General features: G+C 42.8%; 1 long non-coding RNA gene across 1 annotated transcript; it reads right to left on the bottom strand.

Moving 5' to 3' along the window:
* Positions 1–46,194: 46,194 nt before the first annotated feature.
* On the bottom strand, positions 46,195–52,375 carry LOC148141092 (uncharacterized). The gene is made up of 2 exons (XR_015753146.1): positions 50,856–52,375; positions 46,195–50,714 (listed from the first exon to the last, which is right to left on the bottom strand). It is a non-coding gene; the product is annotated as an uncharacterized LOC148141092 (long non-coding RNA).
* Positions 52,376–72,089: the final 19,714 nt, after the last annotated feature.

Below are 72,089 nucleotides of genomic sequence, written 5' to 3'. Positions count from 1 at the left end.
TTTGGAGGTGAGTTCCAGAAGTTTTCGACAGGGCTGCCATTGGTGGAACAACGATGTGTTTCCAAGTCAGAATGAAAGCTGGCTTAAAAGGGAACTAGTATGTGATGGCATTTCTATGCAGCTTCTACCCTTTTTTTAGGTTTTAGAGGTTATGGTTTTGTTAGGTGTTGCCAAAAGAGACTTGTAGTGTTATTGTCGCTCACAAGACAAAGCTTTTCACCGTGCCTCGGTACACGTGACAATAAAGTCAATTCAATTTAATTCAATTAAATCTTGTCGATGTATTCATTGTGGTCATGCATGTTGTTGGTGAACAGAATGATTACTGAATGTGGTGACTGATATGCCAATCAATCAACTGTTTGTCCTGCACAGTGTGAAGCTTTGTGAATATTGCAGGAGCTGCAGTCAGTCATATACGTGGGGGGCATTCCATCCCACACTGTGGTAGCTTTCTGAATGGTGGAGAAATATTCGGGAGGCCGAGAGCTTCTTGCTACAGTAATCAGACTGTCTGATATATTCCTGTGGCCACAGCACTCATGTGGCTGGACAAGTTCATTTTCTGTCAGTGGTTGGTGCAGGTTGCTGATAGCTATGCATTCAGTGATAGTACTGTCATAGGAAGCCAGTTGGGGGAATGGTGGATTCTCACTTTTGGAGATGGTCATTGTCTGGTGCTTGTGGATTGTGAAAGTTACTTGTCAATTATCAGGCCAAGCTTGATCTTGTTGTGTATGGATACAACCTGTTTATGATCTGAGGAATCGGAAATGATGTTGAACATCGTGCAATTACGAGCAATTCTCTTCACTTCGGAAATGACAATGGAGGCATTCATGATGCAGCTGCCGATTTTGGGGCGGAGGACATGACCATGAAGAATTCCTGCCAAGATATACAATGGCTGAAATGACTGACCACCAACAGCCAGAGCCATCTTCACTGTAGCCAGTATGATACCAAACAGAGCTGTAGTCTCATTGATTCCAGATTGGGTCCTTATTATGAATATAGTTCACAATGTATATGATTAAAAACTGAGCGTTTCTTTTTAGTAATTAAAGTGTAACTGTAAAATGAGGACCATCTCATTGAAATAAATGTAATCAATGCTTCTGCAAATTCAAGTCAAACAAAACTGAACATGATTGTGGTGGATACCCTTATCAAGGCAACTTAAGCTGACATTCTATCACGCTCCTGATTTGTACCTTGTAGATGGCAGACAGGGTTTTGAGAGTCAGGAAGTGAGTTACTCTCCATAGTTTTCCTAGCTAACTACTTTCTGATTAAGTCACTGTGTCTATGGGGTGAGTCCAGTGGTCAATGGTAACCCTGAAGATGTTGGTAATGAGGGATTCAGTATCTGTAACACTAAATATCGAAGGAGTGGAGGTTAGATTTTCTCTTCTTGTCGATGGTAATTGCCTGCAATTTGTGTGACATGAACATAACTTTCTATATCCAGCACCTCTGATGGCACAGTGTTTCGCATTCATGCAGGGACCCAGATCTGATTCTGGCCTTAGGGAATTGCAGTTTGCACGTTCTCCCCATGTCTGCATTGGCACCGAACGGATGCTCCGACTTCTTCTCACGGTCCAAATTTGTACAGGCTATGTGGAGTAGCCATGGTATCTGCAGGGTAATGGCAATAGGGTGGGGTGCATGGGTGGGATGTTCTTCTCAGGATGAACGCAGTCACAATCGGGTGAATGGCTTCTCTCTGTTCTGCAGAGATTCTAGGATCTTATGATATTGTCCAGATCTTGTTGCATGATCTTTAAGTCTTACAATGTCCTATCGGCAACGAAATGAAATTCATTAGATACCTTGCCTCCGAACTCTCTAACAACAGCTTTTTCTCTCAAGGGAACCATTTTGGCATTGAAGAAACAGATTGTCATTGCATCAAAGCATTTGACCCATTGTGTTACTCCCTTGATGTCAAACAAATTGGGCCAGCTATGTACTAGCCAGCAATGCCATCTCACTCCCACTTCCAACATAGATTACAGCCTTCAAATCGCCACAAAACAGTCTGGGGTTACTCAGTGTTTAAATGTGATATTCATTAAACCACCTCACCTTGCTACAGCAATTTGAACTACATGAAAAAAAATCATCCAAGCAGAAGAAGGTTAACGTACTGAGCTGCCCTCTGTGGGGTCTGGTCCCTAAATGGCCATCCTCAATCAGCACAGGGTCTAGTCAGGACCAACTTCCCACAAAGTGACGACAGGTGAGCAGACATTCCCAGTCACCCTCGCTTTCCAATCATCCAGAGTGCAAGGAATACGTGACAACTTTTCTTGAGGCAGATTGGTTCAAATTGACCAGTGAGATTTTGAACTGCATCGATGTAACTATAACAAATAACATTATAACTGTAGAAATTTATTTGTTTCATATAACTGTCTCTGTAGTGTAAATCCCAATTACTATTTGGTCAGAAATCCCATGTGACAATCCGTGCAATGAAGTCTCACCATCTGGGTTAATAGATCCATATTCTTTTAGCAGTGTGCTGCTGATGGACAATGAATCAGCTGGCGCCCCTGATATAGTATCCAACTCACTGAGCCCCTCAATGCTAAACATCAGGTCACCTAGAGGTCACAGCAGCATTACTGACTATCACCCCATATGGCCAGAAGTTGTTGATTCTGATTGGAATCTCAGAGCATCAGAACAATACCAAATATCCTGAAATCATACATCAGTCACCGCAAACCAACGTTCTTCCATTTGCCCAAAATCCTGTTGTATACCCAATCTCCACCATTCTGAGTCCTGTGGACCTGGGACAATAACAGATTTTGTAAAGTTTACAGAGTACTGAAGTCCATGGTTATCACTATGGCCTCACAATGAATTAGTCTGAAAACATATTAGGTAGACCCATCTCCAAAATGTCAATACCACTAAATAAAAATAGCATTTTATTATTATTATTATTATTAATAATAAAAAGTTTAATTTGACAGTCAACAATTAAATGACATTCCCAATGAACACCAGTGTGAGGACCTTCACATAAACTGAGTTTTCAGGGAACATCAAAGGATAACAGCAACAAAGGACTCGGTGGGAAACATCCGGTTTGACAAAGCTGTTTGATCCTCTGTGGGAGAGCTGCTACCACAACACTCCTGATCTCAGCGTTTGTCTTATTAGACTCTGCACCAAAGCAGTTTCTTTTTACCAATGACACAACTCACTTATCTTGTTGAAAATCAAATAATTCAACAATACACATCATAATTGGAATCCTGTGCTCAGCATCCGTCCCAAGGATCTGTCCTCACAAATACCATATCTCTACACATCTGACAGGCAAAAATACACAGGATAGTCGAAGCACTCTGTGCTGACCCTCACTTACCACTCCATAATGACCTGCTCAACACTGTGTCTGTACCACATTGTACCATTTAGAGCAAGCTGCCTGAAGAATATCTGTCAACAAATTTCCTTTAGATCAGGGAATGGGGACCATCAGGTGTCACTAAGAAGAAGGTTGTTGCAGAACTCATCTGACCAGTAGCAGGTTTTGAATTACCACGGAGAGAGAGAGAGTGGTCATGCTAAACACATTACAGACAAGGCGAAAGTGAGCACGACAGATGCTGGAGGTCAGAGGAGAATGTGGTGCTGGAAAAGCGCAGCAGATCAGGCAGCATCCAAGAAGCAGGACAGTTGATGTTTCGGGCAAAAGCCCTTCATCAGGAATGAGTCCTCATTCCTAATGATGGACTTATGCCCAAAACGTCAATCCGATTATGTCTCAAATGTTAATTCCAATTTATCTCCAAACAACAAGACTTGCACTATTTCACTCACTCTCAGTCCCAGCAATACATAAATATATTTTCATATTCTTTTCAGTGATGATCTTCATTCTACCAAGGTTATTTATAAAAACAGATGAACATAAGAACTAGGAGCAGGAGGAGGCAATCTACGCTGCTTTGCCATTCAATAAAATCATGGCTGATCTTTTCATAGGAGAAAGTGAGGACTGCAGATGCTGGAGATCAGAGCTGAAAAATGTTTTACTGGAAAAGTGCTTTTCATAGCCTCAGCTCCACTAGTCCACCTTTACTGTTCAAAACATTATCTATCTGAACTTAAAAAAACATTCATTGAGGAAGCCTCAATTACTTCACTGGGTAAGAAATTCCACAGATTCACAACCTTCTGGGTGAAGAAGTTCCTTCTCAATTCAGTCTGAAATCTGCTCCCCTAAATTTGAGGCTGTGCCCTCTTGTCCTAGTTTCACACCCCAGTGAAAACAATCTCTCTATTTCTATCACATCTTAATGTTATCCACGAACTTTGATCTACAGCATGTATTCCTCAACTCCAAATCATCTATGTAAATTGTCAACAGTTATGGTCCCAACACTGATCCCTGAGGCACACCACGAGTCACTAATTACAAAGCAGAAAAGCACACGTTTACCCCACTCTTTTCTGCCTGTCAGTTAACCAAATCTGTACTCATGCTAGTACATTACCCATGCAGCTTAACCTTACGCAGCAACCTTGCCTTTTGGAAATCTAGATACACCAACCTCGTTCAATACCGCATGTTGCAGAGCTCCTTAAAAGCTGTTCTACTGCTCACTGTTATCCCACTGCGGTTCTTGTTCACTCAGCTTTACAATACATTTGGGAAATTCAGTCTGTGAATGAGCACTATAATACAGAATTTGAAGCTGATACTGACTACAACAAGAGCTGAAACATACACTTGGGAGCATTTTCTCAAAACAAATACAGAACAAAACAGAAACTAATTCAGAATCTAGCATTCAGAATTCCAGAATGATGGAATCACATCGAACAGAAGAGGCTTTTTTGGCCGATCATATTTGTCTGGCAAAATTACAACAATCCCACTTTCCAGCACTTGATCTACAATGTTGAATATTTCAACATTTCAAATATTCATCTAAGTACTTTTTTTTAGGTTTCCCCTTTCAATTACAGGCTCCTACCATTCTTGAGGTGAGAATGTTTTTCCACATATCCCCTCTAAATCTCCTGCCTTTTGGCTTAAAATTATACCACCTTGTTGGTGGCTCTTCGACTAAGGGGAGCAATTGGTTTCTATTCACTCTGACCATGTCCCTCATAGTCTCACACATCCCAATCTCTGTTTTAAAGAAAGCAGCCCAGCCTATCCAGCCTCCCTCTTCACAACTAAATTGCTATAGCCCAAGCAACATTCTGTGTGACTCAACGCAGTGACATCCTCCTTCTGATGAAGTGACCAGAGATACACACAATACTTCATCTGTGGCCAAATAAAACAGCTCCAATAGGATCTCCCTGCTCTCATAATCTCTGCCTTGACTGGTAACCTCGACTGGTTCTGTATGCCTTCTTAACTACCTTATTAAACTGTCCTGCTGCCTTCAGGTATCTGTTAATAAGCTCCTCAAGATCTTTCAGTTCTTTTGAGCATCCTCGTGTCCAACCATTCATTGAGTATTTGCTTGTCTTGTGACTTCTGTCAAAGTGCATCACCTCATATTTATTTGGGTCAAATTTCATCCACCACTGATCTGCCCACCTGAACAATCTGTCTATTTCTATCGGTCACTGAAGACATTATACATCCCTTCCAACAACCCGGTCAATACTTGTGCCATCTGCAAACGTGCTGCCTGTCCCCAAAATCACCCCCTGCACCTCCGTACCACAAACAAACCCACTCTCCCATCAATATTATTTATAGATATTATAAACAATAAGGGAGTCAATGCTGATTCCTGTGGATACCAGCTTCCAATTACACAAGCAGCCATCAATCAACACCTTCTGCCTCCTTGAACTGAGCAAATTTGGAGCCATTTTACAAAGTTATTACAGATGCCATGTGCTTTTACCTTCGTTTTCAACCTCCACGTTGGACTTTGCCAAAGTCTTTTTAAAATATATATAAACTATATCAATTGCCACAGACCTGGTCACCTCGTTGAAAAGCTCCACTAGATTTGTGAGGCATGACGCTATCTCTGACAAATCCACGTTTACTATCTCTAATCAAACTTCACTTCTCCAAATGGAGATTAATTCCCTCCTTTGCAATTTTCTCCAATCGTTTCCCTAACAGTGATGTGAAACTCAATGGCCTGTGATTCCTGAGTTATCTCCACAACCCTTCTTGACAAATGGAAACACATCGGCTCTCTTCCAGTCATCTGGCACGTCCTTCACGGAATTAACTGTTTGGCTCAGAGTCCCATCTGTCTCATCAAGTCCACATCAACTCTCCAGAGAGCAACTCAACTTGTCCCATCCCCTACCCAATCTCTGTTAGCCTGCATTTCCCATGGCTAATGCACCTATCCCGTATATCCCTGAACACTATGTGCAAATATCCTAACCTGCACATCTTTGGATTATGGGAGGAAACCGGAGCCACCACAGGAAACCCACACAGACGGGGGAGAATATGCAAATTCCACACAGACAGTTGCTGAGAATGGAAATGAATCTGTGTCCCTGGCACTGTGGGGTAGCAATGCTAACCACTGATCCACTGAATAAAACACACATAACTCAAAAGAATGTCTTAGGCATTTTACTTACACACACACGCACACACACGCACACACACAAAAATGATGCTTCCTCCTTTCTACTCAATACTTTCCTTCGCATGTAAAATCAATTCCCGTAGCTCATACATAGTTCATTCAAACCTTCTTCTAAGCAAGTACATTAACCCATCTCAAACAGATACTAACGGGATTGTCTCTCAATTGTTCACAATCAATTCATCGTGATGTCGTTGACAGTGCTCACTTTGTCTGCATTCTCATTTTCTTGGAATCAAGTAGAAACAAGTTAATACATCACAAAACAATAATAATATGACTTAAATCTTTGATGATTTGGAGATGCCGGTGTTGGACTGAGGTGCATAAAGTTAAAAATCACACAACACCAGGTTATAGTCCAACAGGTTTAATTGGAAACACACTAGATTTCGGAGCGACGCTCCTTCATCTGGTGACAGTGGAGGGCTCGATCGTAACGCAGAATTTATAGCAAAAATTTACAGTGTGATGTAACTGAAATTATACATTGAAAAATTGATTGTCTGTTAAGCCTTTCATCTATTAGAATACAGTGATAGTTTCACTTCTTTCATGTGTAAAGCACAAAACCGTTTTTTAAAGTTGCATTCTCGTGTTAGTTGTTAACAATGGTGATAGCTCGACAATATGTTGAAGGCGTTGGCCCCCTGTGTTCTCTGTCCAAGCCCATGATGTTTAGATTGATTCTAATCTAAAAAGTGCGATAACGGAGTTTTACATCAATTCATGCAGTTTTTGACCTCAGAGTTCTACATGAATGCATGCAGTTTTTGAGCAAAGTACAATGTAACTCTGCAAGTACAAATTCACCCCACAAAATATATGCGTGCATGTGGGTCTTTGTCTGTCTGTCTGTGTGTTTCTGTCTGGGTTGTGGGTTGTGAATGTGAGAAAGTGTGTGTATGTGTGTAGTGAGTGCAGAGTGTCTTAAGTCTGTGATGGGGTGCATGTGTGAGTGTGGGAGTGTGTGTGTCTATAAGGGTGTGTGTGGGTGTCCGTGTGCGCGTCTGTGTGTACCTGTGTCCGTGTGCATGTGAGAATGTGTGTGTGTAGGATTATCTGCGTGTGTGTTTACAATCATTATAATTACAATTATTACAATGATTATCGTCTCTTTGAATAAGTTGCATATATGCTGCAGAACTTAAATCACTGCACAAATGCACATATTTATGTGGTGACACAGAAAAAAATCAGAGACCAGTTAAAGTATGCAGTGAAATATTCAGTTATAAAAATAATTCAGTTGATGAACAAATCCAAGTAACTGAGAGCCAACATTAGCTGCATTAGATAATGGACCAAGGAATCCATATGAGGCATGGTCGGAAGGAGAAGGAGGAATACCAACATGACAACACCCATTTTCAAATGGGCAAGGAATGACTGAATCTGCGGAACAAAATGAAAGAGACTGGAGCAGCAAAGCCAATGTAAATGTAAGGAGCAACAATTAGTAGAAAGTTGAACAACAAAAGCGTAAGTGAAAGAGGAGTTAGACATGCACGAAAGATACATTCATCCCAAGCAATCATTTCTCAGTGGGTGACCCGGATACATGAATAAATGAGCTGGAGGAAAGGATCATTGTTCACTACAAGCCCAGAGTGGGAAACGCAGCGACTGAGTCCTCTCCACTCCTCCTCACTGAATTCACTTATCCGCACATTTCAACAAAAGGGGGAAAGTGTTATCAAGGGTAAATCATGTCCTGTAAAAAAATCCTTTGTCTTCTGATTGCAAATTTATTTTCAACACTAATTGACTTCATTTCCATTCAATCTCTGGTATCATTCCGTTTCTTTATTCTTTCCTTTCCATGAGCCAGCTGATATGTTGGCGGGGAAATCAAGCCCAACCAGTGGGACTCCTGGACTCTCTCTCTCTGCACCTTCCAATGACACAGCACACCTCCGATTTAATATGCTCCTTCAAATCTGCCCCTTTATATTAGTTACTGTCACCTGACCTAATATCAACTTCGGTGGGTCAACATCAACTCTGTTTAATTTGTCATGATAAAGGTCTTTTAAAAATGTGTTTGGGGATTATGTTGAGTTAGAATGGACAGAGATGGTGCTATCATGGTGAGTACAGCTGCCTTCCAAACAGGTGACCTGGGTTTGATTCCCGGCAATCGCAAGTTATGATTTTGCCATTGATCAGTTGCAAAACCCAAAGACAAATGAAATTTGATCAGAATGAGAATATATACAGCTTTCATTCCAAGACTGTAAAATGCTAAGCAGGAACAGAAAGTGGACAGTCTAGACTAAAGTTTTTACCTGCTGCTTTCTCTCACTCCTTTCTCACTTCCTCCCTCTATTCACACCAAAATGACTCAGGCTGTGCTGCCTCTCTGGGAGAGGTTTGCCACAGGGAGAGGGAGCTGGGAGCTGACTGGACGAGCGGAGACTTGGGTGTAGAGGGTGTCTTTGAGTGACAGACCTGGGGTCATTTCGAACAGGTTCTCGCAGCCACTGTCCCTTTCACCACTGAGCAGGGAGTAAGTATCTGATTGGTTATGTCTGCCTTTGTGAGTGAGAGTGTGAGGAGTGTTTGAGTCTCAATCCCAGTTTGATCCATTAATACCCACATTCTCTCCCTGAACCAGCCCTCCTAAAGCAAGCCCCTGGAGCAGGATCTGTCCCCAATGGAAAAGAGGGAGTGTGAGAGAGCATCGAGAGAGCTGGGACCAACCTGAATGAAGAGTATCACCATTTTAATCATGTCATGTCTTTCCTTAACTCCTGTTTATCTCTCTCGGAGCTTTCCTCTTTTCTCTCTCTATCTCTGTTACATTCCATACCTTTCTAGCAATCTTTTTCCCTCTCACACTATCTCTCTCCCTTTCTTACTGACAGCCTTTCTTTTTTTCCCTCCTACTTCTTTCAGCGTTGTGGATATTTGTTCCCAATCTGTTGCTTTCTTTCTTCTTGGTTCACCTTTTCTCTCTCTTTCCTTCCTTCCCTATTTCCGTCTTTCTATCCTGAACCTGCAGCCCTCCCACCCCAATTTTAAACAACCCACCCTGCCAAATTTTGCAGTCTCACAAACTTAGCACTTCCCCCTTCCATGGTCCCTGTCTAATTGCCCTCCCCTGTGTGTCTTCATCTCCCCTGAACCACCCAATCTCTAGTTCCTCCATTACACACTCACTGTATGTCGGAGACCCCCTTTGTCTCCATCCATCCACAATGCTCCCCATGCCGTGTCCAAGCCCCTGGGGTGGATGACAAAGCTAGCATGTGCAGAGACTAACCTGTCTTTTGACTGCCTGCTGTAATGCCATAGAGTCATAGAGCACAGAAACAGAACCTTGGGGCCAACCTGTCCACACTAACCATATTCCAAAACCAGAAAGTCACAAGTGCCTCTGCTTGATCCAGATCCCACCAAATCTTTTCGATTCATGAACTTATCCAAATGTGTATCTTGGAAAGGCAAATCCTGGCGGGAACTATACACTTGATGGTAAGGTCCTAGGAGTGTTGCTGAACAAAGAAACCTTGAATTTCAGGTTCACAGTTCCTTGAAAGTGGAGTTGCAGGTAGATAGGATAGTGAAGAAAGCATTTGGAATGCTTTCCTTTATTGGTCTGAACATCGAGTATGGGAGGTGGGAGTTCACGTTGCGGGTGTACAGGACATTGGTTCGGCCAGTTTTGGAATATTGCATTCAGTTCTGGTCTCCCTGCAATAGGAAGGATGTTATGAAACTTGAAAGGGTTCAGAAAAGATTTAAAAAAGGATATTGCCAGGGTTGAAGAATTTTGTCCTATAGGGAGAGGCTGTTTTCCCTGCAGCATTAGATTTTGATGGGAAAGTTTATAGCCTTAAAAATTGTCCTTAAGTATTTAGATTAAAATGTAATTTTCTGAATTATAGAACACATTTACTTCACACGAGAAAATAGGCAAGCAGGGAATTTAAGATAATTAAGAATAATTTGCCTAAATATCAACGAATCTGTACAAAGAAAATACGGAGTGATAATATTCACAGCTGTTCTTTTATGAAATTAATAACGGTGTTTGGTTCTGAACTCGAAACAAACTTTGTATCAATTCACTTATCTCCCTAATTATCGTCCTACGCTGTTATCTTTCTACTTAAGAATATGCAGTGCTTTCATTAACTTTTGTGTTTGTGACAGTAACGCTTGTGTAAACCTTTGTATATAAATAGTCTGTTTTTGATAACCTGCCAAGGCTCTTGAAGAGCTCATGTTCTACTCTCTTGTGTTATTGCAATCCAGTTATCCTGGCTTATCGGTATCAGTGTTATGTTGTAATAGTTGATGCTATTAGTAAATGAAGGGAAAGATTAAAATTAAATTAAACTGTCTCTCAGAGTTTTTTTATTCCAGACCACTAAAGAGTAAGATCTCCAGGACGAAACATGAGAGACACTTACATGTCTGACTCCACAAGCGATTCCCTGATCCGTCTCATATCTGTACCTTAACAAACTTATATAGGTTCATAAAATCATCGGGGGGGAGGGGGAGGGTGGGGGGGGGGGGGGGCATGGATAGGTGAAAGAAATAGTGCATTGGCTTCATTTGAGAAGACAAAGATTCAAAAAGGGACCCAAAGGACAGAGAGGGCGTTTGCAGAGGGGGCGTGGCGTGTTTGGAATGTCCTGCCTGAGGACGTGGTAGAGGCTGGTACAATTACAACATTTAAAAGACGTCTGGACGATGATATGAGTTGGAAGGGTTGAGAGGGATATGGGCCAATTGCTGGCAAATGGGGCAAGATTTATTTAGGTTATCTGGTTGGCATGGAAGAGTTTGACCAAAGTCTCTCTTTTTGTGCTTACCTCTCTATGACTCTCTGCCTTTTCAACGTTGTAACTGTACCTGCATTCATCACTTTCTCTTGCAGTTCATTCCAGCACACAAACCACTGTATGTTTAAGAACGTTGCCTCTCATATCCTTTTTAAATCTTTCTCTTCTCAGTTTTAAATATGAGTCCTTTTTTTGATACTCCCGCACCCGATGGAAAAGACCAAGTCAATTACCTTCTCTATGCACCTCATCGTTATATAACTATCAATAAGGTCACGCCTCCATCCCCAATGCTCCAGTGGGGAAAGGTCCTATCTATTTTATATATCAGAACCTCCATTCCCGGCAACATGTTGGTAAATCTTTACTGAGCCCTCTACAGTTTAATACTTCCTATAACAGGCCAACCAGAATTGCACACATTCATCCAGAAGAGGCTTCTCCAACACTCTGTAAAACCTCAGTCTCATATTCCAACAGCGATATTCAATGGTCTGAGTAATGAAGGCAAGCATGCTAAATACCTTCTTAACCACCCAGTCTGCCTCGAACAAACATTTCAAAGAATGACGTACCTGAATCCCGAGGCCTCTTCTGTTCAGGACACTACTATTAAGTCTTATTCTTGTTTGTTTTACCAAAATGCAACCCCTCACACGTTTCCAAATTAAACTCCATCTACCACTCCTCAGTCCATTGACTCAATTGATCAATATCTCTTTGTAATCTGAGGTAACATTCTTCCATTTTGCTGTCATCCGCAAACTTACTAACCCATCCTTCAATATTTCCATCAAAACCATTTGTTTAAATGAAAGACAAAAGTGGATTTAGTACAGATCCCCGTGGTATACCGCTAGTCACACGCCTCCAGTCCAAAACATATACTTCCACCATCACTGTCTGTTTCCTGCCATGAAGCCAATTTCGTATTCAATTGGCAAGCACTCCCTGAATCCCATGTGACATAATTTCACTAATTTGATTACCATGCAGAGCCTTGTCAATGGCTTTGCTGAAGTTCAAGTAAACAATGTCTACCGCTCTGCCCACATCAATCTTTTCGGTCACTTCTTTTTAAAAAAACTCGATCAAATTTGTGAGGCATGATTCTCCTCACACAAACCCATGCTTACTATCCCCATGCAATCCTTTCCCCTTGAAATACATGTAAATCAACATCTTTCAGAATTACCAACAAACTATCCACTACCGAAGTCAGACTCACAGGTTAATATTTCGCTGACTTCTCCTTCCCTCTCTTCTTAAGAAATGGCACAACATGGCCCACCCTCCAGTCATCTGGGATTTCACCCGTGTTTATAGATGATACAAATATTACTTCTGGGAGCCCCGCAATTTCTTCCCTAATGTCGTCTCATGTCCTGGGATACTCTTGTTCAGGTTCTAGAGATTTAGCCACCTTTATGTTTTCGAAGACCTCCAGCACTTTCTCTTCTGTAATGTCATCCCTGTTATCAAAACATTAGTATTTATTTCCCTGAGTCCTCTCACCTTCAATTCTTTCTCAACAGTAAAAACTGATGCAAAATATTCATCTCTGAGATACAACACAAAGATGACTTTGTGAAACTCTGAGGGGTCTTGGTCTCTCTGGAGTTGCTGTCTGGCTCTTAATGCCTTTGTAGAATCTTTCTGGATAATCCTAGACCTTATCTGCCCGGGCTGTCTCATATCTCTCTTTGTCTTCCTGATTTATTTCATAAGAATACCCTAAAACTCTTTCTCGTCTTCAAGAGATTCAGTTGATCCCAACTGTCTGAATCTAATACATGTTTTTTCATTCTTGACTAGAACTTCAATACCATTATTCATCCATTGTTCCCTAATCTTACCAGCCTTGGCTTTCACTCTAACGGGAGCAACATGCTCTGAACTCTCCTTACGACACGTTTCTAAATGGCACCGGATTGGGAAACTTAAACTCCCCTGCTATTACAAAGTTATTATTCTTCCATACATTTGAGATCTCAACATATTATCTTCTCTATTTCCCTCTGACTATGGGGGGACTCATAGTCCAATCTTATCAAGGTGACTATCCCTTTCTCATTTCTCATTTCAAACCATAGTTTTTCACGAAATGGTCCCTCAGTAATAGCTACACTAAGTAAAGTAGTAACTGAATGTCTGCGATTCCATGTGTAAACACCCTAAACTCCTCCGTTAGATTCCAATCTGTATTTCACTCCCCAGTACTGGTTAATCGTTGTGAACCACACCATACCCCGTCGAATATACTCTAATCTGTAACTCACTCCCTGGTACCTGTTACTCTGTATTTAAGCCCCCTCATCTCTTCCTCAATCAGAAATGCTCCTCCCCCTCCTCTCTTGCCTCTCTTTCTCTCTTTCCTATAACATCTAAAACTCAGAACATTGAGCAGCCTGTCTTGTCCTTACTTCAGCCACGTTTCTGTAATCGCTCTGACAGGCGAGTTCAAAGTTTCCTTGCAGACCCTGAGTTCATCACCCTTATCTGTATAGAAATAAATGCATTTTAATTCTTCAGAGTTCCTTTGGGCTCTGAATTGCTGTTGACTACCTTTTCTAACTAACTTGCTCTTTTCTGATTCAGAACCATCCTCGTCTTTCTGGCTGTGTTCACTGTTACACAGGAAATCCCCACCCTCCTCCCTCCCAAAGAAAATCATTCACAGCCTGTCGACATAGAAACCACTGGGATATAGGTCTCTTCCCATTTCAGGTGAAACTCTCCCTTTTCGAACAGGCCTTTTCTGTCCCAGAAGAGATCCCAATGTTCCGAGAAACGGAATCCCTGTACATTTTCAGCCATTGATTTATCTGCCCTGTTTTTCCCTCATTTGAAATTGGAACCGTTCATAAACCTCCTCTACTTTTTGACATTTACATAAATGATTTGGATGCGAGCATAAGAGGTACAGTTAGTAAATTTGCAGATGACACCAAAATTTGAGGTGCAGTGGACAGCGAAGAGGGTTACCTCAGATTGCAACAGGATTTTGACCAGATGGGCCAATGGGCTGAGAAGTGGCAGATGGAGTTTAATTCAGATAAATGCGAGGTACGGCATTTTGGGAAAGCAAATCTTAGCACTACTTATACATTTAATCATATGTTCCTCGGGGGTGTTGCTGAACAAAACGACATTGGAGTGTAGGTTCACAACTCCTTGAAAATAGAGTCGCAGGTAGGAAAGAAGGCTTTCCTCTATTGGTCAGAGTATTGAGTACAGGAGTCGGGAGGTCATGTTGCGGCTGTACAGGACATTGATTAGTCCACTGTGGAAATATTGTGTGCAATTCTGGTCTCCTTGCTATCAGAAAGATGTTGTGGAATTTGAAAGGGTTCAGAAAACATTTACAAGGATTTTGCCAGAGTTGCAGAATTTGAGTGATAGGAAGAGGCTGAACAGGTTGGGACTGTTTTCCCTGGAACATCGGAGGCTGAGGGGAAACCTTATAGATGTTTACAAAATTATGAGGGGCATGAGGATAAGTAGACAAGGTCTTTTCCCTGGTGTCGAGGAGTCCAGAACTAGAGAACATAGGTTTAGGGTGAGAGGGGAATGATATAAAAAAGACCTAAGGAGCAACATTTTCACACAGAGGGTGATACGTGTATGGAATGAGCTGCCGGAGGAAATGGTGGAGGCCGGTACAATTGTAACATTTAAGAGGCATTTGGATGGGTTTGTGAATAGGAAGGGTTTGGAGGGATATGGGCCGGGTGCTGGCAGGTGGGACTAGATTGGGTTGGGATATCTGATCGGCATGGGCGGGTTGGACCGAAGGACCTGATTCCATGCTGTACATGTCTATGACTCTATGACTGTATGTACTGTTTCTTTTATCTTCGACCGATTCTCTTATACTCACTCCACAAATCCCCAATCCTTGCTCTCATGATGTCATTCCTCCCAATATATACAACAACTTCAATCTTCTCACTCTTCCCTTTGACAATCTGCTTCAAATGTTTTGAGATGTCCTTCACTCTGGCACCAGAAAAGAAACATACAATCCTAGTTTCACGTCTACTGCTGCTAAATCTGTGCCTCTGGCAGGACAGTCTCCTATACACAATTGTTATTTTAAATCTTGACAAACCCATTTAACATGATTCATTCTTGGTGCTCAATGTCTGACTCCTACTTCTGATTTCCTCTGAGAGACTTGAATACCCATGACAACTTTTATAGGTGCGCCATCGAGAGTATTTTGTCTGGATGTATCACTATCTGGTATGGCAACTGTTCTATTCAAGATCGGAGACAGTTGCAAAGATTGGTGAATTCGGCCTGGACAATCTCAGTGGCCAAGCTCACATCTATAGCATCCATCTACCAGGCCCGCTGACAAGGAAAGGCCGCCAGCATTCTCAAAGATCCATCCCACCATGGTAATGTTTTTCTACAACCTCTACCATCAGGAAGAAGGTACATAAGCCTGAACACACGCACCAGTCGGTTTCGAAACAGTTTCTACCCTACTGTTGTTAGAATACTGTATGAACTCACAAACTCTTAACATTTGCCTGTACCTGTGTTTTTGTTTTAATTTGACACTGTTTACCTATTATTTACTCATCTATGCCACGTAACTCTGTGATCTGCCTGTATTGCTCGCAAGATAAAACTTTTCACTGTGCCTCAGGAATTGAATAAATAAATTCAATTCACATTTAATTCAATTCAAAACGGAATATTTGTTTGAGAGTGGAACAACCACACGAGAATTCTGAACTACCCTATTACCTTTCCATAGAGTCATTTATCTAACTGACTGAGCCTGTTGTGTAATCCCTTCTCTAAATCTACTCTGATGTTGGGGAGCCGATGTTGAACTGGGGTGGACAAGGTTAACAATTAAACAACTCCAGGTTATAGTGCAACAGGTTTATTTGGAAGCATTAGCTTTCGGAACACTGCTTCTTCTTCAGGTGGCTGTGGAGCACGATCATAATTTATTGCAAAAGATTACACTATCATACTAAAGAAATGATATATTAAAAAAAACCTATTTGGCTGGTAGGTCTTTCATATTTTAAAGTCATTCCGAGAATATGACGTAAAAGAAGCTCTGGGATTTACATGTTAATAAACCGAAACCTGCAATCCATTCTAAAAGATATTAATTTCAGTCAGTATCTCACTCCTGGGCATCTGTTATTCTATACATAAACTACCCCGAAACCAGATTCCAGCTTAGATCTCTCTCCTGAGTGTCCATAATTCTATAAATAAGTGCTCCATACCCCTTGATAAAATTCCGGTCTCTAACTAATTTTAATTTACCTGTTATTCCATACATAGCACCAGTCTCCAAAACTCTCCATTAGATTCCAGCCCATATCTCACGGGATCAGTGCTGGGACCGCAGGTTTTTACAATGTACACTAATGATATAGATGAAGGTATTAAAAGTAATATTAGCAAATTTGCCGATGACACAAATCTGGGTGGCAGGATGAAATGTGAAGACGTTTTTAGGAGAATACAGGGTGTCCTGGACAGGCTCGGTGAGTGGACAGATGCATGGCAGATGCAGTTTAATGTGGCTAAATGTGTGTTTATCCACTTTGGTGGCACGAACAGGAAGGCAGATTACGAACTAAATGGAGTCATTTTAGATAAAGGGGCTGTACAGCGAGATCTAGGTGTTCTTGTACATCAGTCAATGAAAGCAAGCATGCAGGTACAGCAGGCAGTGAAGAAAGCCAATAGCATGCTGGCCTTCATTACAAGAGGAATTGAGTAAAGAAGCAAAGAGATCCTTCTGCAGCTGTACAGGGTCCTGGTGAGACCGCACGTGGAGTATTGTGCGAAGTTTTAGTCACCAAATTTGATGAAAGACATTCTGGCTATTGAGGGAGTGCAGCGTAGGTTCATGAGGTCAATTTACGGAATGGCAGGACTTTCTTACGCTGGAAGATTGGAGCGACTGGGCTTGAAAACGCTTGAGTTTAGAAGGCTGAGAGGGGATCTGATTGAGGAGAAAGTGAGGTCTGCAGATGCTGGAGATCAGAGCTGAAAATGTGTTGCTGGAACAGCGCAGCAGGTCAGGCAGCATCCAGGGAACAGGAGGGCTGTCCTGAAGAAGGGCTTATGCCTGAAACGTCGATTCTCCTGTTCCCTGGATGCTGCCTGACCTGCTGCGCTGTTCTGGCAACACATTTTCAGCAGGGGATCTGACTGAGACGTATAAGCTTATTAAATGATTGGACATTCTGGAGGCAGCAAGCATGTTTCCGCTGATGGGTGAGTCCCTAACCAGAAGACACAGTTTAAAAATAAGGGGTAAGCCAGTTAGAACAGAGTTGAGGAGAAACGTCTTCACCCAGAGAGTGGTGGGTGTGTGGAATGATCTGCCCCAGAAGGCTGTGGAGGCCAAGTCTCTGGATTATTTTAATAAAGAGTTGGATAGAGCTCTTAAGAATAGTGGGATCAAGGGTTATGGGGTTAAGGCAGGAACAGGATACTGATTGAGGATGATCAACCATGATCATATTGAATGGTGGTGCTGGCTCGAAGGGCAGAATGGCCTACTCCTGCAACCTATTGTATATTGTCCTGAGTATCTGTGATTCCATGTCTAAGCACAGTAAACTCCACAGTTAGATTCCAATCTTTACCTCACTCCCCAGCATTGGTGAATCAGTTGTGAACCACGTCATATCCTTCGACGATACTCCTATCTGTAACTTATCCCCTGTAACTTCTTACTCAGTATATTAATCCCATCCCTCAATTAGATTTCAGCCTGAAACTCACTCTGCAGTGTATTATACAAGACATAAACTCGCTGAGACCATCGATGAGATTGCAGTCCATAACTCAGTATAAACTAAATGGTTGAGTATTACATTGGGAGCAGAAAAACAGAAATCTGGAACTTAAATTCTGCAACATTCTGTTTCTCCAACAATATTAGTTTGATGGAGTGCTGTGATTCAATAAGGCAGCTCACTGCCACCTTCTCGAGGGCTGATGGGAATGGGGGATAAATACTGGGCCCAGCCAGTGATTCTCACATCCCCTGAACCAATGAACATGAACAATCCCTTCGCCTTGCTAATCACTCACTGCTCCTGCAGACAAAGTCTACAGACGAAGCAAGACTTCCTCACTTCCCTAATCCCATGCCCTCGGAATAATCGGCAAACTAGCCAATTACTTGGTGACACAGTAATTAGGTTACTATGATTTGTGAACAAGTCCTGAAGTGAAGGAGGACTTGACTCAATATTGCAGGGCCCTGATAACAGGTAGACAGACTGACAGACACACACACACATACTCACTGAAAGACACTTGATCACACAAACACTCACTCCCGGGTCTCTGTTATTCTGCATATAAAGATTTCAAACTCCTTGATAGGATTCCAATATGTCACTCATCCCGGGTCTCTGTTGTTCTACATATAAAAACCACCTCAAACCCCTCAATAGTATTCCAATATGTCACTCACTCCCGGGCCTCTTGTTATTCTACGTTAAAAAAAACTCAAACCTCTCGATAGGATTCCAATATGTAACTCATTCCCATATATCTGTGGTTGTTTATGTTCACCACCTCAAACCCCTTGATTAGATTCCACAATGTACCTCACTCCCGTGTTTCAATTATTCCAGACATAATCCACATCAATCCCCTCAGTTAGATCTCAGTTTGTAACTCACACTCGGGTGTCTTTTTTATAAATAAACCCCAATCAATCGATTAGATTCTAATCTGTCACCCAAACACGTGTATCTGTGATTCCATACGTAACTCACATCAAAAGCTCGCTTAGATGCCAGTCAGTTAAATCACTCCTGATTATTTGTTATTCTATACATAAACCACCACAAACCCCTCGAATAGATTCCGGTCTGTAATTCACTCCCGGGTATATGTTCTTCCATACATAAACCACCCCAAAACTCTCAATTAGAGTCCAGTCTGTAACTCACTCCTGGGTATCTATTATTCTATACATAACCCACCTCAAATCATTTAATGAATTCTATTTTAAACTTACACTTGAATTTTACTTTAATATAAATAAACCCTTTGACTCACCGATTAAATTCAAATCTGCATCACACTCCCGTTTATCTGTTATCCCACATATAAATCACCTCAAAAATATCAATTATATTCTCGTCTGTATCTCACTCGTGGGTATCTGTAATTCTATATATCAACCAACACAACCTCCTCGATCAGGTTCCAATCTGTATCTAACTCCTGCGTATCTGTTACTCTATATATAAACGAACACATCATCCTTGATCAGATTCGAATTTGTAACTCACTCTTGGGTATCTTTTATTCTATATATAAACCAACAGAAGCCCCTCGATCAGATTCTAGTCTGTAATTCACTCCTGGGTATCTGTTATTCTATATATAAACAACCCCAACATCCTCGATCAGAGTCTAGTCTGTAATTCAGTCCTGGGTATCTGTTATTCCACGTATCAACCAACACAAATACCTTGATCAGATTCTAGTCTGTAGCTCACTCCTGGGTATTTGTTATTCCATATATAAACCAACCCAACCCCCTCGATCAGATTCTAGTCTGTAACTCACTCCTTGGGTATCTGTTATTCCATATATCAACGAACCCAATCTTCTCGATCAGATTCTAGTCTGTAACTCACTCTTGTGTATCTATTATTCCATATATAAACCAATCCAACCACCTCGAAAAGATTGCAGCATGTATCTCACTCGTGGGTATATGTTCTTCCATATATCAACCAACCCAGTCTCCTCGATCAGATTCTATCTGCAACTCACTCCTGAGTATTTGTTATTCTATATATAACCCAACCAAATCTCCTTGATCACTTTCTCGTCTGCAACTCACTCCTGAGTATTTGTTATTCTATATATAACCCAACCAAATCTCCTTGATCACTTTCTAGTCTGCAACTCACTCCTGAGTATTTGTTATTCTCTATATAACCCAACCTAATCTCCTTGATCACTTTCTAGTCTGCAACTCACTCCTGGGTATCTGGCATTCCAGATATAAATCAATCCAACCTCCTCAATCAGATTCCAATCAGTAACCTATTCCAGGTGTCTGTTCTTCAACATATAACCAACTTCAGACACTTCAATTAGTTTCCAGTTTGTAACTCACTCTCAGGAATGTATTATTCTGTACATAACTCACCTCAAATCCCTCAATTAGATTCCAGTTTGTAACTCCTACTTGGGTACTTTATTTTTATATAAATAAACCCACGATTCATCAATTAGATTCCAATCTGTAAATCATTCATGTATATTTGTTATTTCATATATCAACCAATCCGACCCCGAAATTAGATTCCAGCCTGTAGCACACTCCTGGTTATCTATTATTCCATATATATAAACCACCTCGAATCCCTCAATTAGATTCTAGTCTGTAACTGACTCCTGAATATCTGTCATTCTACAGGTAAACCACCCCAAATCTTTTCAATTAAATTCCAGTCTGTTACTTACTCTTGGGTCTGTGCTATTCCATATATAAAGCACCCGAACAGCTCAATTAGATTCCAATTTGCAGTTCACTCCCATATATCTGTGACTCTGTACATGAACCTTCCCCAAATCCTGGATGAGATTCTAGTCTGCAATTCACTCCTGGGTATCTGTTATTCTGTCTATAAAGCTCTCAATGAGATTTGAATCTGTAACTCGCTTCCATGCATCTGTCACTCTAAATATAAACTACTCTGCATCCCTCAATAAGATTCCTATCTCTAACTCACTCCCGTGTTTCTGTGTCTCTGCCCATCGACCGCAATGAATCTCTCGATGAGATTCCGGTCTGTAACCCATTCCCGGGAATTTGTTCTTCTCAATATAAACCGCCCTGAACTCGTCAATTAAATTCCAATATGTCACTCACTCCTGGGTATCCGTCATTCGATATAAGAGCACTCCAATAAGACTTCAGGCTTAGACAATGTTTTATGCACTCACGTACCATCTCTACATCCAAATATCCTTCTCTCAAACCCTCTCCTTTGGTCAATGTATGACTGTCTGTCTGTTTCACTCTCCTCTCCCAGAATATCAGTAAATTACCATATTCATCTGTCAGCCATTTAGAATTGGATCATGGTGTGGGCGGAGGTGATCAATTACCAGGGGACAGAGTTTGAGGAACAACGTTTAAAAGAGATGTGCAAGCCATGTTCTTCACACAAATGGTTGTGTGTGCCTGGAATGTGCTGCCAGTGGAGGTGGTGGAAGCAGACGCAATAGCAGCATTCAGGAAGCACCTCGATGAAGACATGAATTGGATGGGAATATAGAGATTTGGATGCTCTAAGTGAAGGTAGCTATAGTATGGAAGGGCAAGGGTGGCAGTGCAAACTTGGAGGGCCAAAGGGCCTGTTCCTGTGCTGCATTGTTCTTTGTTCTTATGTTAACAGGTATTTGAAAGTGGAGTTGCAGGTAGCTAGGATAGTGAAGAAGGGCTTTGTTATGCTTGTCTTTATTGGTCAGTGCATTTAGTTTAGGAGTTGGGGAGTCATGCTGCGGCTGTACAGACCACATGTGGAATAGTGCGTGCAATTTCGGTCTCCGCACTACAGGAAAAATGTTGTGAAACGTGAACGGGATCAGAAATGATTTACAAAGATGATGCCAAGTTCAGAGAGTTTCAGCTACAGGGAGAGGCTGAATGGGTTGGGGCTGCTTTCCCTGGAGCATCGGATGCTGTCGGTGACTTCATAGAGGTTTAAGAAATCATGAGGGCATGGATAGGCTAAATAGAATAGGTTTTTTTCACTGGGGTGGGGGAGTTCAGATCTAGACAATTTCGGTTTAGGGTGAGAGGGGAAAGATGTAAAGGGACCTATGGTGCAGAGTTTGGTGCGGCTATGGAGCGAGCAGCCAGAGGAAGTGGTGGAGGTTGGTACAATTGCAGTATTTAAAAGGCATTTGGATGGGTACATGATTTGAATGTTGAGAGGGATATGGGCCAAGTGCTGGCAAATGGGCTTAGATTGGGTTGGGATATCAGGTTGTCGAATTGAACCGAATGGCCTTCTTCTGTGCTGTCCAATTCTCTCTCTGTGACTCTATGACATGACATGTCAGTTGAACAGGACGCTGACTTGTATTTGACTTCTAGTCAGAATATTTACTCCTGTAACTGGGCTTATGCTTCGAATAATTCAATCACTGCTGTTTCTTGTGAACTGTGGAGATCAGATCCCCGCTACTTTTAGAGCATGTCAGAGTGGAGATAGTTCAAAGGTCAGTGTGAACTCACTGCTGTGCCAGTCAACTGGGAAAATGAGTGAATCCTTTTCCACATTCTGAGCAGGTAAATGGTCCGCACCTCCACCCCTGCTTCAGGCCCCGCTCCTTCTCACCACAAGCCCCGCCCACATCCCTGTGCCTGCACCTGTCCCTGCCAAGCCGCACCCTGGCCCCGCCCGTGGCACTGCCCCTGCCCCACCCCTGCCATGCCCCGGTGTGAATACAGTGGGTTGAGCTGGTTACCTCATACGAAATGTTGTGCAGTGAGAACATCTAAGTGGCCCCTCCTCAGTGTGTGCACATTGATGTTGTGTCAGTCCCCAAGCACTTCTACTGTGTTTCCCCCAATTTGGACATTTAAAAGCCAACTCCCCAGTGTGAACAGTGGGAATGTTTGAGTGTATCCCTTCCCACTGTAAGAGACAGCACTGTGGCACAGTGCTCAGCAATGCTGGCTCACAGCTCGAGGAACCTCGAACCAATTCCAGGCTTGGATGAAGATATAGAATGTGGGGGCATGGATGGTAACATTTTGAAAATGTTCATATTATACAGGACAAAGTGCTGGATGTGCTGAAATGCATACAAGTGCATAAATCCCCAGGATCTGATCAGATGATATCCTAGAAACCTGTGGGAAGCTAGGGAGGTGATTGTTGGGCTTCTTACTGAGATATATGTATAATCAATAGTCACAGGTTATGTGCCAGAAGATTGGAGGTTGGTTAACATAGTGCCACTGTTTAAGAAAGATGGTGAGGACACGTCAGGGAACCATAGACCAGTGAACCTGACGTCGATGGTGGGTAATTTGTTGGAGGGAATACTGAGGTACAGGATATACATGCATTTGGAAAGGCAAGTACTGATTAGGGGTAATCAACATGGCTTTGTGCCTGGGAAATCATATCTCATGAACTTGATTGAGTTTTTTGAAGAAGTAACAAAGATGATTGATAAGGGCAGCGTGGTGGACGTGATCTATATGGACTTTAGTACGGTGTTCCACAAGGTTCCCCATGGGAGACCGGTGAGCAAAGTTAGATCTCATGGAGTACAGGGAGAACTAACCATTTGGATACAGAACTGGCTCAAAGGTAGAAGACAGACGGTGTTGGTGGAGGGTTGATTTTCAAACTGGAGGCCTGTGACCAGTGGAGTGCCAAGGATCAGTGCTGGAATCAGTATTTTTTGTCATTTATATGAATAATTTGGATTTGAACATTGTATGTATAGTTACTACGTTTGCAGAGGACACCAAAATTGGAGCTATAGTGGACAGCGAAGAAGGTTACCTCAGATTACAACGGGATCTTCATCATATTGGCCAATGAGCTGAGGAGTGGCAGATAGAGTTTAATTTAGAAAAATTCAAGCTGCTGGATTTTGGGAAAGCAAATCTTAGCAGGACTTCTACACCTAATGGCAATGTCCAAGAGTGTGTTAAGTTCCGAGGAGACGTATAGGAGTTGGGCGGTCATGTTGTGCCTGTGCAGGAAATTGGCTAGACCACTGTTGGAATATTGTGTGCAATTCTGGTTTCCTTCCTATCAGAAGAATGTTGTGAAACTTGAAGATTTTTCAAAAATATTTCCAAGGATGTTGCCAGGATCTGAGGATTTGAGCTATAGGGGGATGCTGAATAGGCTGGGCTGAATTCCTGGAACGTCAGAGGCTTCGTGGTGACCTTACAGCGGTTCATAAAATCATGAGGAGCATGGATAGGGTAAACAGACAAAATCTTTCCCGTGGGGTGGGGGAGTCCCGAACTAAAGGGCAGAGCTTCAGGGTAAAATGAACTGAGGGGCAACTTTTTCACACAGAGAGTGGCATGTCTGTGGAATTAACTGCCAGAGGAAGTGGTGGAGGGTGGTTAAATTGCAGCATTTCAAAGGCATCTGGATGTGTGTATAAATTCAAAGTGTTTAGTGGGATATGGGCGAAGTGCTGGCAAATGGGACTAGATTCGGTTTGGATATTTGGTTGGCATGGACGAGTTGGACTGAAGGGTCTGTTTACATTCTGTGCATACCTATGACTCTCTGTTGGAGTATTTATGTTCTCACTGTGTCAGTATGGGTTTCTTCATGTGGTTCGGTCTTTCCCCACAGTTTAAAGATGTGCAGGTTACGTCGATTGGCCTTGTTCAAATATAGGGTTATAAGGATAGGGTAGGGAGCTGGATCTGGGTATGATGATCTTTGGAAGGTTGGCGTTGAATCGATGGGCTGAGTGGCTACTTTCCGCATTGTAGGGATTCTGTGATTCGACTTAGAGTAAGTGAATACTCTCTCACTGGTGTGACTGCATTGCTGAGTTCCCAGTTCAGATGGTGGTCTGTATCCCATCATATTCTTCTCACATTTCCCATAGTTGGTCCACAGTGTGAATCCACTTGTTATTTGACAAATCACATGATCAGCTAAAACCTTGTCCATGTCGGGAATATGTGTCTGGTTTCACAACACTGAACCATGCTCTTCCATCCATGTTCAAAACTCGATGGTATTCAGGTTACAATAATAAACTGGATGACTCTGTCAAATCCTGATGTGAACTTTGGTTTCAATTTCCTGATTACAATTCCTCCACTCTGATAGTCTGTAAATTGTTTGCAACTTTATTAAAACAAGGGAGGTGATCGCATTGTGGTATTAGCACAAGAGTATTAATGCAGAGACCCACGGGGTCCACATGTCATGAATGGATTAAAAAGAAGTGTGAGAGAGATCAAAGTTTGTGCGAAGATTTGTAGCTCGGGTGCTCGTTGTTGTGGTTCTGTTCGCCGAGCTGGAAGTTTTTGTTGCAAACGTTTCGTCCCCTGGCTAGGCGACATCATCAGTGCTTGGGAGCCTCCTGCGAAGCGCTTCTTTGATGTTTCCTCCGGTGTTTATAGTGGTCTGTCCCTGCCGCTTCCGGTTGTCAGTTTCAGCTGTCTGCTGTAGTGGTTGGTATATTGGGTCCAGGTCGATGTGTTTGTTGATGGAGTTTGTGGATGAATGCCATGCCTCTAGGAATTCCCTGGCTGTTCTCTGTCTGGCTTGCCACTACTATCATAGGGTGATTCATCTGTAGCTACTCACCAAACAGCATTGGGGGACCACTGTCGCCCATGCACACTGCAGTCATTCAAAGGTTAAACACCAGATTCCCCACAATGGGAACAACTGCTGGTCTTGGCAGTGCACTCCAAATTCGAAGAATACAGATTTATAAATATGTATGCATGAAACAGCTTCAGAGCATCAAATTTGTTTCTGAAAAAATGTTGCTTTACATTTTATAGACAATGTCTATTCAGCAAATTGATCTTCCCTGGAATCTACCTGCTCGACATGATCGTCATTATCATTTATCTTCTCAACCAGATCTTGCCGAGAATCTGTCTGCTCCACCTGATCTTACCAAGAGCCTGCCCATTCAACTGATCGTTTCCAGAATCTAGCCACTCAACATGATCTTCCCTCGAATGTAACTGCTCAATCTGATCATCCTTAAATGCTAGCTGCTAAATGATACATTGGAACGGAACAAGTTGATCTCCTCGTGCAGAAAGCTCCCACAGACACAATGAGCTCAGTCGACTCACTCCATATGAAAATCATTCAATAATTCTGTGACTCGGGGTAAATGAAACAGCAGTGGCGACCAGGGATCACCTTCTGCCATCAATGTTCACTCTGATACATCTGGCTCTGAATTGCTCTGTCTATGTTAGAGTCAGTTCTGGGAGCAACATCTGTAATCAAATAATGGAGAAATTCTGCAGCTGCTGGAAATCTGTCATCTAAAAGGAAGTGCTGGATATTCTCAGAAAGTTGGGCAGTATCTATGGAGAAAAAAAACAAACACAGTTCATGTTTCAGATGGGAATAAGAAGAGTGCACAATTTTATCATCACTATAAGCTCAGAAACATAAGAGAAACACACCCCAGTGCAAGGGAAAAGAATTCGTGATTGTAGAGAAACTGATGGAAGATAAAAATTGCAAATTAGCTGCACATGGGCAGCGATGGAAAACTCAGTTAAACACAGTTGGCATGAGCAGAAATTAAACACCGTATTGAGCTAAAATTCACTCATTGTTAAAGGCAGGGAAGTGAGAGAATGGCAACGTAATGGTTAGGATCTGTAGAGGTGAGACAGAGCAATGGATGGATAGAAATTCAGATTAACAGTAAGGAGCCATCACAGTCACTGAGACATGGATCATTACCATGGAACACAGCACAACACAACACAAAAAGAATGACATTGGAGATGCAAGCTCAAAAAGCGATGAAAGAATTTCGCTTCTGAAATAATTCTTCAACTGGAAAGCTATCTGAACTCTGGTGTCAGAGAAAACCCTTAAATCTGAGGGAATGCCCAGGATGGGTGTGATGTCACCATTTCATAGTCACTGTGTGATGACATCACCCACAGGGACACAGAGCATCTGGGTCTTTGCAAACTCGAGATCCTCCACACACTGGGAAGGACGGCAGTGTTCCTGACAAGGGACGCAGGAGGTTTACCAGGATGGTTTGGAGAATGAGAGATTTCGGTGATGAGGTTAGGTTGTCGAAATCGGCATTGAGGGAGATTTGACAGAGTAGGAGCAGAAGTTCATGATTGGTTCGCACAATGTAAATAAAATGAAGCTGCTTCCATTAGCTGACCATAAAGGGATTAGAGGAGAGTTACGTCAGTTTGGGGATGTCCCACAGGGAGAACGTGAGGAAGAAATTTTATGCAATGAATGTTAATGACCTTGGACTCAATGCTGACACACAAACACCAATAATATTGTGATCCTGATACTTTGATGGAGGTCATGCGTAAATAAATATCGATCTGATCAATGATGGAATTTAAATTGAATCAAAACTAGCATTGATCTGACAGAGTTAATGTGAAATGTCTCTCAATGGACATAAACCAAATGATTCCAGGACAGAGAGCACATCACCTTTCCACAGATTACTGGTTGGTTCTGGAGAAATCTTCAGCTAATTCTGGAAATCTTTCCATAGATTGACGTTGTGAGACGTCGCCGTTGTATAAAGGTCCAACTCTCGGAAGGACATTGCTGGGAATACTCAACAGATCAGGCAGGTGGAAATACACACAGAGAAAATTTTAGCTCAACGAAATTTCATCAACATCTTTTTGAAGTGGGATAAGTAGGTGGTAAATAGAAAATGCAATTTATCTGGAGCAATTGTACAAGAGTGCAAACCAAAGTTGAAATCACGAAGAAAAGTAAAATATTTTGGATGCTGCAGGAGGAGGTGTGGCTTCTGGGGAGACACACAAATGATTAAAGTTTTGAGTTCACAGTCACTGAGAGACAGCTGCTTCTCTGTTCATAGAGGGTATGTTCGATGTAGGAGGATAGACTAAAACAATGGGTCGCTTGTAAGAATCGAAGATGGATGGGAATCCGTTGTTGAGCACACTGAATTGTTAACATTTAGTATGGAATACTTTATAAATCGGGAAATTGCACTCAGGTCATGTGGCTTTTTATGTGTTAATCAGCACTTGGTTAATACATCTGCACACCTTTACAGTTGCAATTCCTATTACATTTCCACAGACATTCCAGCTCCAAATAGATATTTGTTTGTTGGAGACAACATAATCTTTCAATTTGTGGATAACAATCAAAGGAAAGTTTTAACTCCAAACAAATGTTTGAGACGAGTCCTGTGCTATATCCCTGCTTACATTTTCCTGATCTATTCTCGACCCTGGCGAGCATTGTGATGCTGTTCAGGGGAAAATACAGTCTCTTCAGAACTTTCCCTCATCTCCATGGCAGTGAGAGATCTCCTGACCAATACAAGAACAGTGGCACTGTTTGATTTCTCGTCTATTTTTTCGATTAGGTTGCTGCCCACTATTCCTGCAAATACGTTCACGCCTGTTTGCATTTATTTATTAACTGTCAGTTCCAGCTGGTGGATGGTCACTTTCTCCATATCCCTCCATTCCTTGAACAGACATCTGCTTATGGGGCTAAACGCCCCTGAAATACCCCTGTCATATCTGCCTCCATTACTACCTCTGACATTACGTTCCGGACACCTACCGCTCTCTGTGGAAAACAACAGTGTCCCACATCTCGTTTGAAGTTTCCCACTTTCACCTTAAATGTGTGCTGGATAGTTTTAGACATTTCAATTCTGGGAAAGAGATTCTGACTGTCAACTTTATTGATGCTTCCAATAAGTTTATAGATTTCTACGGAGTCACCCTTCAGACTCCGCTGGTCCAAGGAAAACAGCCTGAGTTTTTTCTCGAGTCTCCTCATAGTTCATACCCTCTAATGCAGGCAGCATCCTGGTAAACCTCTTCTTCACCCTCCACATCCTCCCTGTAAGGTGGTGAACAGAATTAAACACAACACTCGAAGTGAAGCCGAACCATAATCTTATACATTTGCAACATGACATCCTCCGCCTCCTTTCCCCCTTGCACTTTGTGTAGAGTCCATGAGCTACTGTACTTTACCACACAGCTCCTTCATTTGCAAACGTCACCTCACAACACTACCCATCCCCCAGCCCCAGGCCTACAGCGTCACCATGACAACACCACGCTGCACTGTCCCCATATCAAAACCGGGACAGCGAAGGTGACTCGCACTTCCACAGTAACCCACATCCTTGTCTCCCTCCACCTTTAATATGGTGACTTTCCCACTCCTTCCACAATTCCTGTCCACTCTTCTCCAAGCAGGCTGTCCCCAGTGCCCAGAACTGACTTCCCCAACTTCACTGCTTGCTGCAGGGGCCTCTGAACCCCTCCTTTAAATTTCATTGAACTGATCCCCAGTGACAGGAATGGACAGGGTCAGCATGGATTGGTGAACGGAAATTATGGATCGAAAAATCTACCAGAGCATTTCGGGGATGTAATGAGTAGTTTGTGTGGCTCTGGACTGTAGTGATACAGATTCCCTGCTCCTGATTGTCCCACACAATGTCAAAGTCCCTGGACATGCTGTGCTAGGATCTCCTGACTGAACCCTGTCTCCATTGCCTTGACTGGGAACTGATTCCCTGAGGTTTTGAGACATGACCATTTAGTTGAAGCAGATGCAGTGTGTTTGCTGCTTTAGCTGCTGTTCCAAGTGCTTGACAGTCCAGCCCCTTTACTGATCACCGTTAACAACAAGGCTAAGCTGCCTGGCTTATGTCTGTCAATAATCGCCTAGGCAAGACAGGAACACTGTGAAACATTAGGTTCTGGTTTAGGCACCAAAGTGCAAAAATGCCAAGGAAAGGCAGAGATATTGTGCAAGTCCCTGAGCTGGACATGCCTCAGGTACTGGAATGTTTGTAGAGTTCTGAGAGCAGTAATGTACTTCGTGGACAGGTAATTCTATATCTTGCTGCAGTGCTTTTAGTTAACTCTGGCTCATTTCGCCCGCTCTGCAAGTGTCTATTGGATTGGTAAATGCGAGAATTGACTTTCGGAGTACTATGCCTCTGACTTGGTCATTCGTGATACCACACAAAATTGTGTCCTACATCAGTGAATACGTAATCTGATTCAACTCACAGGCCTTTGAACTGATAAAATAAAGCCATCACAAACACACCTATTGATTCCAGTTGCTCTTGCACTCAAATGAAAAACATTCATGAAGATTTACAAGGATGCTCCCAGGGTTGGAGGATTGCAGCTACAGAGAGAGGCTGAATAGGCTGGGGCTGTTTTCCCTGGATTGTCGGAGGCTCTCGAAAGTTTTCCCTGGAGTGTCGGATTTTATAAAGGTTTATAAAATCATGAGGGGCATGGGTAGTGTAAATAGACAAGGTCTTTTCCCTGGGGTGCGTAATCCAGAACTAGGGGGCATAGGTATAGGGTTAGAGGGGAAAATTTTAAAATCTATAATTTAAAATAAATTTACCACTACAACTGGTAATGGTGTGGAGTGTGAATTTGGTTATCTCAGAATACAATGGGGCCTTGACCAGATGGGACAATGGTCTGAGGAGTGGCATATGGAGTTTAATTTATATAAATGTGAGGTGTTGAATTTTGGTGAGGCAAATCAGGGCAGAACTTACACATTTAATTATAAGATGCTATTGCTGAACAAGGACACCTTGGAGTGCAGGTTCATAGTTCCTTGGAAGTGGAGTTGCATATAGACAGTGCCATGAAAAAGGCGTTTGATACACTTGCCTTTATTAGTCAGTGCATTGAGTATAGGTGTTGAGATGTCATGTTGTGGCTGTAATGGACACTGGTTAGGTCACTTTTAAATACTTCATCCCAATCCGGCCTCACTGTTAGAGGAAAGATGTTGTGATACTTGGGTATCAGAAAAGATTTACAAAGGAATTGCCAGGTTTGGAGAGTTTGAGCTAGAGGAAGAGGCTGAATAGGCCGGGGCTATTTTCCCTGGAGTGTCAGAGACTGAGAGGAGACCTCATGAAGATTTATAAGATAATGAGGGACAAGGATGGGGTAAATAGACACTTTCTTTTTCTCAAGGTAGAGGAGTCCAAAACTGGATGGCACAGGTTTCAAGTGAGGCAGAAATGATTGAGATATGATCAAAAGAATGGCACTTCCATGCAGAGAGTGGTGTATGTATTGAATGAGCTGCCAAAGGAAGTGCTGGAGGCTGGTACAATTAGAACATTGAAAAGGCATCTGGATGTGTCTATGAATAGGAAGAGTTTAGAGGGATATGGATTAAAAGCTGCCAAATAGGAACCCCATTTTCAAAATAAATTTTATTCTCATCTCACTTCAATGTCACGACTAAATATAGCACCTCGAATTAATACTCAAACAAAAACAGATAATGTTGGAAAAACTCAGCAGGTCTGGCAGCCTCTGCGGAGAGTTGTCTGATGTTTCTGTCAAGTCACCATGAGAACCTAAGCATTAGGGGCAGGAGGAGGCCATTCATCTCCTCGAGCCTGCTCTGCTATTCAATACTGATCTCATTTCAGTTTCAACTCCCACTGTCCTGCCCACTCTCTGTCATCCTCCATTACCCATTAAAAACCTATTCATCTCCACCGTAAATATATTCAGTGTCCTGATGTCCACTGCACTCTTGGGGAGTGAATTCCACAGATTCATGATTCTGTGGGAAGTAATTCCTCCCCATCACTGATTTAAATCTGCTACCCATTTATCCTAAACTCTATCCTCTCGTCACAGATTGTCCCACTAAGTAAAACCTCCTTTCTCCCTCGTCAACCCTCTTTCTCAATCTGCAGAGACAGTGATGGAAAATGTCAGTTGGCAGTTATTTTACATCAGTCTTTATTGTGGAAAATACAACATACAGAGGACGGCACTCATCCGCTGCCCATGCCCCACCTCAACAAAGAACTCAACTAAAATTGTGAGACATGACCTTCCATTGGCAAAGTCATGTTGACTGTCTCATAATATCCTACTTTTCTGAAAGTATATATTTAAATTACTTGTATTCTGACTTCCATCAGGTTTCCCACTATTAATGACAGCTTCATCAGTAAATTGATGGAAAGGATCGTCAAAAGTGCTATCACCCATCACCTGCTCAGAAATAATCTGCTCAGTTTCGCCCAGTTTGTGTTTCGCCAGGTTCACTCAGCTTCTGATCTCATTACAGCCTTGGTTCAAATATGGACAAAGGAGCTGACTTCCAAAGGTAAGGTGAGAGTGACAGTCTTTGACACCAAGGCCACATTTGACCAGTTACAGCATCAAGCAGCCTGGCAAAACTGGAATCAATGGGTGTCTGGGGACAAACTCTCCACCGGTTTGAGTCAAACCTGGCACAAAGGACGATGGTTGTTGTTGAGACGGGCCAGTCATCTCAGCTCCAGGACATCTCTGCAGGAGTCCCTCAGGATACCCTGAGGAGTCCCTCATGAGACCCAACAATCTTCACCTGCGTCATAAATGACCTTCCCTCTGTCATAAGGTCAGAAGTGGGAATGTTCGCCGATGATTGCATAGGGTTCAGCACCATTCGTGACTCCTCAGATACTGAAGCAGTCTGTGCTCAAACTGAACAAGATCTGGACAAAATCCAGACTTGGGCCGACAAGTGGCAAGTAACATTCGTGGCACACAAATACCAGACAATAATCTCATAACTAATGACAGACACTCTAACCGCTGCCCCTTGACATTCAACTGTCTTACCATCACGGAATCCCCCACTGTTAACATCCTTGGGGTTACCATTGACCAGAAACTCAACTGGCCTCACCACGTAAACACAATGGCGACAAATACAAGTGACTAGAGATGCTGCAGCAAGTAACTCACCTCCTGACACCTCAAAGTCTATCCACTATCTACAGGGCACAAGTCAGGAGAGTGATGAAATCCTCTCCACTTGCCTGGATCGGTGCAGCTCCAACAACACTCACGACGTTTGACACAATCCAGGACAAAACAATCCACTCGATTGGCACCACATCTACGAACATTCAATCCCTCCACCACCGACGCTCATTTGCAGCAGTGTGTACTATCGACAAGATGCACTGCAGAAATTCACCAAAGATCCTCAGACACCACCATCCAAACCGACAACCACTTCCATCGAGAAGGACAAGGGCAGCAGGTACTTGGGAACATCACCACCTGCAAGTTCCCCTGCAAGCCAGTCAACACCCTGACTTGGAAATATACTGCCGTTCTTTCACTGTCAGTGGGTCAAAATCGTGGAAGTCCCCCCCTATCTGCATTATGGGTCAACCCACAGCAAGTGGACAACAGTGATTCAAGAAGGCAGCTCTGTCTCTCTCGCCCTCTTTCTTTCTCACTCTCCCTCACTAAGAACAGCCCTCTGGAACTGGGTGGTTCCTTCTGTGTTCCTCTGTCAAAATCTTGGAAATATTCACCAGAGCATATGTCAATTTAGATTTGATGAAAACTGAGTCACACAAGCAATATCAAAGAAAAGAGAAAAGGAAATTGCAACAGTGTTGATTAACTGGTCCATATGGTTCCAAGTTCAACATCTATATGGGAATCGTGTCTGATCTAACAGGGACAGGAAAACAGTGTTCCTGCTGCTTTTTGGGAAGGTGGTTAGGGATAGGTTCAGCCTCTTCATTTTAGACATTCTTAATATTTGAAAGATCTTTAATATTGCACAATGTATTCTTGCTGAGTGCATGATAAATTAGAAGTTGATGTTAAATTCAGCGGCACTCAAGATTGATCCGTTGAAAATAACAGGCTGAAAATGACAATCACTGAAGACACAACGTCCCAATGTGTGCTCCCGGCAACTGAGACTCACTGATGGCAGTTAATGTTCAGAACATTACTGGACTTGGTGAAATAGCTCCTCAGAGGATGGTATCCCATCACCCAGTCCCTCTTTACTGACATGGGGAAAATCCTTAACACTGCTCCAATTCTCTCAGAGTGTTGGATGTTTGGCACTTCTTTTTTTAAAGCCAGAACTTCCTGATTGGAGCAGATTAACAGCCCCAACCAGGGAACTGTTATGCAGTGAGGTCTAGCTCGCTGATGGCACGACACTTGGGTTCTCAGGACGCACCTTCCAATTTTACAGTTGCCACACAAATTGACGATAGAGTGGCCATGGAAGAGAATCGTAGCAGACTTTAGGAAGGTACACAAGAAAGTTGTTTACAATCGGTCAGAGGATGAAAATGTTCCACAGTGTTACTGATGTTTTCACAGTAAAACAGTCGAAGCAAGACTTCTGAAAGACAAAGAGAGACAACAAGAGTGTGTGTGTGTGTGTGTGTGAGAGAGAGAAAGGCCCTTGTGCATAGTCTTTGTCGTTTCGCCTTCAGTGCTTCTTCTAAGTGGTTCTGACAATGGAAACGAGATGTGTCAGCAGCGAGGTATGATGAGGGTTGACATCATTAGGAATCAATAGGTGGTGACCTTGCCCACGTTTGATCTGATGCAATAAAACTTTATTGGAGCAGGATTCGATACAAATCTGCGATTAATCTGACAATGGGACATATTTCAGAAGCATGTCCTCATGTATCAACAGCACGAAATCCAAATCCTAACCATTTAGTCCATTACCTGTCTACTCTCCAAGATTGAAAATGTGTTGCTGGAAAAGCGCAGCAGGTCAGGCAGCCTCCAGGGAACAGGAGAATCGACGTTTCGGGCATAAGCCCTTCTTCAGGAATGAAGAAGGGCTTATGCCCGAAATGTCAATTCTCCTGTTCCCTGGATGCTGCCTGACCTGCTGCGCTTTTTTAGCAACACATTTTCAGCTCTGATCGCCAGCATCTGCAGTCCTCACTTTTTACTCTCCAAGATTACCAAACTGGTGGAAAGGATCACTACCAAGCAGCACTTGCAAAGTTATGGCATGCTCAATGGTTGTAAGTATAGTTTCAGCAAGTGCCAGTTGCGTCCTGATCTCATTAAAACTTTGGCACAGACATGGAAAAGGGAGAGGAACTCCAGAGGTGAAGTGAGAGTGACAGCTCTTGATGTAAAGGTCATAATTGACTGAGTTTGGCTTCCTTGACCCAACCATCTTCAGTTGCTTCTTTGTTCCATCAGAAGGTTGGAAATAGGATACTCACTAATGTTTGCAAAATGAACAGCACCATTTGAAGCTCCTCAATTCTGGGACCAGTCCATGTCCAAATGGTGCAAGATTTGGACAATGCTCATGACCGGGGAGTACCAGTCAATGACCATCTCGAGCAACATCCTTGTGTTTAAGTGGTATTATCGAGATTAAATTCCCAATAGCTACCATTGATCAGAAACTGAACGGGTGCAGCCAAACAAATCCTGTGGCTCCAAGAACAGTTCAGCTGTTGAGAATCCTGCAGACAGTAACTTGCCTCCGGACCTCTTCCCATTCCCTTTTGCCCAGAGCTTGCTCAGCATCTACAAGGCATAAGATGGGAGTGTGATGGAACTCTGTCCACTTGCCTGGATGAATGCACCTCCAACATCACACAAAAGGATTTTCCTGATCCAGAACAAAGCAGCCCCTTGATTGGTCCCACATCAACAAACATTCACTCCTTTCACCATCAATGTTCACTGTGTCATATGAGATCTCCTGCAGTTACTCACTTGGCTTTGGAGCTATATTCTGGGCATTTTCATCGATTTTATTTGTTCCGCCTCCAGTCCTCTCAGACTCTCGGATGGAGGAGGGTATTGTACACTTTTGGAGATTCAGAGTGGCTTTGATATGCGATGGGTGTATGGTGGAGGAACTATGGGGGCGCAGTTCAGGGTAATGAAGTTGCACAGATTAGGCCATTTAGGCAGGGGTAATGGACGGGATGGTGCACAATTGGGAGACTGCAAATTCAGCGAATTAAACATCTGATCGGTGTCATGTTAAAATAGTGATTGAACAGCCAGGGATGTTTAAAAACATACATTTAGAATCAAAACACAGCTTATTGAATGAACACATAATCCTGAATAACCACACCCATTAGTAATATAGAAACATAGACACACACACACTCACTCTTCATTCTGAAATAATAAATAAAATCTTGCGTCCAAAGGATGGTTTTGTTCTTGAAGTGAAAAATAAAGCATCAAATATAGAATATTAACATCATCTCTAATTTTGTTTTGTGGATCTAGAAGGTAGTGCCCAAGCCAAGTGCATTTCCTTGCGTGGTCTTGGCAGGCACACGCTGTTCGGTAATTATCATGGTGGGGAACTTTTTCAGACACTCTTTAAGATGGAGAGAAATATTTGCCCCTGAACTCAGGAGAGAGTATTTCAGAAACAGGAAAAATCAGTCGGTCAGTTTCATCACAGGCATCTTGTCCCTTCAGTAACTGAAGATAACAGCATCCATCTCTGTCTAGTCCCTGATCGAACATGCCCAACGGGGTCCTAAAGCAGAGACTGGTCTTCAGTTCTCTGGGAGTTTCCCTGCCATTGGCCCCAGACCTCTCTCCTTTGGGACCATTTGGTTTTTGTTGTGCAGTGACCACTCTACATTAAAGGGATCGAGAAACAGGCAGCTTCTAGCCCAACCCAGCCCCACTGACAAATGAACCTGGGAGCTGGAACATCAGGAACCCGATGGGTAATACCAATACCAATATACTGCTGCTATAACGCAGCATTACAACATTGACACCACTGCCGTGAGTGGGATATGATTACCTGGAGAAAGACAACTTAAAGAACAAGATGGTGGGTACTGGAAAAGCAAACACAGAACAATGTCTCTATGGGATCGGCTTCACCATCACAAACAAACTAGTCAGACGTCCCAACAAATTCCCCTGTGGGGTACATGAGCTCCTTATGACACTCTGACACACCCTGAGCCAGAAGCAGTACATCTCAGCCGTCGGTGCCTCTGCCCTGAATGTAGACACAATGGACGAGACAAAAAATTCATTCCACACCAATCTCGAACTATCTCTATCCCACCGAAGGAAGTGGTTCTCAGGCAGTGCCTCACAGCCGACCTGATGATGACCAAGATACATGAGTCACAGACTGCCCACAGCATCTGGTCCACCCGAAACCACTCCCCATTCAGCAGCTGTGTGGAGACCCTGTGCATCTCGACCAGGAAACCCCAGGACTGGCTCAGTGCGAATAAGCAGGAGATCCAGGATCTCTGAGACACCAAACGTGAGGTATTCCTGAACCGGTAGCTCCATCAAATCACCAGCAAAAGGAAACAAGTGGAGACACAACTGAAGTCCGAGGTGCGAACGGACCTAAAGAATAGATGGTGAGTGGAGAGAGTCAGCCCGAGTACCCAGGGAGTGACCCTATTGAGAGCCAAACACAAAGAATCCCCAAGAGGCAGTCAGCACTCGCTGGAGAGAGCACTTCGAGGGCCTCCTCCACCAATTCACAGCCTTCAGCACAAACGTTCCTGATACCATCATACAACACACTACCCACCGCCATCTCTGCAAACCTCCAACTCACCCTGAGGGCAAAAACACCTCCAACAAAAGAACAACAACAAGTCACCTGCACTGATGGAATCCCCAGTGAAGGACTAAAATATGGCTGAGAGTCGCTCTTGACATGAATCCACCTTACCATCCTTGTCTGGAATTAAGGGAGCATGCTGGGAGAGCGAAGAGACACCATTATTGTGACCATCTTCAAGAAAGGAGACTGATCCGACTGTACAGAGAGATTTCCCAATGTCCGCCATGGGAAGGGTCATCATGGGTATCCTCCTCAGTCCCTGCTCCCAGTGGTTGAAGAGCTCCTCCCGAGTCTCAGTGCAGATTCAGCCCATCAAGAGGGTGAATGGCTCGGGTTGTGTGTGTGTGACAAATCCAAGCAGAGTGCAGGGAACAGCAGCAACCTCTGTACACGGCCGTTTTCAATCGTCAAGCCTTTGACTCTGTGGACTGCGAGGGATTGTGGGATATCTTCCTCAAACGTGGATGCCCACAGAATTCTGTCACCATTCTCCGCCTGCTTCAAAATGACTTCCAAGCTATGGTCTTCACCAACACATTCGCCACATGCATGAGTAGGAAGTGACAGACAGAAATAAGCAATTCTAAAACCAACATGTTAGTTGTGAGCCCTGAAGTCCTGTCACATCCAGTCGTGAGTGATGGGGAGCATTTAAACAACTCATTTCAGGAGGTGGCTTCACATGTATCCGCAATAATCAACCATGGGAGAGCCCAGTAAATCAATGCAAAGATAAGGCTAAACCCATTCACCAAGCTCTTCAGACAGAAACGCTGATGGGTTGATCCATCTGCGCCTCCGGTAGTGGGTAAAGGCTGGGGCCTTGACAATATCCCAGCAATGGGACAGATGACATGTGCTCCAGAACATGCTGTACCCCTGGGCAAGCAGTTCCTGCTGACATCGACCTGAGAGAGTAGAAATGGACCCAGGATGTGCTGTGCACAAAAAACAGGACAAAGCCAACCCAGCGAATTCCCACCCTATCAATATGATATCGATCATGAAATTGTGAAGGAAAGCTTCATCAACAGTGCTATGAAGCAGCATCTACATACCAACAACATGCTCAGTGACACTACTCAGCTGCTGGTCTCATTCCAACCTTAGTCCAAACATGGACAAAAAGAGCTGAATTCCAGAGGTGGGGTGTGGCTGGCTGTACTTAGCATCAAGGCTGTGTTTTGCCTGATGTGGCTTCAAGGAGCCTGAGCAAAACTGGAGGCAATGGAAATCGGGGGAAACTCTCCCACTGGATGAAGTCATCCTTGGCAGAAAAGAAGAAAGTTGTGGTTCTTTGAGGTCAGTCGTCACAGCTGCAGGACTACTCTGCAGGAGTTTCTCAAAGGAATGTCTTAGGCCTGACCACCTTCAGTAATTTCATCAATGGGCTTCCCTTCATCATAGGGTCAGACATGGGGATATTAATTAATGAATACATTGTGTGCAGCAGCATTTGCGACTACTCAAATACTGAAGCAGTTCTTAACCAAATGCAGTGAAACCTGGACAATATGCTGGCTTGGGATGAAAAGTGGCAAATAGCATAAATGTCAGACAGCAATCAACTCTAATATCAGCGAATCAAACAATCGTCCTTTGATATTCAATGGGGTTACTGTTGCTGATTCGTCAACTATCACCATCTGGAGATTAGCATTAACCAGAAACTGAACTGGACATCCATTTAAATACAGCGGTGAGAAGGCAGGGCAGAAGCTAGGAATACCGCAACAAATAACTCACTTTCTGACATCCATGTGTCCAAGTCAGGAGTGTGGGAAACACTCCCCATTTGCTGAGATGATTGAGGTTGCAACAACACCCAAGGAGCTTGCCACTATCTGGTATAAGAGTCAAGATCAGAGTGGTGCAGGGAAAGTACAGCAGGTCAGGCAACTTTCGAGGAGCAAGAAAATCGATATTTTAGGCGTCGATTTTCCTGCTCCTCGGATGCTGCCTGATCTGCATTGCTTTTCCAGCACCACTCTAATCTTGACTCTGATCTCCAGCATCTGCAGACCTCATTTTCACCTACTCTCTGAGATGAAGCAGTTCACTTAACGGCAACCACAACCATCTTATTTCCACCACTGACTCTCAGTAGCAGCAATATGTGCCAACTACTAGATTCATTGCAGACATTCACCAAAGTTCCTCAAACAAAGCTTTCCAAACCCATAATCATCTCGAAAGACACGAGCTGCAGATACATGGGATCACCATGCACGACAGAATCCATTCCAAGTCAATCATCATCCTGATTTGGAAATAATTCACCATTCTGTAAGTATCCCTGCTACACAGCCCTTCATAGCAGTATTGCAAGTCTATGTTGAACACAGAGACAGCAATAGCTCATGAAAGCAGCTCACCAACACATTCTCAACAGCCACTTGAGATGAGCATTAAATACTGGCCCAGCCAGCGATGCCCATGAATGGATTAGAATTCAATAAAAATGTTGACCAATTGTGACTCATGGTGGATACTGGGTTTGAGGTTTTGTGAGTGTAAGCTGGTTGGTTGCAAGCAGTACCTCGCTTGTTATGAAGAGCTGAAGCGATATATTCTTTGGAACAATCTGTCAGTCTTTCAGAGGAACGGCCTCCGTACATAGCATCACTCAGACACTGAGATTCATATCCCAAATTACTCACATGTGAGATAGATAGAATCAATTTAATATGTCCTCGTATCTGGAATATTTGGAAACATAGTTAAATTACTGTCATGAAAACAATTAGGTGCGGAATATTTACATTCGAGGGAAAAATAATTGGACTTTTTGAAAGTACTTGGGATAAGTAATAATTTGATCGTGGGTGTGATAATCAGATTCATCATTTGGGCGCTATGTTTTCATAAGATTTCACCCCAAAAATTGAACTGAACAGTTGGGCGGATTTGTTTATTGGATGATCAAGTGGTAATGATGAAAGGATTTATGATCTTCAATAATGACACTTTGCTGTTAATGATCAATAAAATATTTGAAAAAAACTCCATAAAATTTTATGTTTATATCACACACAATAATGTTAGTCGGGATCATGCTGGCTATCAATGTAGATGCACAATTTTCTTTGGACACTGGGATTGTGGAGCTGACATGCACTGGGTATTGTTGATGAGGGATTCAATGCAAGATGCCATGTGATCCATCACTTTTCTAATACCTTCTGTAAGGATCTGCTCCAAAGAGGAGAATGTGACACACTAGATGTCATCAACATGGACAAACTTACCAGACATGGTCATTGGCAGCTTATTTGTATAAATGGTGAAAATTGCACTGAGCCTTGTGCCAGTTTATTGGCCAGTCTGCTCCATGCACTTACCCCTTGTTCAAGGGTGAGTTTAAATTGTCTGTTGTGAGAAAATGTTTGAATAACTGTCCAGATCCAGTTTGGGAGCTGTCTGGAAATATTAAGGAGCCAGTCACTCTTTACTGGAGGTGCCAGTGTGGTCCAGCAAGACGAGATTTAGATTCCAGCCTTTTCAATCATATTTTTGATGCATATGATAGTGCAAAGATCTTGTGTTTACTCATCTGAACATGAATCAGCTGTTTACTGCTGTTATTGAACTGAGCAATAATCAGCTGGTTACTACAGTTACTAACATTAGCAATAATTTGGTGTGCATTCTGATTATTGAAATGAATAATCAATTTAGTTTGGCTTGGTTTTAAGATCCAAACAAACAAAGATAGGTTAACTCTTTATTGTAAAAAACTTAAAACTGACCTACAGTATATTTCTCACAAACTATTCCAACAACAATCGAATATAGTCACACTTACAGAATCCCACTTTCCAGACAATGTCCCAGACAACAATATGATCATCTCAGGGCAGGTCCTGTCCCTCTGTCAGGACAGAACTAGCAGAAGTAGCAACCCCATGGGATACAGTCAAGGTTCATAATCATTGAGATGGGAGAAATCACAAACACAGTTACATTAACCAAAGTGAGAGAACATAGAACATTACAGCGTAGTACAGGCCCTTCGGCTCCCAATGTTGCGCCGACCTCTGAAACCAATCTGAAGCCAATCTAAACTGCACTATTCCATTATCATCCATTTATTTGTCCAATTACGATTTAAATGCCCCCAACGTTGTTGAGTCTACTCTTGTTGCAGGCAGGGCATTCCACCCCCTTACTATTCTCTGTGTAAAGAGCCTACCTGTGACATCTGTCCGATATCTATCACTCTTCAATTTAAAGTTATGTCTTCTTGTGCTAGCCATCATTATCCGAGGAAAAAGGTTTTCACTGTCCACCCTATCTAATCCTCTGATCATCTTGTGTGCCTCTATTAAGTTAACACATAACATCCACTCAAATGAAAACAGCCTCAAATCCCTCAACCTTCCTTCATATGACCTTCCCTCCATAGCAGGCAACATCCTGGTAAATCTCCCCTGCACTCTTTCCAATGTTTTCATGTCCTTCCTATACTGCAGCAACCAGAATTGTACTGAATACTCCCAAGTGTGGCTGCACCAGAGTCTTGTCCAGCTGCAACATGGCCACGTGACTCTGGAACTCAATCCCTCTATCTATAAAAGCTAATACACCGTATACTTTCTTAACAACCCTCTCAACTTAGATGGCATATTTAAGGGATTTATGTACATGGACACCGAGGGCTGTTTGTTCATCTACAATCTCCCAGCATTTTACCATTAGCCAATTATTGTGTATTCCTGTTACTCCATCTAAAGTGAATCACCTCACACCTTTCTGCATTAAACTCCATTTTCCATCTCTCAGCCCAGCTCTGCAGCTTATCTAGGTCTCTCTGTAAACTGCAACATCCTTCTGCACTATCTATAATTCCACCGACTTCAGTGTCATCCGTAAATTTACGAACACATCGTTCTACACCTCTTTCAGGTCATTTATAAAAATGACAAACATCAGTGGGCCCAAAACTGATCCCTGCGGTACACCACTAGTAACTGAACTCCAGGATGAGCATTTCCTATCAAGCACCACCTTCTGTCTTCTTTCAGCCAAACACTTTCTGATCCAAACCACTAAATCACCCTCAACCGCATGCCTCTGTATTTTCAGAAATAGCCTACCGTGGGGAACCTTACCAAATGCTTTACTGAAATCCAAATACACAACATTAACTGTTTTCCCCTCATCCATCTGTTCGGTCACCTTCTCAAAGAACTCAAAACTTTTGCACTTCACAAAACCATGTTTACTATCCCGAACTAAATGACGAATTTCCAGTTCATTATAAATCCCATCTCTGAGAATCCTTTTCAACACTTTACCCACAACTGAAGTAAGCTCACTGCTCTATAATTACCAGGGTTTTCTCTACTCCCCTTCTTGAACAATAGGACAACGTTTGCTATCTTCTAGTTCTCTGGCAAAATTACTGTAGACAATGGCAACATAAAGATCAAAGCCAAAGGCACCACAATCACCTTACTGGCTTCGCAGAGAATCCTAGGATAAATCCCATCCATCCCAGGTGATTTATCTATTTTCACACTTTCCAGAATTGCTCACAGCACCTCCTAAGTCTCGTCTAGTCTAATTATCTGTATGTCAGTATTCTCCTCGATAATATTATCTGTTTCCTGTGTGAATACTGACAAAAACATTCATTTATCACGTCTCCTATCTCTGTGGACTCCATACACAACTTCTCACTATTGTCCTTGACAGATTCGATTCTTACTTTATTAATTCTTTTATTCATGACATACTTATAGAAAGTTTTAGGGTTTTCCTTGATCTTATCTGACAAAGACTTCTCATGTTCCCTCCTGGCTCTTTATAATTCTCTTTAGGTCCCTCCTCTTACTGCAAACTTTTGCTATAAATTATGTGTCTTACAATTGTGGCCTCCACAACCACCTAATGAAGGAGCGGTGCTCCGAAAGCTAGTGCTTCCAATTAAGCCTGTTGGACTATAACTTGGTGTTGTGTAATTTTTAACTTAGATGGAAATGTGTTGCTGGAAAAGCGCAGCAGGTCAGGCAGCATCTAGGGAACAGGAGAATCGACGTTTTGGGCATTAGCCCTTCTTCAGGAATGAGGAAAGTTGGTCCAACAGGCTAAGATAAAAGATAGGGAGGAGGGACTTGGGGAGGGGCGTCGGAAATGTGATAGGTGGAAAGAGGTCAAGGTGAGGGTGATAGGTCAGACTGGGGTGGGGGCGGAGAGGTCGGGAAGAAGATTGCAGGTTAGGAAGGCGGTGCTGAATTTGATGGATTTGACTGAGACAGGCTGGGGGGAGGGGAAATGAGGAAACTGGTGAAATCCGAGTTCATCCCTTGTGGTTGGAGGGTTCCTAGCCGGAAGATGAGGCGTTCTTCCTCCAACCATCGTTTCGCTGTGGTCTGACGATGGAGGAGTCCAAAGACCTGCATATCCTTGGTGGAGTGGGAGGGGGAATTGAAATGTTGAGCTACAGGGTGGTTGGGTTGGTTGGTCCGGGTGTCCCAGAGGTGTTCCCTGAAATGCTCCGCAAGTAGGCGGCCCGTCTCCCCAATATAGAGGAGGCCACATCGGGTGCAAAGGATGCAATAGATGATATGTGTGGAGGTACAGGTGAATCTGTGGCGGATATGGAAGTTTCCTTTGGGGCCTTGGAGGGAGGTGAGGGGGGAGGTGTGGGCGCAAGTCTTGCACCTCCTGCGGTTGCAGGGGAAGGTGCCGGGAGTGGAGGTTGGGTTGGTGGGGGGTGTGGATCTGACGAGGGAGTCACGGAGGGAGTGGTCTTTACGGAATGCTGATAGGGGAGGGGAGGGAAATATAATTTTTAACTTAGTACACTCCAGACCAACACCAGCATCTCCAAATCATAGGTCCGTCCTGGCTGACTTGTAACACTCAAGGACCTTGAACCTTCACGTCTCATTGCTGCATAATCCTCCTCCTTCCACTTTACAAGAGATTCACCTTCAGTAAAACACGGCTCCCTCACTTGACAATTTCCTCCCTCCCTAACAGTTTTATACTTGTCAAGGAAACGCAGTTGCTGTTCCTTCAATAAGTTTCACATTTCAATTGTGCCCATCCTCTGCAGTTTCATTCCCCACCCCATGCATCCTAAATTTTGCCTAATCGCATCATAACTGCCTTTCCTCCAGCTATAACGCTTGCCCTGCCAAACGTACCTATCCTTTTTCATTGTTAAAGTAAACGCAACTGAATTATGATCGCTATCACCAAAGTGCTCACCTATCTCCAATTCTAACACCTTGCTGAGTTAATTACTCAGTACAAAATCCAATGTGGCCTCGCCCCTTGTTGGGCTATCTACATGATTAGTAAAAAAAAAATGTTACAGTTTGGATGATCAAGATTTTGTAATGTGTATTCATGTGCGAATGGCTGAAACTACTTTGGGAGCCCTTTAATTTTCGTAGTTTTCCTTTTTGTTCTTAATCTACTGAAAAAAGCATTTCTTGTTGATCTTACCCGCTAATAATTTCCTTATGCCCGGCTTGGCCTTTCTGAGTAATTTTTTTACATATTTTCACATTATCGATTTTGATTTTCGACTAAACTCTCTATGCTTTTAGGATACTTTTCATGATAAATATCTTTATTTTACTGATTCATCTCGCCCTGATTGGTTGGGAATACCTCTGGGGCTCTAGATCTGAAAGTATAATGATTTCTGTTGATGGGCCATATCTGCACTGTGCCTCTGGAATCTCACTCTTGAGATCCTCCCACTACCATTATTTTTGCTTCAAATATCTGCATCCGGTCCAATTTCGCCAGATAATCTCTCAGATTCATAAGATTTGTCCACACCAAGCATCAAAACTTTACACTGGTGGTCTTTGCATTGTGCCATATTTATGCGAAATGTAAATGCACTGTCACTGGCTTAAAAGTAGTGCCTCTACGGCAATTCAACCACATGACTGCATTCACTTCATAAATCTCGAACTGCTCTTCCTTTCATTGAGCTCTTGCCTGCTGAATAGCTTGGTTAAATACCATTAAAGAAGTGTGTGCTCTCAGTGGCTTTCAGTCTGTTCATATCCCAGTTGGTATGTCGAAATGTCCATCTTCATCCTCAAACCAGGATTATCCAGCACCATTGTTGACAAGGCCGTCAACTGGGTCCAATCCGTCTCCTGCACTTCCGACCTCACCCCTTTTATTCCCTCCTACAACAGTGACAGTGTTCCCCTTCTCTTTACCTAGCATCCCACCAGCATCGCCGTCCAGAAGATCATCAGCCACTATTCCTGCCACCTTCAGCAAGATGCCACCAAAAGACACATTTTCCCCCTCCTCCCTTGTCTGCCTTCTGGAGGGATAGTTCCCTCTGGGACACATTGGTTCACTCTTCCTTTTCTCCTAGCACCCTCCCAGAACTCCACGGCACCTTCCCCTGTAACTGTCAAAGGTCCACCACCTGCCCATTTACCTCCTTTCCCCCTCAGTATGCAAGAGACCAAACCGACCTTCCAGGTGAAGCAGCATTTTGCCTGCACTTCCCACAATCTAGTCCATTTCATTCGTTGGCCACTATGTGGTCTCTTCTACATTAGGTAATGTGAGAAACAAAAGCTCACTCACTTTAATAATTTCAGTCCGAGACAAATATCTGAATAACAGCTTCTTTTTTATTTATACACCTATAGGTGGATGCCTTGTCTAATCACCAGGTATGGTAATTACAGAATGCACACTATATCCAACAAACTCTCGAAATTTATACAGTTTGAATCCCCATATTTTTCCTTATTCCATTGTTTGTTCCCTGCTTCGCTTACGTCACTCATTTCCTTAAGACTGATCCCACAACTTCTGTTTATCCTGTTTTGTCCGTGACAAACTCTTATCTCTGACTCCCATAAGGGTGTTTGACGTCAGTCTATTATAGATTATTGATTAGGCATATCTTTTCTTCTATCAGCATCTATTTCCATCCAGAGGCCACTTTGACCTCTTTAATTAGGGTTTGTTCCTGTGTCTCTGTACAAGCGAGGAGAACAGATGTTTTCCTGTTTGCCCATATATCCACCATTGTTCTGTATTCATGTCTCATGCTCACATATCCTTTCTTTTTGCTGAATATGTATTTTCTCATTCCTATTCTGTATCAGAATTTATACTTGCAGAAATAACATTAATTCATTTATATCCCACAATTTCCCCTTTTTCTTTTCATTACTATCTGTTATCTTCTGCATTTTTGTCTCTTTTTTTTTTAAACATTGTTCCCAAAATTCGCAAGCATCATTTCAGAGATTTCATCCATCTTAGTCTCACTCATTTCCTTATTATTTAGTTGATAAAGTTCCTCTGTCTGATTCCCCTCAGGGGCATTCGTTTCATCAAGGCTGTTTCAATCAGCCTCTGGGTGAGCCCTCGTATACAGGGTACGATACAACAGCCAATGGCCACCAATACCCCGACTACTACTATCAGGGAAGTAAGGATAGAAACCACCACCCCCTTCCATTTTCCAAACCAGGATTCAAGCCACCCTGTGAGAGATGTGTCTACTCCTGAATTCTCAGCCAGTTCCTCTGCTAAGGTAGTCAATCCCCGTAAGGCCCGAGTAATTGAACCATCAGGCGCAGTGTTATTAGGAATAAAGGTACAACAGCTTCCTCCTAACATCACACATACACCCCCTTTCTCTGCTAAAATCATATCAAGGGCTATTCTATTTTCCCATGCCATCCTACTCGTCGCATCAAGCTGTTCTGATATTCCTTTAACCGCCTCTCTTGTATAATTTATAAATCGCTGTTGATTATAGAAAATGTAATTTATCCAATCTACATTTTTATTAATTGTTACCCACCAAAAGAGAGCTGACTCAAAGCCTGCTGCAATCTCGTTACGAGCCTTGAATTCAGGTACTCCCCTAGGGACTCCTACCGAATCAAGATAAATCCTGTCATCAAAAGAATTATCTAACAGTAATCTCTTACCCCTTCCCTTTTTCCCTACTATCTTTTCCTTCTCAAATGCCAGGGTAAATGGAATTGCCAATTGTACAATTGCGCATATCCCTTTCCAATCCGGAGGTAGTGTGGGTCTCAATATTTTTCCTCCACAGTACCACCACAGATCCGCTCGGGGAACCTTTAATGCCGAGTAGTTTCCTCCCTTCTCCGTTTCGGTAACATTCTTAATCTCTGTACACAATTTCAGCTCCCCCAAATCTCTCGACCGACTCGTACCTCGCCTGTGCACACATGACGTGTGATTTCCAACTGCGGCGGAAAATGTGGGGGGAACTTTTGCATCTTTCTCCTCCAAGGGAGGGAACATCAGAGATAGGGAGGTACAATTCCTATCATTCCATGCAGTCTCATCCTGATACAGGGCTATCATACATTTCATGCCCTTCCTGTCTCGCTTCCACCCAAGCGGAAAGGGAACCACCTGGGCCACTGACCTACCGGAGGCACATGCATAGCAATTGCTTTTGTTCAGACTTTTTACAGTATACTTTACCCATTCAACCCAGGCATTTGCATCCCCGTACCCAGTCTCTATCTCGATGGTCTGTTTCAAATCCTTTACCTCTATAATTTTTACTACTGTAGGATCATTGGGAGGGGTGAAAGGTTGTATCTCATTACCCAGTAATTCTACCAATTTTTCCCTGTCCTATGCTAATTCGAAAACAACAGCCCACAAACTCCTTCCTATTTGCTTTCATTTCAATCCCAAATGTTTCATTTAATTGTACCTCATAAGTGCCACCTCCCAAAACCGCTCCGTGCCATGTGGTTTTTCTTATCGTTAAATATATGGGGTTACACTTTTTATCGGGACAATCGGTGCTGGTCGAAAGGGGGCCCGGTGTATTGTGACAAGACCATTATACCAGGTACCATCCCCAAGGCCATCCCCATAGGACTTAAGATGTATCTCTGAGTTGCGGTATTGTCTCTGATTAGCTACATTCCCACAATTTACTAAGCTACATATATCAGTGTCTATTACTTGTGGATTATCAGACTCAGGAACCATTAATAATACATATGAAAATGATATGTGACAAAATCCTAATACCAAGAGGGCTAGCATCATAACTCTAAGCATTCCCAGTATTCTGATCATTATGCTAGAACACAAAAAGGCTTAATATACAATCTTACAGAAATAATCCCGCGCTCGCGTCGCCACTGTATAGTCAATTACTCAAAGTCTCTTTAGTCTGAGTTTCAGCGGGTCTTGCGTTGATTCGGCTGTCCAGACTTCTTCCTCAACTGGAGGGTCCACTGGCCCTTTGATCCGAGTATAATGAGTCCAGCCTTTTTCCGCCGTCCTTATTGCCGTTTCGGTAGTCAAAAGAGCCTGGTACGGCCCTTCCCAGTCTGGCTGCAGCTTAGTCTCTGTCCATGATTTTATTAAGACCCAATCTCCTGGCCGGATGGGATGAACAGCAAATTCAAGGGGCGGAGTCTGTGCCAATAGACCCTGTTTTCTGAGGAAAGATAAAGAGGAGGACAAGCCCAGTATATACTTCTTTAAAAACAAATCTTTAGTTTCGGGAATTGGCAATTCTCCCTGTGTTCCCAGATAAGGTAATTCAAATAAGATTTCATAGGGGGATAGTCCCAAATCTGTCCTCCGCCAAGGGACAAGCCCAAAAGGCATCCTTTAAATCTATCACACTAAACCATTTGTGATCATGAGGGATCTTACTTAATAACATATAGGGGTTTGGCACTACTGGGTGCCTGACCTGCACTATCCGATTTAATGTTCTCAAATCTTGCACCAATCGATAAGTTCCATCAGATTTCCGTACTGGTAGAATTGGGGTATTATAAGGAGACATACATGGTTCCAACAGTCCATCTCTAATCAGTCCCTCAATTACTGGCTGCAGTCCCCGTTTACCTTCTATGGAAATAGGATATTGTCGTTCACAGACAACGTCCCCTTTCCGTTTTAAATTTATTAAAAGGGGAGGGATCTGTAGTTTTCCACGATTCCCTACTCTAGCCCATACTATAGGGTCTATCTCTCTCTCTGCATCCTCTGTCAATATTGCCAGTTGTACAACTAATTCTTTTTCCTGAATTCCAATCTCCAGTCCTAAAAGGATAATTAGGTCTCTCCCCAGTAAGTTACTTCCTATATCAGGGATATACAGCAGTTCCCCTGTGATCCTATCCTTAGAACCTTCTATCATCATAGGTTCAAATACTGGAACAGTAAATCCTTCCCCTTTCACCCCCGAAACAATAATTGACCGTGTAAACATTTCTACTTTCTTTGGTTTAAAATTCAACGATGACCGTGCTGCCCCGTATCTACTAGGGAGATTACCTCCTCCCTACACGGTCCCACCTTCAAGTTTATCAAGGGTTCCTGGTGGGCCCCCGAGGGCAGGAACCCCTGACACCCCTATTCTTCATCATAATTCATAAGCGGAATTGCCTTTTCTTCCCTTTGTAGATCAGGACACTCCCGCTTAAAATGCCCTATCTTTCCACAATAATAGCATCCTGCCTGTAGCGACTTCCATCTCTGCCCCTGTCGCTCAAACCCTCTATCAAATGTTCCCCCTTGTCCTCTCCCTCTCCCTCTCCCTCTCTGTCCTACATGCTGCCTCCTGCCACTCCGGTTGCTCACTATTGGTTCCATTCTCCTCTTAATTACCTCATCAACCGTAGCTACCATCATTTTCGCCTTCTGTTTTTGTCTCTCATCCTCCCTCTTTACAAACACTTTCTGTGCCTCTCTCAACAATTCATCTAATGATTTTTCGCTCCATCCTTCTATCTTCTGTATCTTTCTCTGTATGTCTGGCCATGCTTTTGTCACAAAATGTACTTTCAAAAGACCCTGTGCCACTGGGTCCTCAGGGTTCATTCCAGAGTATTTCCGCATTGAGTCCCTTAATCTTTGCAAGAAAGCTGAGGGAGTCTCATCTTTCTCCTGTCTAATTTCAAAGGCTTTAATCAAATTCTGTGACTTCGGAACAGGTCTTTCAATTCCCTCATTTCTTCTCTATGCTCTGGGTTTTGGTTTTCCCACTGGGGGTTTCTGAGGGGAAACTTCATCTCTCCCTGTCCAGCATCCCCATCTCCAATCGGGTGTTCCCTGTCCCATATTTTAATGGCAGTTCCTCGTACAAGTCCCCTTTCCTCCCCAGTAAATAATATATTCAAAATAGACATTAATTCAGCCCATGTATACAGACTGGGCCCCAAAAATTGAACAATTTGTTCAGACAACCCCACCGGATCCTCAACCAGGACCTCCATTTCCTTTTTAAATGTTCTGACCTCCCCACTGGTGAGGGGGGCACTTACAAACCCAATCTCTTTGTCCCCTATGGGCACCTCCCAAAGGGGATAAGTCGTTACGTTTTTCCCCTTTTTCTTTTTTTTAAAGAAATATTGCAATATTTCTAGCTCCCCATAACTTCAAACACCAATTCATCAATTACTGCTTGACTAACCTTCAAAGCCTGTTCCTAACTTATAAATATATTTATATATATTTACGTTCATTTCTTCAGTATTTAATAGTTAAAATGCAAAATGCATACAGTTCCCAATTTTGCAATTCACTGTAATTACCCAGTTTTAGTCCTTTAATTTAGATCCAGAATTAGTTTTCTTAAATAGTCCTGACCAATCATTGCTCAATTACAATACTATAGGTCGTAAAATAATCAGAACTTGCCTTAAAAGAATTTGTCTACTCAAGTTTTTTTTTTAAAAAAAAAACTTCTAATGCATGAACAATGGCTGAATCCAAGGTCACAGATATTAACCATAGAATTTTGCTTTTACTACAATCTAATGTTGAACTGAAACTTCAACTGTCCTCCATAAATCGCTTTTATGTAAAGATAAGAGATTAGTTAGAAACTGATAGTAAGGCAGTCATGATCTGTAAAAAGAACAGGAGTTATCATTCCTTTTTTTTTCATAATCACAATAGAATCCTTAACCTTAAAAGAAATCATGTTAAGTTTCCATAACAAAATCAGATTCAAAACAGTCCTGGAACTCAAGCTCCAGGGAATAAAACACAAACATTCAATCACCAACAAACAAATGTTCACTCAAACCAAATCACAAAGGGTTAAACTTCCTACCAGCTGTACAGCTCTTTACATTCTCTCTCTCTCTCTCTCTCTCTTTCGCACATTGACATATAAACTCAGATATTCACAAACCCAGTCTTCGTCCGATCTGTACTTTGGCCAGAAGACAGCGGGACGAAGAATGGAGTCCTTAGTCCATACAAAGCAACAATATTTAATCATCTTTCTCCCTTGCACAAGTATTATTTTGCCAATTTCCACAACATCCTGCCCAAAGGACTTTCCGGAGGAATGTTGTAAGGGACCCCGCCTCCATTTCCATTGCCTTTTCCTTACTTTGTTTCCCCGGAGGCTTTTTCCTAACCCAAAGCGCAAGCCATATTGAGTTCCTTCGTTAGTCCCTTATTAACTACTAAAACTCAATCCCGGCCACCAAGGCAATACTTAAAAGTCAATTTTCTTACCTTGGTCTGTGCACAGAGTTGCCTGGCCCCTTTTGTCACCGTATTTTCTATCGAGCTCCTATCACTGTCTGATTCAGATGTCTCTCTTATAGGATTCACATCAGTCACCCAAGGGAGCAGACCAAACCGGGACACGGGACCGCTCCTCAATGGGGAACGGGACGCGTCTTCCCAGTGTCCAAGGCCAGCCACTCCCCCCGGTGATGGAAGAAAATCCCGGACACGAGCCCCCAATTGTGAGAAACAAAAGCTCACTCACTTTAATAATTTCAGTCCGAGACAAATATCTGAACAACAGCTTCTTTTTTATTTATACACCTATAGGTGGATGCCTTGTCTAATCACCAGGTATGGTAATTACAGAATGCACACTATATCCAACAAACTCTCGAAATTTATACAGTTTGAATCCCCATATTTTTCCTTATTCCATTGTTTGTTCCCTGCTTCGCTTACGTCACTCATTTCCTTAAGACTGATCCCACAACTTCTGTTTATCCTGTTTTGTCCGTGACAAACTCTTATCTCTGACTCCCATAAGGGTGTTTGACGTCAGTCTATTATAGATTATTGATTAGGCATATCTTTTCTTCTATCAGCATCTATTTCCATCCAGAGGCCACTTTGACCTCTTTAATTAGGGTTTGTTCCTGTGTCTCTGTACAAGCGAGGAGAACAGATGTTTTCCTGTTTGCCCATATATCCACCATTGTTCTGTATTCATGTCTCATGCTCACATATCCTTTCTTTTTGCTGAATATGTATTTTCTCATTCCTATTCTGTATCAGAATTTATACTTGCAGAAATAACATTAATTCATTTATATCCCACAGGTAAACATAGACTGGGTAACTGCTTCGGAGAACAGCTACATTCTGCCCACAAAAAAAGGCCCTGAGCTTCCAGCTGCCTGCCACTTTACCACACCACCCTGTTCCCTGGCCAACATCTCATTGCTGCAGTATTCCAGCGAAGCCAGAAGAACTAGATCGCATTTTCCACCTGGTTAACATGCTGCCCTCCGGAACGCAATATCGAATTCAACAACTTTAGGGCCTGAACTCTCCAAAGTCGTCACCCCCTACCCCACACACCAGGCCTTGTTATCACATAGCCTGCCATTACACACTACCCATTGTTAAACACTTACAGTCTTCATTAACAGCTATTCAGTCTCCGAGCCTGATTGATACCAACTCCTTTGTCTATCCAGTAGTTATTCTCTCTCTCTGTGCTCTATTCCCATCTACTATTAACTCCTTACGCCCTGCCCCACTCTGGAGAAAGTGAGGAATGCAGATGCTGGAGATCAGAGCTGAAAAATGTGTTGCTGGAAAAGCGCAGCAGGTCAGGCAGCAGCCAAGGAGCAGGAGAATCGACATTTCGGGCATAAGCCCTTCTTCAGGCCCCACTCTGTCTTCTATGTATAAACCAACATGTTCATAGCTAGCATCAGTTCTGAGGAAGGGTCACCAGACTCGAAACGTGAACTCTGATCATTTACAGATACTGCCAGACCTGCTGAGCTTTTCCAGAAATTTCTTTTTATTTGTTCCTGATTTACAGCATTCACTGTTCTTTCAATTTCGATATTGGCAGGCTGGTTCTGTTGGAGCTGTGTGGGCCTTTGGTTCGGCCACAGCTGGAGTATGTGTCTCGTTTTGGTCATTGCACAATAGGAAGGATGTGATCCCATTGGAGGGAGTGTAAAGGTTATTCACCCGCACGCTGCTTGGGTGCAGCAGATTAGCTGTGAAGCGGAAGCCTGGAAAAGCACGCATTGCTTTCTTCCGAGCAGAGATCAGATAATTGAGGATCAAGGACTGGGTGGATAGAAAGCAGTTGCTCCCCTCAGTTGAAGGGCCAATGAGACGGTGGTGTAATGTGAAGCTGAATGGAGCAGGCTTTGAGGGAAGATGCCACATAGAGGATGATAGGAGTCGGTACTGCACTGCTCAGGAGGGTAACTGAGGTGTGAATCCTCAAACCCTTTACAATGGACTTGGGTGAGCACTTTAATATGTCATCATATTCACGACTATTGACCAAGTGTTGGAAATTGGGAAAAGTGCAGTTTTAGAGGAATTTTGGATATACAAACTCAATGGAATTAGATTAGATTAGATTACATTACAGTATGGAAACAGGCCCTTCGGCCCAACAAGTCCACACCGACCCGCCGAAGCGCAACCCACCCATACCCCTACATTTACCCCTATACCTAACACTACGGGCAATTTAGCATGGCCAATTCACCTGACCTGCACATCTTTGGACTGTGGGAGGAAACCGGAGGACCCGGAGGAAACCCACGCAGACATGGGGAGAACGTGCAAACTCCACACAGTCAGTCGCCTGAGTCGGGAATTGAACCCGGGTCTCTGTGCCACCGTGCCGCCCACTAATGAGCAGTGTGATTCTATGGTTTTACAGTTAAGGCTCCAAATTAGTTTATTTCTCATCTTTAGTTTGCGAAAATATTACCGAGTGCAAGTTCCAGCTGTTGTTATGGTCAGTATCAGCTTCAGGCAAGTGCTAGAATAGGTTTGCCCTGAAGCCACATTGATGGGGTTTCACTGAGCACCGACCCTTGCTGGTCTAGAAAGTGTTGAGCAAAACCACTCTCTCTCTGTTGGAATTCAAAGCCCGCTATTGGTCAGATTGGTTTTGTAACAACCCACCTCTTCGTGATACCTGTTTTTTTCCCATTCCTTGATGTGAAGGGATTGTGTTGGTGGATCTTGCTCAGGCAGCTCGCTCCAAATGGGAGCCCAGATACAACAGGTGGGCTATGGGTGAGTCGGGCAGGCCGTTGTTGAGTGACCAGTGAGGGTCAGCATGAATAGCTCTGACTATCCTGTTTGTTTTCGTCAGTCATTGGATGTGTTGGGGGACATGATATTTGTGAGGACAGATCGCTGGGAGGGGGGCGGTATTGAGAACATGGTTCCAATTATGATGTTTATTGTTGAATAATTTGATTCCCAAAAAGAAGTATATGTTATCGGATTTGTAAAATGATGCACAGTACTGTAGTGCACAGTTTAATCCGACAAACGCCGAAATCTGAAGGGTTGGAGCAGCAGCTGTCCCACAAAGGATCAAACAACTTTTGCAAACAAGATGTTTCCCACTTTGCCGTTTATTGCTGTTATCCTTTGATATTCCTGAACAATACGAGTCTGTGTGAAGGTGCTCCCATGGGAATTTATTTGGGATTGTCATTTAGTCTTTGGGTACCAATTTAGATATCTATTTATGATTTTGAGTATTGTTTTCACTGTGAGAAAATAGTGTTACACCATGGAGTGCAGGACTCCATCGACGTTGTGAAATTCTTGTTATTGTACCTGGTCCAGATGCCTCAGAACGGTGGAGATTGGGTGGTACAGCAGGAGTTTTCCTCTGATGAAAGACAAGTTGGTTTGGGGTGACTAATGTGCGATTTAGGATATTTGATATTGTGCTGCTCCAAGGGTCCAGTCAGGATCAAGAACCTCCAGCCCCATACGGAATGAAAGACAGCCCTGCTGTTGTGATCTCCATTTAACGTGATATACAGCTCTGAGTGACTCGGTGAGGTTGGAAACTGTGTCAGGGTCTCCAGTTCATTCACAGTCCATCAGCAGAAGACTGCTATCAGAATCTGTCCACCCAGATTTACATGATGCTCTTTGCCTCACGGCATGGGACATCAATGTCACACAGGATGTCAGTCTGAGCCGTGATTGTGGTTTGCACTACAGGGACAGATTTATAAAGGTACTTATATTGCGACTTACTGTGCTCATATTGATACAGTTCAATATCTCACTGGTTAATTTGAGCCAATCTGCATCTTGGAAATGTTGTGACGTCTTCCTTGCCCTCTGTACGCCTGGACAGTGGGGGTAAGTGGGAATGCCTGTTCACATGCGTTCACTTTGTGGGAAGTTGTTCATGACTAGCCTCTGTGCTGGTTGAGGGAACTCACCCACACAGGGCAGCTCAGTGTGTTCAGCTCCTTCTGCTCAGCTGAAATACTTCATGTGGTTCAAATTGTTGCATCAAGGTGAGGTGGTTTACTGGAGGTCACATTTCGGTGCTCAGCAACCCCGAACAATTTTGTGACGATTGAGGGATCAAAATTGCCAGCGAGCAATTTTCCCAATCATGTGGCCAACAATGATCCCTAGCACTTATCCTCAACTTCCTACACTTCCCCCCTCGAATCACATCCCTCCAACCACAACAAGTATAGAATCCCTCCGGTCCTCACCTTCCACCCCACCGACCACTGGATACAACCCATCATCCCTCACCATTTCTGGCACTTTCAAACAGACCCCACCACCAGAGATATATTTCGCTCCCTATCAGCATTCTGAAAAGGCCATTCCCTCCGCCACTCCATCGTTAGGTCGGCGACCCTACCAGCCCACCTTACCTTGCCGCCAATAGAGGTGTAAAATCCTAGCCCACATCTACCCCCTCACCTCCATCCAAGATCTTACAGGAGCCTTCCACATCCTGCAGACATTATCCTGCATATGCAAATGCCTCATCTACTCTGCTCTCGTTAGTGTCTCTTCTATATAGGGGAGTCAGGACGCCAAGTCACGGAATGTTAAAGGGAATATATCTGGGCCACACACACCCAACAACCCCACCGCCCTGTGGCCGAGCACTTCAACTGTCTCACCCACTCCACCAAAGATGCACAAGTGCTGGGATTCCTCTACCGTCAAATCCAAGCCACCCAATGTCTGGAGAAAGAATGCCTCATCTTTCACCTTGGGACTCTCCAACCACAAGGTATCAATGTTGATTTCAATAGTTTCCTCAGCTCTCCTCCCTCCACCACATCCCAAATCAAACTCTCGATTGAACTGCCCTCTTGAACAGTCCCACTTATCCATCTTCCTTCCTGGATCGTCCGCCCTCCCCTCCGACTGATCACCATCACCTCCTACCTGCATCAACCTATGGCCTTCCCAGCTACCTTCCTGCAAACACCCTCCCAACCTAACCACTACGTTCCTATTTATCTCCCAGTACTGTTCCCACACTTCCGCCCGCCATATTTCTGATGACGTAAGTTATTTGAGAACTTGCCTCGACGCCAATGGTCTTTTTGCAGCAGACAGCGGCGGGAGCTGGGCGGAAGTGACGTCGGAGCGCAGAGCTGGTTGGGAAGGTAAGTGATTGTTATTTGAGTGGAGAAGGAACCCGAGACGCTACACGTGTAGTGTCTCCCACCCTCCCTCCTCATCTAACCTAAAAAAAAAGACTCAGTCGGCTGAATTGGAAAGTTACTTAGTGTTCTTGTATTGGAGACTAAGTATAGAGTTATGGCGGCGCAGGCAGTGGAATGTTCCTCCTGCAGGATGTTTGAGGTAGGGGTGACCTCATCTGCAGGAAGTGCAGCCTGATGTTCCAGAAGACTGGAGGGAGGCTGATGCGGAGACATTAATTAAGAAAGGTGGTTAGGAAAAGCCAGGGAACTATAAACCTGTGAGCCTGACATCACTGGTGGGTAAGTTTTGACAAAAAAGGCTTACTTTCTTTTGATAATGTAAAGGAGGAGATATCTTTCATTGAAAGAGCTTGTGGAAAGGCTGAGACAGGTGGACAGCTCTGGAGAGATTTTATTTTAATCCGGAGCTTGAAAGCGGAATGTTGGATTATTCGAGGAGGAGTCATTTATTTTGTTTATTCAATTGTGTTTGATTTCTTTTGAACATTCGTGTTTTTTACTATTTTTTGTGTGTGTCATATTAGATATGTGGGAAATGAATGTAAACTTATTTTCATATATGAGGTGCCATTGTCAGCTCGACTTCTTAGCTTAATCCCACTGAGAGCAACCCTGAGAGACTGATTGTGGTGACCAGTAAATTTAGAGAAGTTATTACACAGCAGCATCAGTCAGATAGATTATTCCCTGTCAGGAAAGGTAAGAGAGTAGTTCAGAACTCTCCTGCTGCTATTCTTCTCTCAAGCACATATTTTATTTTGTGTACTATTGAAAGAGACAGTCTCTCAGAGGAACATAGTGCCCATGTCTGATGACCACTTCTAAGAATAAATCTTGTGTTCAATGTTTTTGTCAAGATTTAAAAGAATCATTGTTATAAGGACTCTGCTGTCAGAGGCACAGATAGAGAGTCTGTGGCAGTGAGCATGAACCTTGGACAGTATGTTGTTATTTTCTGGTGCCAGTGTGAAGCATTTTGTGAAAGGGGAGAGTAAGAAGCTGGACGTTGTTGTATACGTTGGGAGGAATGACATTGTCAAGGAAAGAGTTAATGCTTTGCAGAGTGAGCATAAAAGATTGGGTAGAAGGTTAAAATACAAACCATAAAATGTAGTGATCTCTGGTTTCCTTCCAGCCCCAAGTTCAAATGAGGGAAGGATAGAGCAGATAAATCAATGGGTCAACGTGCAGGAATTATGTTTCTTGGATTTTTGGGATCTCTTCTGGGGTAGAAAAAAGATGGCTTTCATCTGAACTGGAAAAGGACCAATATCCTGGCAGGGAGATTCGCTCGTTCTATTTTGAGAGCCTGTAAGCATTTAGAGATTGGGGTGGAGGCTTCCTAAGTAACAGTGAAAATAAACAGAAAGTGAGGATGCTTCTGAAATAAAGGTAATTCGAAAAGACAGACAAGAGCCAGTCAGAGAGCAAAGTCACTTTGATGAATTAAACCACATTTATTTCAATGTAAGAGGTCTTACAGATAAGGCTGATGAGATTAGGACATGGCTGGGATATCATAACTATTACAGAAGCTTGGCTGAGGGAAGGACAGGACTGTCAGTTCAATGTTCTGGGTTTTGATGTTATTGGAAGGATAAGAAGAGAGGCAAGAGAGGAAAGAACGTGGCAATTTTGATTTAGGAAAACATCACGAGTATAATTAAATTAGATATTTCTGAAAAAACATTTAGTGAAAATATATGGTTTGTAATGTAACTGAGGCTGAGGGGTGACCTTACAGAGATTTATAAAATCATGAGAGGCATGGATAGGTTAAATAGATACGGTCTTTTCCTTAGAGTGGGGGAGTCCAGAACTAGAGGGCATAGCTTTAGCGTGAGATAGGAAAGATATGACAGGGACGTAAGGGGCAACGTTTTCACACAGAGGTTAGAGCCTGTATGGAATGAGCTGCCAGAGGAAGTGGTGGAGGCTGGTACAACTACAACATTTAAAAGGCATCTGGATGGGAATATGAATAAGAAAGGTTTAGTGGGTTATAGGCCAAGTGCTGGCAAATGGGATTAGATTAGATTACGATATCGGGTTGGTTTGGATGAGTTGAACCGAAGGCTCTCTTTCTGTGCTGTACATCTCTATGCATCTATAACTGTACCTGCACGTCACACTTTCTCTGGCAGTCCATTCCAATAGTCAGAAGGGCTTCACTAATCCATTCTCCCTGATATCCTTTTCAATTCCCTTCAAGATAAAAAAGTGCTCAATCCATTCTCCATCTATTTTTCACATTTACCTGAATAGTTGAAGGAATTGCGAAGCAAACATGTAGAGATCTCAAATATATGGAAGAAAAATAAGCTTGTAGCAGTAGGGGATTTCAAATTTCCAAACATTGACTGAAACAGCCATAATTTTAAAGGTTTTGATGGTGAAGAATTTGTTAAATGTGTTCAAGAAAATTTTCTTTATCGATATATAAATGTTCCAACTATCGAGGAACAATTCCTATTCCTGTTGTAGAAACAGGTTCTTTGACCCAACAAGTCCACATCAACCCATGGAAGAGGATCCCATCTCCATATCCCGTAGTTAACACACCTAACCTGCAAACCATCAGAAACTAAGCGTGGCCAATCTACCTAACTTGCGCATCTTTGGGCTTTGGGAGAAAGCCCACACAAACATGGGGAGAATATGCAAACTCTATCACCAAAGGGTGGAATCAAACCCAGACCCTTTCACATTGAGGTAGCAATGCTAACCTTTAATCCACCATGCCACCCTATCATCTGTTTGGAAATTAGGCTGGGAAAGTGACTGAAGAGTTATGAGGGGGTGGGGGGCACTTTGGGACTAGTGATCATAGTACTGTTAGTTTTGACATAGTTATGGAAAAGGATAAGTTTTGCATAAAAGTCAAAGATCTTACTTGGAGTAAGGCACATTTTAAGGGTAAAGCATGAGCTTTGAAAAACTGATTGGAGTAAACAGTTCACAGATCAAAGGACGACTGGCAAATTAGAGGCTTTCAATTGTCTGATAACGAGAGTTCAGAACCATTGTGTTTCTGTTAGAGTGAAAGGCAAGGCTAGTAATGTTAGGGAAGAATGGATGAATAATGATATCAAAGTTCCCATCAAAAGGCATTTAAAAATCAACCGAGTCTCTTGAAGAGTATAAAGAGTGTAGGTGCATTCTTTAAAAAGAACTCAGGTAGGCAAAGAGGGAATGAGATAACCCTGGCAGATAAGGTTAAATATTATCCAAACAAATTCTTTAAGAGCAAGAGCAATTTGAGAGAGAGAGTAGGACTCGCAAAAGATCAATGAGATTGTCTTTATGTTGAACTTCAGGAGATGGCAGCGGCATTAAATGAATATTTTGTCAATTATGACTGCTGAGAAAGAAATTGGGGTTAGTGAACTCAGGGTAATAAATATTGATGTTTTGAAAACAGTTCACATGATGGAAGTGGAAATTCTGGAGGTCTTAAAATACATAAAGGAAACTAAATCTCCAGGAACTAATCAAATGTGTCCCAGAACATTGTAGGCTCCCAGTAGAAATACATTAATCACTAGTAAAGATGCGTGAAGTAGCATAGAACTGGAGGGTGAAAAGGTTTAGCTCAGAGTACAACAAGATCTTGATCAGCCGAGCCAATGAGCATAGGAGTGGCAGATGGTGTTTAATTTAGGTAAATGTGAGGCCCTTTCAGTTCTTGTGTCTGCTATAGGAAAGGTATTGTTCAACATGAAGGGATTCAGGAAAGATTTAAAAGGGTGTCGCTGGCATTGGAAGGTTTGAGCTACAGGGAGAGGCTAACTGGGCTGGGGCTGTTTTCCCTGGAGCGTCAGAGGCTGAGGGGTGACCTTACAGAAGGTTACAAAATGATGAGGGGCGTGGATAGGGTGAATTGCCAAGGTATTTTTTTCTCAGTAGAAAGGAGTCCAAAACTAAAGGGCATAGGTTTAAGATGAAAGGGGCAAGATTAAATAGGGATGGAAGGTTAACATTTACACACAGAGAGTGGTGAGAGCATGGAATGATCTACCAGAGGAAGTAGTAGAATCTGGAACATTTACAACATTTAAAAGGCAACTGGATAGACAAGTAAATAGAAAGGATTGAGAGGGATAGGGACCAAATGTTGATAACTGTGACTACATTACTTCAGGATATGGGTTTGGTATGAATGGGTTGGACCAAGAGGTCTGTTTCCATACTTTACAGTTCTATGTCTCGCGAAACATGCTTAATAAGACCTTTAAGTCTAATTTGATATGATAATGTTGACCTATCAAAGGTGACATTTGGTCAGGTCGGAATACCTTACTCAAGGAGATAAATTACAAAGAACATCTTATTCGGCAGAATGAGCTGGATAATCGGAAGAACTGAGAAGGGGATGCGGACAAGAAGTGGATGCATCTCATAAACACAGGATTGTCAGTCCCACAGTTAAAGCCCATCTGAATTCCCCTTCTCACTCCCTTTCCCACATGACCATCCTTGGCTTCCTCTATTACGACAATGAATCAAGCCACAAACTGGAGGAACAACACTTCCTATTCTGCCTGGGCAGCCTACAGCCGGAGGACCCAACATTGAGTTCTTGTATTTGAAATAACCTCTGTTCCCATCATCTAACTTTCTTTCCAAACCCACCCACCTCCTTAATCCCGGGCTCCATTCCAAGCCCCTCCCCTTCCTTGCATTCATTTCAGCCACCTATCAGATTCATCTCTCCCATTTACCAATCAGATCTTACCCTCAACCTGTCTTCACCTGTCCCCACCTCACCACACTGCCCCGCCCATCACCTTACCTGCAGCTTCCCCCACACCAACCCCCAGTCCTGAGCAAGTGTTACACCCAAAATTTAGCCTTCTCTACCTCCTGATGCTGCCTGGCTTGGTGTGTTCTCCCACTCACCCCCGCTCTTCCTGCTTGTAAGTATGTTTTTGGCATACTTACTTGCCATGTCATTTCACATAATTCTGTGAAATCTATAACTTCTTTAATCATCACACCATAGGTAACATTTACCATCAGAATGTCGAAAAAATTCATTAAGATGTTACAAGACAAGATTTATACCAATTCAAGAAAGCAAATACATCAGCAGATGATATTGGAACATTTGGAATAAAAGAGTGAGAATGTAAAATTGAGAATTTGGAGGACAACATGTCTGCGTAGATCACTGTGGTCAGTGGATGATCCAGAAATAGGAATTGTTGATAAAACACACCAGGAGTGGGTAAGAATTTGGACGAAGTAAATGTATGGAGTTGACAATCTAGAGGCAGGCCTATAAGATTTCGGGATATAAGGATCCAGTGGAAACAATGGAACTGGTTTCAAAACATCAATATTTATTTCCCTGCGTTCTCTAATCTGCATTCCTTTCTCAACAGTCACAGCTGTTTCAGCAATTATGAGCTGAGGTAGGGATGGCTTTAAGAGCTGTGTTGCAGATGGAAATAATAATTCTTGGTGATGATGTGAATGGCCTTTTGAATTGATCTCAAGCACCAATATGAAACCACAAGCAAATAGGGTTCGTCTGAAATCAGTTCCCACTGAGCGCCATGGAGTCAGTGAGAGCCACAAACTATTTTCACGGAAGCACTGAGGGTGTCAGCTCATTGCTCACATCCAACCGCATTCCCAATCTTTGGATCCCGTCTGTCACCGAGCCCTGGGCTGTGGATTTCCCCATCAACACAGCAGCTGATTGGTGGAAAGAAACAAATAAAGAAAGGGAGTGATAGCAGCATCAGGCCGAAGGTGTCGGGGTGGGGCGAAGGGGGAGCTTGATGGGACAAAGTACAGCTGAAACTATATTTGTCATCCAATACACCTTTTTAAAAGTTTTTATTTAATCTTTATAAACAGGAAACTTCTCCTTTTTTTAACTTATGTTCCATTATCTACTGCAGCTAATGTTGAATCTCAGTTATTTGGATTTATTTATCATTTGAGCTACTTTTATAACTGGATATTTCACAGCATACTTTAACTGGTCTCTGAAATTTTTCTGAGTCACTACATAAATACAAGCATTTGTGCAGCAATTGAAGTCTCGCAGCATATATGCGACTTGTTCAAAAAGATAATAAGCATCAGAATCCAAGGAACGACTCACATGAAAGAAATGTAAAATATACCCCAACCAGAGAAGGATGAAGCTGGCAGATATGGCAAAGAGTAAAATCACAGATTTCTTTCTGCTCTCTGTCTCTGGGTCATTCTCTGTGTTTCTCTGACCCCTCAGTGTCTTATGCACCTTAGTGGCCTCAAAGATATGTCTGACAGTCAGAATGTTGATAAAGAGAATAAAAATGAATGGCAAAAATGGTGTTAAAAATTGTTCAAAGTATTTAAAACATGCCCATTGCTGGCCATATGTATAACTGTAACTAGTAACACAATACACTGGAACATTGTTGATGATCTTCCAAGGTCTAAATCGAAAGTAGTTGGGAATGTTCTTTAAACAAAAGAAAATACAGATTGTTGCCAGAATCCTCATTGCAGTTTTCTCTGTGCAATACTTTGTTTTCATTTGATGTAAACAAATGATGACAAATCGATCAAAGGAAAAAGCAGCAGTGAACCAGACAGAACAATCAATGGTCAAGCAGGTCAGAGCATAGACAACACTACAAACAGGAGTGATTTCCAGGAAACACCGTGGATAATAATAAAACATAAATCGATTAAGTACGACTTCAGAAAGAATGAACAATAGATCAGATGTTACCATGGCCAGCAGATAGCGAGTGCTGCATGTAGAAAGACGACTCTTGCCCCGAACTAAAAATACAATCACCATGAGACTAACTGTAAGAGAGAGAAATGAAACAAGAAGACTTGAAGTTACTAATCTTGCCTGAGCCAAGACTGTAAGCAATAGCTGCAAGATAATATTTGCTCTGTGTCATATGAAATTAAAAGAATCTGTACAACAGCAGCAAACTCTTGTCGAAATGAATCATTTGCACTTTTAAAATACAGAGGGAAGAACATGAGCAGCAGATTGTTCACAGAAATATGATCATGTCCTCTCTGTTATTTTTGAGACTGGCAGTGTTTGATTTCACTTGTTTTATAGGTCACTCTGACTGGCTAGAATTTCCCCTAAGACCACAACATCCACACAAAGACTCATGGGATTAGAAAAACAAAGAACAGGATACACCTAACACAATGTAGATGAACAAATGATTGTGCATTGAGTCCCTCCCTTGTGTATGGAATTGAACATCCTGACAATTTGAAGTATGAAATTATTCATCAATGATTCCAACCACCATGTTCCAGGGTGGATTCCCCCACAATTCGAAGAACTACTTCAACATTTGGTATGACTTCCCTCTCATGTCCACAACCCTGGCCCAAATGGAAGCAAAATCCATGCAGCATTGATCATTGCAACTTTCTGGATTACAAATCACATACTTTACCTGGGATGAAGCAAAGCTTCCTGCCTGATGTCCAGGCTCATTCGCACAAGTCCCTGTTCTAGGCTGTCTCCTTGTTAACGGAGATCCCCTTCCCAGATTAGAAGCACTCACCGGGACGAGGAATTCCCATAGTTTACCAATCACTCTGCATGGAAATCACCAGAACTGTAACACAGCTTGTTCTAGGAAACTCAGACATTGTCCTATTGATGGCATCTCTGGATTCAGGTCAATGCCAAAGATTAGGGGAAATGATGTCCAAATGATCTTATGACCATAGTATTAACTCCGATCTAGGTAACATACTGCGACAATGGGTTCAATGTTTACCATGGCAGATTGTGGAATTTTTGTTTAAAAAAAAAACTGGACTTCCAATGTCTGATGATGACAATGTAACAGTTAGCAGTTGGTGGGGGAAAATATAGAAAAAAAAACTCAATCCCTCATATGCTTTCAGGAAAGTAATCTGAGATCCAAACCTGGTCTAGTTTGATGTGACTCCAGATCCACAACAATCTAGTTAGCACTTACCTGCCCTGTGGGAAATTAGGGAAGAGTGGTATGTGTTGGCCTCACCAGCGACACCCACTTCCCTTCAATGAATGAAAGAAAATGGAGGTCCCCATATGCAGCCAACTCCCTGGCACAGATGACTGCTCCCTTTTTAGACCATTCTCTGGGATTGCATGTCACCACAGTAAATCCACTATCACTGAAATTAATTTTCCAGAATTGATCCACTTTTGAAGATAAGAGATCCTGCCCATGATTCAGTACAGTTATCAAGAGGAGGGAACAACAACAACACCAAGATACAAAAGGATCCGCCTATTGGCTTGAGACCAGGAAGAGTTGGGAAACGCGTTGGACTCAGTAAAATAAGTGATGTTATAGATTATCCGCTGGGATTGCTGATGTCCTGAATTTGGTAGAACCTCAGCAGCAAGCATCCAACCTTTCTACTTGGACACTTCTCCTGCTCTCTGCCAAACAGGAGATTCCAATGGACAGTAATCACTCCTTGGTTTCAGAGGTATCCTCATGCAGATTTAGCAATAGTGAGCATTTTTAAAGGTACTAATGCAATCCGAGTTTCGGGAGCTGGCCCAACTGTATTCGTCTTTGCGATGGTATCGGCTTTGTGAACATCTCCATTCCCTGATGCCCAGAAAATCAAAAGTGTTTTAGGGGAAGAGTTTCTGCATGTTTACCACAGCAACAATGATAGAATGACAATAGTTTCAAAGTCACAGAGACATCTAACTTGAAGGCGAGCTTTCATGTGGTGGCGTTTCTATGTAGCTGCTTTCCTTGTTCTTGCAGATGCTGGAGGTCAGATACTTGTGAGGTGCTGACAAAAAGCCACTTGGTCTGCTGTTGGCATTCATCTTGTAAGTGATATTGATTGCTGGTCATGCTGTCTTTGGTTGAGGAAGTGAATCCTGAATGTGGTGATTGGAACACCGATCAATCACCTGTTTGTCCTGCACAATGTGGAGCTTAATTCTTGCTTTGGGTGCGAGAGTTCCGGGTCCTTTTCCCAGATGCGCCCCCAAACTGCTACAACACAGCAGTAAACCTTCTGCTAATTAAACCAACACAGAAATCTGTTAAAGTACGAATGACAGAGAACTCCCCAAATTCCACTATTTAAAATGAAAATAATTTTACTCTGTTCCTCTGAAAGTGAACATTAGACAAGCTCTAAGCCTCCTTTCTCTGAATGGTTTGTTTCTACCCCAACGCAATAACAATATATTATATCAATAAATATCCCAGTTAAAATTACTTCATCTTAATTTTCAAAACCGGACAGTGGCTGTTGCTGTCGGTGTCCTCCTTTTTTCAGCTGTATATCTCCCTAGGTGGTCTTCGGTCTTTTGCTGCAAAGATGTTCATATGAAAAATGTACCTTTGACAGAGAGTGTTTTGAATGACAGAATGCACTTTATCAGTCTCTGGTTAACGCTAAAAAATGACTTCTTCCTTATAACCCAAAACACCGATTTGCCTTATTGCTTCAAGGTTGACATAAACAATAAATTCAAATTCAATTGGTTTTAGTATCCTGGGGCACAGTTTAAACTGCTTGGTTCAATTCAAAGTGTTGTGAAAACAGCCAAATGTTATATATATTCAAGTTTCCAGTACATTCTGCGCCTGCTAGTCAGTCACATGACAGATGCCTGCAAACTCTCAGCAAAAAACAGCTTTCACACTGAAAGGCACAGTATTTTCCTTCAACCTCAAAAGAGTGATTGTTGCCCTCAGTGTTGTATTTGAGCTGCAATCAGACAGAAACATGAGGAGTTTCTGACCTATGCTTTCTGGATGTTGGATATGGATTGGAGAGGGAGGCAGGCAGCCTATTATTAAAGTAATCAGAGTTTCTGACATGCTCCTGTGGCCACAGCACTTTTGTGGCTGGAGCAAGTCATTTTCCTGCCAATGGCTGACCCAGGTTGTTGACAGTCTTGCATTCAGTGAAGCCAATGAGAGAGGGGTAGATTCTCACTGCTTGGAGATGGTAATTGCCTGGTGTTTGTGGGATATGAATGTTACTTGTCGATTATCAGCCCAAGCGAAATATTATCTCGCTGGATATGGACACAGACCTTTTCTTTCCCTAATTGTCATAAATGGTCCTGAACATTGCACAATCCTGAGAAAGCAACTCTACTTTGGAGTGGAGGGCATTGTTGAGACATTCAGATTTTGGATTGTAGGACATGACCCGGAAGAACTCCAGTAAAGATATATGATAGCTGTGATGATTGTCCACCAACAGCCATAACCATCTTCATCTGTAGTCAGGATGAAACTTAAGAGAGTTATAATCTCATTGAGTTAAGTTTATTGGAAACACCTTATTGCCTGTGTTTATAATTTATATGTACAAGATTACGAATTATTTTTAAATTTTTACTGTAGAAATGGACACATCTGATTGAGAAACATAATCAATCCTTACGTAAAGGATCCTTATGCAAACCTGAGTTTGGTGAACCACTGAGTTAACATGCAGTTGTGCTGGAAGATCATGGTACGGTACAAAAAACAGGCAATGAGTGACAGAGATTCGGCTCCCTGGCAGAATCCAAATATTTGTCATTATCAGAATAAAAGAGCAATGATCCTAATTCTGGTAATTGGATTAGATAGCCATGTTAGTTTAGATTGTGTAGAATAGAAATAGAGTATACAGATGAATACAGAGTATAGTTAATGAGGGAGACAGCAACTGAATTTTTTGAATTTGGAAAACGTGGTAATGGTGGAGTTGTGTATGTCAGATTAAATGTTCAGTATTCTGGACTGTTAATTCTATGTATTGATCTTCAACTCAGTTGTTAACCCGAGGTATTGTAGGTACTTAAGATATATTTTTAATGTTGAAACAGACATTTTTATTCCTAATACAACAAGTAACTTTTATTTATATACATTGCTTTAAAACTGACTCGTGGGTGATGCTAATCAAAACCTCTTCCTCCCAAAGAGGACACTCATCACAAAGTGAAGAGCAGCGATTGCTGGAAGATTAACTGTGCGCAGATTCTGAATTACAGATTCACCAATTGTTAATCCAAATCTAATGAAATGCAGAAGTGAAATTGTGTCAACGTTTCCAGCTCTATATCAATCTTTATTAACGTACTGATAATAACTTGATATAGCCATTTCTCACAACGCGTCCTAACGTTGCTGGAAGATTAATCATTACCAAAAGTATTATTTGTGGGCGGCACGGTGGCACAGTGGTTAGCACTGCTGCCTCACAGCGCCAGAGACCCAGGTTCAATTCCCGCCTCAGGCGACTGACTGTGTGGAGTTTGCACATTCTCCCCGTGTCTGCGTGGGTTTCCTCCGGGTGCTCCGGTTTCCTCCCACAGTCCAAAGATGTGCAGCGTCTGGTGAATTGGCCATGTTAAATTGCCTGTAGTGTTAGGTAAGGGGTAAAATGTAGGGGTATGGGTGGGTCACGCTTCGGCGGGTCGTGTGGACTTGTTGGGCCGAAGGGCCTGTTTCCACACTGTAATCTAATCTAATCTTGTGTGAACAAAATTTGTCTATCGGACATTTTATTGAATTAACATTGTTGTTCCTTCGTGAAAAATGTCACAACTGTTTGTCTTCAATGGGACGTTTCACTTTGTAAATTTAACATCAAACAAATCCAACCAGCTGCGACGATTTTCTCACTTGCAATCTATTTTTATATTTACAGACTGGAGCGTCGGAGACTGAGGGGTGACCTTATAGAGGTTTACAAAATTATGAGGGACATAGATAGGATAAATGGACAAAGTATTTTCCCTGGGATCAGGGAGACCAGAACTAGAGGACATAGGTTTAGGGTGAGAGGGGAAATATAAAGAAGTGACTGAAGGGGCAACGTTTTCACGCAGGGGATGATACGTGTATGGAATGAGCTGCCAGAGGAAGTGGTGGAGGCTGGTACAATTGCAACATTTAAGAGGCATTTAGATGGGTATATGAATAGGAAGGGTTTGGAGGCATATGAGCCGGGTGCTGGCAGGTGGGACTAGATTGAGTTGGGGCATCTGGTCGGCGTGGACAGGTTGGATCTAAGGGTGTGTTTCCATGCTATGCATCTCTATTACTCTATGACTGGAATTCCCCCCTGAAAGGCACTGTAGGTTAATACAGTGCAGGTGGACCACAGCAGTTCAAGAAAACAGCTCACTACAACCTTCTCAGGGGCAACTGGATCAGGCAATAAATGCTGGCCAACCAGCGACACGTCCATCCAACAAATGAATTAAAAACACAGCTGCATCAGTGGACAGAACAGAAAAAAAGGAATGTCATAGAAATGATGCATTGCATGGTTCGTATTGCTGTGGTCCTCGTTCCCACTGCAGTCAGATATTTCACTTCATTCAGTTCTCCACAAACAGGTAAATTTTATCGTCAGATGTATTCCTACTTACACAAGACCATTGAGGTAGGTTGTTCCTCTCCAGTTAGTAATGGCTTTGAGGTGCCAGTGTTGGACTGTGGTGAACAAAGTTAAAAATCACACAACACCCAGGTTATAATCCAACGGGTTTCCTTGGGAGCACGAGCATTAAGAGCGCTGCTCCTTCATCAGTTGGTTGTGGAGAATAATAATCAGAAACTCCTGGTGAACGAGTAGTTTTCCGAAAGCTAGTGCTGCCACTATTTGGAAGTATATTTGGATGTTGGACTATAACCTAGTGCAGTGTGATTTCTCCCTTTGTCTAGTTAGTAGCTCATATTCAGTGTACTTTTCCTTTGAGAGCTGTTCCCAGTAACACATGGATACTGGGGTTAGTTCTTCCTCTTTGGGCCGGAACCCATACACGGGAAAAATCTAATTGAGTCCCAATACAGTTCTACAGTGAAAGATATTTACGGTAAAACTTGCAATTACGGTAGTCTCCTCTTACAGCTCCATGTTTCTGACAATGCTGCATTTATAGATACACATAGAAAATCAAGAATACTGGCTCAGTAGGTCATATTTGCTCATTTACCCACAGTCAGTACAACGCTGCAATGACGCACCCTCCCAGCAACATGAGATCACAGCAACAGAGAGTCCAGCCTGAGGTTCATGATCCCCATTCAATCCAATTCCACCATCAGTAACACCTGGAGATCGAGATCAACAGTACACAATATTCCAGTCAATCACTGAATAATTCAGAGAGTCTGGGAGGTACAGACAAAAGTCTTATTTTCTCTCAATTGAGGAATTACATTACAGAGTTAATTTACAAATTGATATCACACATTAGGAACTTGCACTGCCCCTGACAGTGCCCGTTAAGTCAAGGGTTAAATGTAACCATCATGCACAGCTTCCCACATCAGTGAGTAAGATGCTCAGGGGAGGTAACCACTGAACTTCAAGAGAATAATAAAAGACTCCAAGAGAGCTCATTACATAATGCTAGTTTTTTTGCATTGTACTAACCTCTGTCATTATGGCAGTAACACGTGTTCTCTGAATCTTTCAGAGTCTTATCGGATAGAAAATTAAATTAATTTGATACCTTGCCACCCAACACTCCATCGACTGCATTTTCCCTCAAGTGAACTATTTTGGAATTGAAGAAACAAGTCGTATTACATCAAAGAGTTTGATCCACTGTGTTACTTCCCTGATGTAAAACGCACTGTGCCAGTTATGTCCCAGCCAGCAGGGTACATGCAGTAGGCGTGACATTTACGATGTGCTGTGGGAATGAAGAGCTCGATATTATCAATACCGCAAACATTTAAAACGTCCAAGTGCTAGTTGGGAGAAAGTGAGGATTACAGATGCTCGAGATCAGAGTTGAAAAGTGTTTTGCTGGAAAAGCACAGCAACTCAGGCAGCATCCGAGAAGCGGGAGAATCGATGTTTCAGGCATAGGTTCTTCATCGGGAATGTGATGGGGAAAGTGGGGGAACAGCACTGGGAGATAAATAGGTAGGGGTGAGGCTGGGGGGTGTTGGGGTCAAGGTCTCATGGAAGGCGATAGGTTGATGCAGGTGGGAAGTGATGGTGAACGGTCGGAGGAGAGGGTGGAGGAGATAGGTGGGAAGGAAGATGGACATGTGGGACAGTTAAAGAAGGTGAGGACCGGGGGTTCTATCCTTGTGGTTGGAAGGATGGGGTTCGAGGGGGGAGGTGTCGAAAGTAGAGGAGATGACCTGGTGATAATTGTTGACCACATGAGAGGGAAAATTCCTCGCTGGTGATTTTGATCCATTAATCGTCACAAAACTGTTCGGGGTTACTGAGCATCGAAATGTGACCTCCAGAAAACCACCTTGCCTTGATGCAGCGACTTGAACTTCGTGAAACATTTCAGCTGAGCAGAAGGAGATGAACACACTGAGCTGCCCTGTATGGGGTCAGTTCACTCAATGACGAACCTCAACCAGCACAGGGTCTGGTCACGAACAATCTCCCACAAAGTGACCACAGGCGATTGGGCATTCCCACTCACCCCCGCTGTCCAGTCATACAGAAGGCAAGGAAGATGCGACAACATTTCTAAGATGCAGATTGGCCCAATATGACCATCGAGATATTTAACTACTTCAATATAAGTACAGTAAGTCACATTATAGATATTTTTGTAAAACTGTCGCTGTGGTGTAAACCACAACCACTGTTTAGACTGGCATCCTGCTTGGCAGTCGATGCATTAATGTCCCATGCCGTGAGGCAAACAGCATCATGTAAACCAGGTTGGACAGATTCTGATAGCATTATGCTGCTGAAGGGCTGTGAATGAATTGGTGACCCTGACACAGTTTCCAAGACCTTCAGTGCTGAATATCA

The sequence above is a fragment of the Chiloscyllium plagiosum genome, unplaced genomic scaffold (genome assembly GCF_037043375.1).
Source record: "Chiloscyllium plagiosum isolate Xiang-an unplaced genomic scaffold, Cpla_swu_hap1 HiC_scaffold_35, whole genome shotgun sequence".
In the NCBI taxonomy this organism is placed as follows: Eukaryota; Metazoa; Chordata; class Chondrichthyes; order Orectolobiformes; family Hemiscylliidae; genus Chiloscyllium; species Chiloscyllium plagiosum.
This window is presented reverse-complemented; position numbering and strand designations above follow the sequence as displayed.